Source organism: Pristiophorus japonicus, chromosome 1 (genome assembly GCF_044704955.1).
Source record: "Pristiophorus japonicus isolate sPriJap1 chromosome 1, sPriJap1.hap1, whole genome shotgun sequence".
Classification (NCBI taxonomy): domain Eukaryota; kingdom Metazoa; phylum Chordata; class Chondrichthyes; family Pristiophoridae; genus Pristiophorus; species Pristiophorus japonicus.
Window position 1 is genome coordinate 441941131 of NC_091977.1, and position 72089 is coordinate 442013219.

Consider the following 72089-nt stretch of genomic DNA (forward strand, 5'->3'; position numbering starts at 1 on the left):
ATGGCCTACTCCTGCACCTATTTTCTATGTTTCTATGTTTCTAGATCCCGACTACACTCACTCACAGGGGTTCCACCTGCAGAGCTGCTAATGAAAAGGACGCTCAAAACCAAGTTATCCATTATACACCCCACCATGAAAGAAATTGTTGAGAGCAGGCGCCAGTCACAATGTGACTACCATGACAGGAATGCGAGGGGGCGATGTATTGATGTCAATGACTCTGTCTTTGTCCTCAACTGCTCTGCAGGGCCCAAATGGCTCGCAAGCACTGTGATTGCCAAAGAGGGGAATAGGATTCTGGTAGTTAAACTTACCAATGGACAAATCTGCCGCAAACACGTGGATCAAACAAAAAGGAGGTTCAGCAACCCCATAGAAGAAACAGAGGAAGAACATGATGTAGAGTTCACTCCACCACAGGTGACCGAACACCGGAACCAAGTGGAGGAGAGCCCAGTCACTGTGGGCAGTCCGGACAGGCCTGAGGCACCGCAAACAGCAGACACTCAGGCCAGCGCCCAACAACCGGAGCCCCAACTCAGGCGCTCTACAAGGGAGCGTAAACCACCAGAGAGACTTAACCTCTCTGTGATCCCAATAAGACTTTGGGGAAGGAGGTGATGTCAGGTATTCAACTGTCATTGTAACCCATGTATAAACTGACCTAAGTTGTACACCGTGAGAACACTGACCATTCGGTGGTGAACTTGTGGGAGACACTCCTAACCTGGACTTTCAGGTATAAAAGGGGAAGCTTCCCTTCATCAATTCAGTGCTAGCTAATAAAGATTACTGGTCACAGAGTTACCTTCTCTCAAGTATGGGCCTCGTGTGCATTTATACTGTATAGTAAGGAAATATTAGAAGTGGAAGCCATTTTGTTCTTGTACATCTCGGAATCCTCCAAAGATGCTCGCAAGGCAATGTGGGTACAATCAATGCAGCCCTGTACCTTTGGGAAGCCAGCAATCCGGGAGAAGCCCACAGCCCTGTCATGCACTGCCTGGGCGGTCATGGGGAACTTTATGTAGTCATTCCTCCGGGCATACAGTCCAGCAGTCACCTGCCAAATGAAAACATGTGCTGCATGTTGAGAAATGGCGCACACTTCCTCAGTTGTAGCTTGGAACAATCCAGATGCATAGAATGAAAGTGCAGCTGTAACCTTCACTTCAACTGACAAAGCAGTCCTCCCGAAGCTTCTAGATTGCAGATCTGATTTTACTAACTCACAGATAGAAAAATAGAAAATAGGAGCAGTAGTAAGCCATTCGGCCCTGGAGCCTGCACCATCATTCAATATGATCATGGCTGATCCTCTTATCTCAACACCATATTCCAGCTTTCTCCCCCTACCCCTTAATGCCTTTTGTGTCTAGAAATCTATCTATCTCCTTCTTAAATATATTCAGTGACCTGGCCTCCACAACCTTCTGTGGTAGAGAATTTCATAAGTTCACCACCCTCTGAGTGGAGAAATTTCTCCTCATCTCAGTCCTACATTTCCTAACCCATATCCTGAGACTGTGACCCATTGTTCTAGACATCCCAGCCAGGGGAAACATTCTCCCCGCATCCAGTCTGTTCAGACCCGTCGGAATTTTAAATGTTTCAATGAGATCCCCTCTGATTCTTCTAAACTCTAGTGAATACAGGCCGAGTCAACCCAATCTCTCCTCATATGACAGTCCTGCCATCCCAGGAATCAGTCTGTGTTATGTATGCAACCCTATGTAACCAGTATTATGCCGCCACCAGAGGGCATCCCTTGGGAGCACTGTGTATAAGTAGGCCTCCCATGCTGTACGAGCACACTGCAGTGAGAATAAAGGAACTAAGGTCACACTTACTCACGTCTACAGTACTCAGTTACATTACTTTATTACGAACATAACAACTGTCAACGAGATAATGAACCATCACGCGAAAATGCAGAAAACTGTTGGTATCCTGGAGAAATTCTCAGAAGGGGACGATTGGGGGGCCTTCGTGGAGCGACTCGACCAATACTTCGTGGCCAACAAGCTGGAAGGGGACAAGAATGCTACCAAACGAAGGGCTTCCTCAGCGTCTGCGGGGCAACCTATAGCCCCATGAAGAATCTTCTCGCTCCGGTGAAACCAATAGCCAAATCATATGAAGAACTGTGTACGCTGGTCCGGGAGCACCTAAATCCAAAGGAGAGCGTTCTGATGACAAGGTATCAATTTTACACATGTCAACAGTCTGAAGGCCAGGAAGTCGAACTAAGGCGCATTGCAGGACATTGCGAATTCGATGGATTCCTGGAGCAAATGCTAAGAGACTTTTTCGTGCTTGGCATTGGCCATGAGGTTATCCTTCGCAAACTATTGACTGTTGAAACAACGAACCTGAGCAAAGACATAACGATAGCCCAGGCATTTATGTCCACCAGCAATAACACCAACAAATTTTGCAGCATAAAGAGGTTTCGGCAAGTACTGTATACGAAGTAACGTCGTTTTCAGGCAGGAATGTACATGGCAGAACATACATGCCTGTAGCTGCATGATCTCAGATGACCCAGGGTCCACCATCAAGTGTTAATGCGAGGCAATTGAAACTTTGTTGGCGCTGCGGAGGTGATCATAAAGCCCATCAATGCCGCTTCAAACACTATGCGTGCAAAGGCTGTGAAACAATGGGATACCTCCAGCGAATGTACAGACGAGCTGCAAACCCTGCAAACCACCACATTGCAGAGGAAGACCAATCCATGGTGGATCAAACTGAACTAGAGACTCAAACCGAGGAGACAGAAGTGTATGAGGTACACACCTTCACCACGAAATGCCCACCGATCATGCTAAAAGTCGAACTGAATGGAATGCCAGTATCCATGGAACTGGACACGGGTGTGAGTCAGTCTATCATGAGCAAAAAGCCCTTCGACAGGCTGTGGTGCAACAAGGCACACAGGCCCAAGCTGAGCCCCATTCACACCAAGCTGAGAACTTACACTAAAGAACTGATCCCTGTAATTGGCAGCGCAGCAGTAAAAATCTCCTATGATGGAGCAGTGCACGAACTCCTACTATGGATTGTGCCAGGAGATGGCCCCACACTGTTCGGCAGAAGCTGGCTGGGAAGAATCCGCTGGAACTGGGACGACATCCGAGCACTCTTGTCTGTCGACGACGCCTCATGTGCCCAGGTTCTGAGCAAGTTTCCATCGTTATTTGAGCCAGGCATCGGAGGTTTCTCGGGGGCGAAGGTGTAGGTCCATCTGGTTCCCGGTACACGACAAGGCACGGGCGGTGGCATATATGATGCGAGAGAAAGTGGAGATCGAGCTGGACAGGTTGCAACGAGAAGGCATCATCACGCCGATGGAGTTCAACGAGTGGGCCAGTCCAATTGGTCCGGTCCTCAAGGGCGATGGCACGGTCAGAATTTGTGTGGACTATAAAGTAACGATTAGCCGTTTTTCGCTGCATAACCAGTACCCGCTACCCAACGCAGACGACCTATTTTCAACGCTGGCAGGGGGGGGGGAAGACGTTCACCAAGTTGGACCTGACCTCGGCCTACATGACGCAGTAGCTGACAGAATCTTCGAAAGGCCTCACCTGCATTAACACGCACAAAGGTCTGTTCATCTACAATAGATGCCCATTTGGGATTCGATTGGCTGCGACTATTTTTCAAAGGAACATGGAGAGTCTGCTAAAGTCAGTCCCGTGCATCATGGTTTTCCAGGATGACATATTGATCACAGGTCAGGACACCATCGAACACTTGAAGAACCTGGAAGAGGTTCTAAGTTGGCTAGATCGTGTGGGACTCAGGTTGAAATGCTTGAAGTGTGTTTTCCTGGTGCCAGAGGTCGAGTTTTTAGGGAGAAGAATCATGGCAGACGGCATCAGACCCACCGACGCCAAGACGGAGGCCATCAAGAACGCGCTGAGACCACAGAACGTTACGGAGCTGCGGTCGTTCCTGGGACTCAATTATTTTGGTAATTTCCTACCTGGGTTAAGCAACTTACTAGAATCTCTACATGTGTTACTACGCAAAGGAGATGACTGGGAATGTGGGAAATCACAAAAGGCTGCTTTTGAGAAAGCCAGAAATCTGTTATGTTCCAACAAACTGCTTGTTCTGTATGACCCATGTAAATGTTTAGTGCTAGCTTGCGATGCGTCTTCGTACAGGGTAGGGTGTGTGTTACAATAAGCAAACAAATCGGGAACATTGCAACCGGTCGCCTATGCAACCAGGAGCTTGTCCAAGGCCAAAAGAGCCTACAGCATGATTGAAAAAGAAGCTCTGGCATGCGTTTACAGGGTAGAAAAAATGCACCAGTATCTGTTTGGTCTTAAGTTTGAGTTAGAAACTGACCATAAGCCACTCATATCGCTATTCTCAGAGAGCAAAGGGATTAATACCAATGCCTCTGCTCGCATCCAAAGATGGGCGCTCATGCTGTCTGCATATAACTATGTAATCCGCCATAGACAAGGCATAGAGAACTGCGCTGATGCTTTCAGTCGGCTACTATTGCCCACCACCAGGGTGGAAATGGCACAGCCTGCCGACTTGCTCTTGGTGATGGATGCATTTGAAAACGAAAAGTCATCCTTTACAGCCTGCCAGATCAGGACCTGGACCAGCCAGGATCCTTTACTGTCCCTTGTAAAAAAACTGTGTCCTCCATGGGAGCTGGTCCAGCATCCCAGCGGAGATGCATGAAGAGATCAAGCCGTTCCAGCGCTGCAAAGACAAAATGTCCATATAGGTGGACTGTCTTTTGTGGGGTAATCGTATGGTTTTGCCTATGAAAGGCAGGGAAACTATCATACGAGACCTACACAGTACTCACCCAGGCATAGTAATGATGAAAGCTATAGCCAGATTCCATGTGTGGTGGCCCGGCATCGACTCAGATTTGGAGTCTTGCATGCGCCAATGCAACACTTGCTCTCAACTGAGCAATGCACCCAGGGAGGCACCGCTAAATTTGTGGTCATGGCCCTCCAAACCGTGGTCCAGGATTGACGTTGACTTTGCTGGCCCATTTCTAGGCAAAATGTTTTTGGTTGTTGTGGATGCTTATTCAAAATGGATTGAGTGTGTAATAATGTCTGTGAGCACATCCACTGCCACCATTGAAAGCTTACGAGCCATGTTTGCCATGCACGGCCTGCCTGATGTCCTTGTCAGCAACAATGGGCTGTGCTTCACCACCACTGAATTCAAGGAATTCATGACCCGCAATGGGATCAATCACGTCACATCTGCCCCATTCAAACCTGCATCCAATGGCCAGGCAGAACGGGCAGTCCAAAACATCAAGCAAAGCTTGAAACGCATGTCGGAAGGCTTCCTGCAGACCCGCCTGTCCTGAGTCCTGTTCAACTACTGCACCAGACCCCACTTGCTCACCGGGGATCCCCCAGCCGAGCTGCTCATGAAAAGAGTACTTAAAACAAGGCTCTCGTCCACCCTGATCTCCATGATCACGTCGAAGACAGGCGGCATCAACAAAGCATGTACCAGGTTCGCGCAAATTTGTCACGTGATATTGAAGTCAATGACCCTGTATTTGTACTCAACTATGGACATGGTCCCAAATGGCTTTCTGGCACTGTTATAGCCAAAGAAGGGAGTAGGGTGTTTCAGGTCGAACTCTCAAATGGACTAACTTGCAGAAAGCATTTGGACCAAACCAAACTGCGATTCACAGACAGCCACGAGCAACCCGAAGAGGACACCACCAACTTTGACCCTCTGATACACACACATACACAAGTGGCAACTGACATCATGGTTGACCATGAAGCTGAACTCACCATCCCCAGCAGCCCAGCAAGGCCAGCTGCACAGCAGCCCAGCGAAGAACCAACCAACTCACCTACACCTGCATTTGTACTGAGACGATTGACTAGGGAGCGAAAGGCCCCAGATCGTCTCACCTTCTAAATAAGTGTACTATTGACTTTGGGAGGGAGTGATGTTATGTATGCAACCCTATGTAACCAGTATTACACCCGCACCAGAGGGCGTACCTGTTGGAGTCCCAAGGGATCCCAGCATCCCTTGGGAGCACTTTATATAAGCAGGCCTCCCATGCTGTATGAGCACTCTGGAGTTAAGAATAAAGGAACTAAGGTCACACTTACTCACGTCTACAGTACTCAGTTACATTACTTTATTATGAACATAACAGTCTGGTGAACCTTTGTTGCACTCCCTCTATGGCAAGTATATCCTTTCTTAGGTAAGGAGACCAAAACTCTAGGTGTGGTCTCGCCAAGGCCCTGTATAACTGTAGTAAAACATCGTTCTCCTGTTCTCAAATCCTCTTGCAATGAAGGCCAACAAATCATTTGCCTTCCTAACTGCTTGCTGCACCTGCATGTTTGCTTTCAATGACTGGTGTACAAGGACACCCAGGTCCCTCTGTACATCAACATTTCCCAAGCTATCACCATTTAAATAATACTTTGGTATGTTTTTCCTACCAAAGTGCATAACTTCACATTTATCCACGTTATACTGCATCTGCCATGTGCTTGCCCAATCACTCAACCTATCTAAATCGCCTTGCAGCATCTTTGCATCCTCCTCACAACTCACAATCCCACCTAGTTTTGTATCATCAGCAAACTTGGAAATATTACATTTAGTTCCCTCATCCAAACCATTTATATATATTGTGAATAGCTGGGGCCCAAGCACTGATCCCTGTGGTATCCCACTAGTCACTGCCCGCCACCCCGAAAAAGATCCGTTTATTCCTACTCTCTGTTTCCTGTCAGTTAACCAATTTTCAATCCATGCCAGTATATTACCCCCAGCCCTATGTGCTTTAATTTTGCAAACTATCCTCTTATGTGGGACTTTATCAAAGGCTTTCTGAAAATCCAAACACGCTACATTCACTGGTTCTCCCTTATCTATTCTATCAGTTACATCCTCAAAAAACTCCAGTAGGTTTGTCAAACACGATTTTCCTTTCATAAATCCATCTTGACTGTCTAATCCCATTGATATTTCTAAGTGTTCCGTTATCACATCCTTTATAATAGACTCTAGCATTTTCCCTACTACTGATGTCAGGCTAACCGGTCTGTCGTTCTCTGTTTTCTCTCTCCCTCCTTTTTTAAATAGTGGGGTTACATTTTCCACCCTCCAATCTGCAGGAACTGTTCCATAATCTATAGAATTTTGGAAGATGACAACCAATGCATCCACTATTTCCATGGCTAGCTCTTCTAGTACTCTGGGATGCAGATTATCAGGCCTGGGGATTTATCGGCCCTCAGTCCCATTAGTTTCTCCAGCACTATTTTCTCACTAATAATAATTTCCTTTAATTCCTCTTGCTCACTAGACCCTTGGTTCCCTAGCATTTCTGGGATGTTATTTGTGCCCTCTTCCGTGAAGACAGAACCAAAGTATTTATTTAATTGTTCTGCCATTTCCTTGTTCCCCATTACAAATTCTCCCATCTTCACTAATCTTTTTCTTTTTACATACTTGTAGAAACTGTTGCAGTCGGTTTTTATGTTCCTTTCAAGTTTACTCCCATACTCTATTTTTCCCCTTTTAATCAATCTCATGGTCCTTTTTTGCTGAATTTTAAACTGCTCCCAATCCTCAGGCTTGCTACTTTTTCTGGCAACTTTGTATGACTCCTCTTTGGACCTAATACTATCCTTAATTACTTAAGATTTCAGTTATAACTTCTTTGCGGAAACACAGCCTTCTGACAGTCTGCATCACTCAGGTGCAGGTACGAATGCCTGTCTCAATATACCCGACATGGGTAAGGCCTCCTGCCCATCACCCTTTGAGCTCTGAGGTTCTTCATGCGATGATGTCGAATCAATTGTCTCCTCCGCAACACCATCATGCAGAAGGCTTGCATAAAGTATGGCACAAACGGCAAGCAGGACAAGGTTCTTTGTTCTCTTTCCCCACAAGGTCTGTACTGACCACACCCAGGTCTGAGTAGGCGCAATGATCGGGAAACCGTTCCCCCCACCCCGGTTACATTTGATGTGTAGTGCAGGCTTCTGATGCCTTCCATATGCCTTCCACAGCCCCCCACCCACCCATCCTTGGGCTTCTTTTGAAGCCGAGCCCGAGCCCCTGTGTCCGGGCGATTATCAGATTCTGCTGGCCAACGCTTCATAAGAACATAAGAATTAGGAACAGGAGTAGGCCATCTAGCCCCTCGAGCCTGCTCCGCCATTCAACAAGATCATGGCTGATCTGGCCGTGGACTCAGCTCCACTTACCCGCCCGCTCCCCGTAACCCTTAATTCCCTTATTGGTTAAAAATCTATCTATCCGTGACTTGAATACATTCAATGAGCTAGCCTCAGCTGCTTCCTTGGGCAGAGAATTCCACAAATTCACAACCCTCTGGGAGAAGAATTCCTTCTCAACTCGGTTTTAAATTAGCTCCCCCGTATTTTGAGGCTGTGCTCCTAGTTCTCGTCTCCCCAACCAGTGGAAACAACCTCTCTGCCTCTATCTTGTCTATCCCTTTCATTATTTTGAATGTTTCTATAAGATCACCCCTCATCCTTCTGAACTCCAACGAGTAAAGACCCAGTCTACTCAATCTATCATCATAAGGTAACCCCCTCATCTCCGGAATCAGCCTAGTGAATCGTCTCTGTACCCCCTCCAAAGTTAGTCTTTCCTTCCTTAAGTAAGGTGACCAAAACTGCACGCAGTACTCCAGGTGCAGCCTCACCAATACCCTATACAGTTAGGACCTCCCTGCTTTTGTACTCCATCCCTCTCGCAATGAAGGCCAACATTCCATTCGCCTTCCTGATTACCTGCTGCACCTGCAAACTAACTTTTTGGGATTCATGCACAAGGACCCCCAGATCCCTCTGCACCGCAGGATGTTGTAATTTCTCCCCATTCAAATAATATTCCCTTTTACTGTTTTTTTTTCCCAGATGGATGACCTCACACTTTCCGACATTGTATTCCATCTGCCAAACATTAGCCCATTTGCTTCACCTATCTAAATCTCTTTGCAGCCTCTCTGTGTCCTCTACACCACCCGCTTTCCCACTAATCTTTGTGTCATCTGCAAATTTTGTTACACTACACTCTGTCCCCTCTTCCAGGTCATCTATGTATATTGTAAACAGTTGTGGTCCCAGCACCGATCCCTGTGGCACACCACTAACCACCGATTTCCAACCCGAAAAGGACCCATTTATCCCGACTCTCTGCTTTCTGTTAGCCAGCCAATTCTCTATCCATGCTAATACATTTCCTCTGACTCCGCGAACTTTTATCTTCTGCAGTAACCTTTTGTGTGGCACCTTATCGAATGCCTTTTGGAAATCTAAATACACCACATCCATCGGTACACCTCTATCCACCATGCTCATTATATCCTCAAAGAATTCCAGTAAATTAGTTAAACATGATTTCCCCTTCATGAATCCATGTTGCGTCTGCTTGATTGCACTATTCCTATCTAGATGTACCTCTATTTCTTCCTTAATTATAGTTTCAAGCATTTTCCCCACTACAGATGTTAAACTAACCGGCCTATAGTTACCTGCCTTTTATCTGCCCCCTTCTTTAAACAGAGGAGTTACATTAGCTGCTTTCCAATCCGCTGGTACTTCCCCAGAGTCCAGAGAATTTTGGTAGATTATAACTAATGCATCTGCTATAACTTCCGCCATCTCTTTTAATACCCTGGGATGCATTTCATCAGGACCAGGGGACTTGTCTACCTTGAGTCCCATTAGCCTGTCGAGCACTACCCCCCTAGTGATAGTGATTGTCTCAAGGTCCTCCCTTCCCACATTCCTGTGACCAGCAATTTTTGGCATGGTTTTTGTGTCTTCCACTGTGAAGACCGAAGCAAAATAATTATTTAAGGTCTCAGCCATTTCCACATTTCCCATTATTAAATCCCCCTTCTCATCTTCTAAGGGACCAACATATACTTTAGTCACCCTTTTCCGTTTTATATATCGGTAAAAGCTTTTACTATCTGTTTTTATGTTTTGAGCAAGTTTACCCTCGTAATCTATCTTTCGTTTCTTTATTGCTTTCTTAGTCATTCTTTGCTGTTGTTTAAAATTTTCCCAATCTTCTAGTTTCCCACTAACCTTAGCCACCTTATACGCATTGGTTTTTAATTTGATACTCTCCTTTATTTCCTTGGTTATCCATGGCTGGTTATCCCTTCTCTTACCGCCTTTCTTTTTCACTGGAATATATTTTTATTGAGCACTATGAAAGAGCTCAATTGTGCCACCGTTTAGTCTGTGTTCCCAGTCTACTTTAGCCAACTCTGCCCTCATCCCACTGTAGTCCCCTTTGTTTAAGCATAGTACGCTCGTTTGAGACACTACTTCCTCACCCTCAATCTGTATTACAAATTCAACCATACTGTGATCACTCATTCCGAGAGGATCTTTTACTAGATCGTTTATTATTCCTGTCTCATTACACAGGACCAGATCTAAAATAGCTTGCTCCCTTGTAGGTTCTGTAACATACTGTTCTAAGAAACAATCTCGTATGCATTCTATGAATTCCTCCTCAAGGCTACCCCGTGCGATTTGATTTGACCAATCGATATGTAGGTTAAATTCCCCCATGATTACTGCCGTTCCTTTTTCACATGCCTCCATTATTCCCTTGATTATTGCGCGCCCCACCATGAAGTTATTATTTGGGGGCCTATAAACTACGCCCACCAGTGACTTTTTCCCCTTACTATCTCTAATCTCCACTCACAATGATTCAACATTTTGTTCATTAGAGCCAATATCGTCTCTCACAACTGCCCTGATATCATCCTTTATTAACAGAGCTACCCCACCTCCTTTCCCTTCTTGTCTATCTTTCCGAATTGTCAGATACCCCTGTATGTTTAATTCCCAGTCTTGGCCACCCTGCAACCACGTTTCTGTAATGGCCACCAAATCATACCCATTTGTAATGATTTGTGCCGTCGACTCATTTACTTTATTTCGAATGCTGCGTGCGTTTAGGTGGAGTGTTTTAATACTAGTTTTTAAACCATGATTTTTAGTTTTGACCCCTCCTGAAGCCCCTATATATTCAGTGGCCCTTTTTGTTTTTTGCCTTGGGTTTCTCTGCCCTTCACTTTTACTCATCTCCTTTCTGTCTTTTGCTTTTGTCTCCTTTTTGTTTCCCTCTGTCTCCCTGCATTGGTTCCCATCCCGCTGCCATATTAGTTTAACTCCTCCCCAACAGCACTAGCAAACACTCCCCCTTGGACATTGGTTTCGGTCCTGCCTAGGTGCAGACCGTCCGGTTTGTAATGATCCCACCTCCCCCAGAACCGGTTCCAATGCCCCAGGAATTTGCATCCCTCCCTGCTGCACTACTGCTCAAGCTTCGACCCTCGAGCCCAGTTTGCAGACATTCTGTGGTGGCTTGTCAGTTTAAAAAAATGAAAACTTACATAATTCCATCAAACTTCCATTGACTGCGTTTTAAGGTAAAAACATTTAATCTTTATTATGCATATTTTAAGTGTTCTTCATTCGCTCCAAAACTTCTCTGAAAAACAATGGCTTCTTTCTGTGCCGATTTATCAACACGAGCTGGTTTTTCTTAACTCACCAGAAGGTTTTTCGGGAGTGGTCACAGACGCCGACCGAGGAGACATTTTTGGGGGGCAAACTTACATAATTGAGAAAATCTGGCGCAGACATCAGGTTACAACCCCTATGACGCAAAAAAGAACTAACCTAAAAAAATTGTAACTGAGTTACGCTGGCACACATTCATTGGAGATACTTTAATATTTTAACTTACGCCCAAAAAAAGCGGCGCACACTAAAAAAACAGCACAAATCATTGGGGAAATTGAGCCCACTATCTTTAGTCATCCAGCGTGTTCTAGTTTTGAAGGCCCTTTCTTGCCCCCTTGTGGAAATGTGTCTATTCTGTACCCGAACCACCTCCTCTTTTAAGGCCTCCCATTGTTCAATTACTGTTTTGTCTACCAATGTTTGATTCAAATCCATCTGGGCCTGATCCTTTTTCAACTCAGTGAAGTTAGCCCTACTCCAGTTAAGTATTTCTGCGTTTGATTGTTACTTTATCATAACTATTCTAAACCTGATGATATTATGCTCACCATCCCCCAAAATGCTCCCCCACTGAAACATGCTCAACTTGACTCACTTCATTCCCCAGAATTAGATCCAGCTCTGCTTCCTTCCTCATTGGGCTTGAAGCACACTGATCAAGAAAGTTCTATTGTACACATTTCAGGAATTCCTCCACCTCTTTGCCCTTTACACTGTTATTATCCGACTCTATATTAAGATAATTGAAGTCCCCAATTAATACTACTCTACAGCAAATATGCTCCTCTATCTCCTTCCCACTATTTGATGGCCTATAGTATATACTCAGTAGCATAATAGCTGCTCTATTGCTCCTTAATTGTAACCAAATAAATTTTGTATTTGATCCCTCAAAGCATCATCCCTCTCCAGTGCTATAATAGTTTATTTGATCAATACTTCCACCCCACTCCTCAGTTCTTCCCTATCTTTCCTGAACACCTTGTAGCCAAGAATATTAAGTTCTAAGTCAGCCTCTTCTTTGAGTCAGGTTTCTGTTATTGTCACTATATTAGTCCCATGTGGTGACTTGTGCCTGCAGCTCACCAACCTTATTTACCATGCTACGTGTATTAATGGGCATGGACTCCAAACCCATCTTAGACTGTCTAACATTTTCCCCCTATCTAATCTACCCTAGTTCTGAACTATTCTTCATTCTAGTGTTATTTGTCTCTCCCAGTCCTCTGTGAGCCTTGTTCCTCCTTTCTAATGTTTTATCGTGGTGCCGACCCCCCTGCTAAATTAGATTAAACCCTCCCCCACAGCACTAATTAACCTTCATGCGAGGACATTGGTCCTAGCTCTTGAGGTGCAACCTATCCACCTTGAACAGGCCACTCCTCCCACAGGAATCTGAAGTCCTCCAACCTGCACCAGTTCTGCAGCCACACATTAACCTGTCTTATCCTATTATTCCTACGCTCACTAGCTCATGGCATTGGGAATAATCCAGAGATAACTACTCTTTAATTTTCTCCCGAGCTCCTGAAACTCTGACTGCATGACCTCAACCATTTTCCTTCCTCGGTCATTGCTTCCCACATGGACCACGACTTTTGGCTATTCCCTTTCCACCCCTCAAAATGCTCTGCACTCTCTCAATTATGTCCTTTACCCTGGCACCAAGAAGGCAACACACAATGTAGGACTCACATCGGCGGTTGCAGAAACGCCTGTTGATCCCCTTGACTATCAAATCCCCTATGACCACTGCATTTCTACACTTTGCTGCGCTGTGCTCCCCTGTGCAGTCATTTGACCCAGTGTCGTGCATGTGCTATAGATTGCACTTCCCCGGTAGTCCAATCTATACCAGTACACAGTACTGAAAACTGGTTTGAGAGTGCCACACTCCTGGAGGATTCCTGCATGGCCTGCCTCTTCCTACCCTGCCAAAAAAATTATAGCTTTTAGAATCAGTGACAGATTACTCTGCTTAATTCTAGCCCTGAATTCTCAGTGTCTATGTTAACAATCAAGGACTTCCTTCCTGTTATCGTTCAACAGACAATCACGTTTGAGCTTGTAACTGAACGCTGGAAATCTCTTATTCCAGGCTGTGGAAGCCAGCCTGGAGGCAAACTAGTAGAGAAGCGGAAATGGATGTCTTGAAGCAAAAATCGTAGTGATCTTAAATAATATTTAAATAAGAAAATTAAGTTGTTTTCTAAAACAAAAACAGAAAATGCTGGAAACACACAGGAGGCCAGTCAGCACCTTTGGAGATAACAACAACTTGTACTTATATAGCACCTTTAATGTAGTAAAATGTCCCAAGGCGCTTCACAGGAGTATTATGAGACAAAATATTTGACACCAAACCATACAAGGAGAAATTAGGGCAGGTGACCAAAAGCTTGGTCAAAGAGAAAGGTTTTAAAGAGTGTCTTAAAGGAGGAGAGATAGAGAGGCTGAGAGGTTTAGGTAAAGAATTCCAGAGCTTAGGGACTAGGCAACAGAAGGCATGGCCACCAATGGTTGAGCGATTATAATCAGGGATACTCAAGAGGGCAGAAATAGAGGAGTGCAGACATCTCAGGGGGGTTGTTGGGCCGGAGGAGATTACAGAGATAGGAAGGACGAGGCCATGGAGGGATTTGCAAACAAGGATGAGAATTTTGAAATCGAGGCATTGCTTAACTGGAAGCCAATATAGTTGAGCGAGCACAGGGGTGATGGGTGAGCGGGACTTGATGCGAGTTAGGACACGGGCAGCCGAGTTTTAGATCATCTCTAGTTTACGTAGGGTAAAATGTGGGAGACCAGCCAGGAGTGCGTTGGAATAGTCAAGTCTAGAGGTTACAAAGGCATGGATGAAGACTTTAGTAGCAGATGACCTGAGGCAAGGGTGGAGACGGGCGATGTTACAGAGGTGGTAATAGCAGTCTTAGTTAGGCTGCGGATATGTGGTTGATAGCTCACTTCAGGGTCAAATATGACACCAAGGTTGCGAGCAGTGTAGTTCAGTGTCAGACAGAAGTTAGAGAGAGGGATGGAGTCAATGGCTTGGGAACGGAGTTTGTGGCGGGGACTGAAAACAATGGCTTCGGTCTTTCCAATATTTAGTTGGAGGAAATTTCTGCACATCCAGTACTCGATGTCGGACAAGTAGTTTGACAAATCGGAGGCAGTGGAGAGATCGAGAGAGGTGGTGGTAAGGTAGAGCAGAGTGCTGTCAGTGTACATGTAAAACCTGACATTGTATTGTTGGATGATATCGCCAAGGTGCAACATGTAGATGAGAAATAGGAGGGGGCCAAGGATAGATCCTTGGGGGACACCAGAGGTAACGATTCGGGGGCGGGAAGAGAAGCCAATGCAGGCGATTCTCTGGTTATGATTAGATAGCTAAGAATGGAACCAAGTGAATGCAGCCACACCCAGCTGGACGACTGTGCAAGGTGTTGGAGAAGGATAATGTGGTCAACCGTGTCAAAGGCTGCAGAGGGGGGATAGTCAAGTCAACATTTCAGGTGTAGTTCTTTCAGTGTGAATCTCTCTTTCTTTGCGAATTCCTGAATTGGACCCACAGTGATACAAGAGTTGCTTATCTTTTCATAACCAGTAGTATCAGAACAAAACTCTACAAATCCACATCCAATGCTGCTGCGCATCAAGCATGGGCATTCCACATTATATAATGGAAAAATGGCAGCTGGTCTACCTGCTAGCACTTCTAAGTAGTGGTAACACCGGATGCAAATTCCTGGTCTACAAACCACCGAGTCTCGCTGTATCCTAATGATCAAACCAGAGTTTGGGGGAAAATCCCAGCTTTCATCTATTCTGAAAGTGTATGAAAAAGTGTATAATCACGGAAGATTTACTCTGTTGCGTTTAGTTCCATGGTTTCTCTACCACCATAAAATACATTGGGTGTGTTGACATTTGATGGGAGCAATGAATTTTAGAGTTTTAGACAACTGTAAGCGATACTGTCCATATGGAGTTAAATATAAACAACTTCAATTCTACACTCATTCCATTAGATGGCAGTCTACTCCATAAGATATCGTGCTCATGCATGATTTGTAAATAATGAGTTGAAAATGGGTGTTATGCATGTGTAATATTTTTTGTAATTTTCTCAAATACAGATTTTATGCAACTAGAATCATTGTGTTTTGCTGTCATTTCTTTGCTTTTTGACAGAAAGTTAAAGTGTCCAAATGATAATGTATTTTAATCACGACTTCACTGACAACTTGAATGTGAAGAAATGCAAGAAATGTCCCAGTATGCTTCATAGATTGGTGCAGGAAATGGACACTGGGCTAGAGAGGTTAGAAGAGAGGAGTAGGTATTTAAAGGTTAATAAGGCTATGGAGGGGATTCCAAAGATTAGGACCAAGGCCAAACTCTCAGGTGGGGACAAAAAAAGTCTCGAATCAGGAGATCATAAGGGTTGTAAGAGATCGTAAGGGTTGTAGGAGCTTACAGAGGTACAATTCTTTGTGGAAAATAATGGCTATATGTGTGGAAAACCTCCTATTTTAACATAAAATACAGCACTTTCTGCCCAAAATTAAAGTCATATCACTGCAGAAAATGTATTTAGTTAATATAGGGTGACAAAAATATAAATGAATGAACCAATTTTCACAACCTCAGGACATATCAAAGCATTTCACAACTAATTAAGTACTTTTGAAGTGCAGTCACTATTGTAATGTGGGGAAACACTTCAGCTAATCAGTGCACAGCAAGACCCTACAAACAGCAATGAGATAAATGACCAGATAATGCTTTTTAATGATGTCGGTTCAGGGATAAATGTTGACCAGGACAACTCCCCTGCTCTTTTTTGAATAGTGGATCTTTTACATCGATCTATGAAATGCCTCAGTTTAACATATCATCTGAAATACAGCACCCCTGGCGTGCAGCACCGCTTAACACTTCACTGAAGCATCAGCCTTGATTATGTGCTCTGGAGTGGGGCTCCACCCGACTCCAAAGCCAAATCCAAAATAAGCTTATTAAATCAACAAACACAGAAATCTAATCATGAAATAAAAACAGAAAATGTGAGAAACACTCAGCAGGTCAGGCACCATATATGGCAAGAGAAACAGTTAACGTGCGCACCTGGTTGCATCTAACAGATCACAAAAAGGCTTAGCAGTGAAAGTGAACCTGTGTGTTCTCTCTACAGATAGGGACTAAAATGCTGTGTGTTGACAGCCTTTTGCAAGCTGCTATCGGTCCTTCACTCGCACTGCACACACAACTCATCCATTTTTGGTGCAGAAGCAAGTCATCCTCGATACGAGGGATTGCCGAAGCATACTTCCCACCCACCATTAACATTGGCTCGCGAAGCAGAATTGCGCGCGGAAACTGATCTTCAATCTCGGATTACCCGCGGCCAGAGGCGCGAGGGGACGTCACAAACACCACATCCTCAGCCAATAGGAAACCCGACAGCGGGTTGGCTTGGATCCGATTGGTTTGGTCGGCGCATCACAAAAAGGAATAGCCAATGGAAGCGAGACTCATTTATTTTGCAACAAGGCAGAAGGCGGGAAAAATATTCAGCAGAGTCGCTCGCGGCAAAGGGTCTGCTGTTGGAGAGGCGCGCCGAGACAGAGATGCAGCAAGTGAATGATGAGCGCCAGTACTTGCAGCACATCAGATATATTCTGGAAACAGGTGTCCAGAAAGACGACCGGACTGGTACAGGCACCGTCTCAGTTTTTGGGCTGCAGGCTAGGTATCATCTAAGGGGTAAGTAACCTGTGACAGGCCAGGGGAAAAGACGCCGCCCTGGGCTTTGATTCCCCGGCCTGGGAAAGTTTTAATTGAGAAATGTAGTTATTAGGCTTAATGAGTACTGCGTGATGGTGCAGAGTTAAAGTGGAAATGTGGCGCCATTTTGTAAATCTATAAATGGATTTAAAAGACAAAGGAAGAACTGACAGCATTTATAGTATCTTTCACCCCCCCCCCCCGCCAATCTCCCAAATCGCTTCACAAACAAATATTTTTAAAGCGTCGTTATCGTTATAATGTCGGGAAACACGGCAGCGAATGTGCGCACTACAAAGTTCCAAAATACCCAATTAAACTGTTACTGATGTTTAAGGAACAAAATTAAATGGTGTTTTTACACCCACCTGTGAGGGAAGATGGGACCTCGGTTTTACATCTCACTGGGTAGGATGGTGTAACCATGAATTGTGGTCCAAGTAAAAGTGTCGTATGGAGATCAGACATAGCTTTCCTTTCACATGTATTATTTTGAAATAGAAACTGAGTTGAGTAAAGTTGTGAAGTCTGCTGCTTGCTTGTGATTCAGCTACTTAATAAAACTGAATCATAGCCTGAGATATATGGGCCGGATTTTGCGATGGTAATGACGGCAAAACTGCCAATGTTCGCTGTCATTACCCCACTGAAACTGACCATAATTTCAGGATATACCGTATGCGCAGATAAATGTGGATATCCTGAAGTTACGATCAGTCATTCCCTGCTCCGCCACAGAACGTGCTGTGGAATGCCCCATAGCTGGAAATTTCCATACCTCAGGAGCCTCTGCTCACCAGGGCAGACATCAACAACGAGATTCAACACTGCCTCCAGTGGCCTTTGGCCGCCTGAGGAAAAGTGTTCAAAGATCAGACCCTCAAATCTGCCACCAAGCTCATAGTCTACAGGGCTGTAGTGATACCTGCCCTCCTGTATGGCTCAGAGATGTGGACCATATACAGTAGACACCTCAAATCACTGGAGAAATACCACCAACGATGTCTCCGCAAGATGCTGCAAATCCCCTGGGAGGACAGATGCACCAACGTTAGCGTCCTCGACCAGGCCAACATCTCCAGCATCGAAGCACTGATCACACTCGATCAGCTCCGCTGGGCGGGCCACATTGTTCGCATGCCTGACACAAGACTCCCAAAGCAAGCGCTCTACTCTGAATTCCTGCATGGCAAGCGAGCCCAAGGTGGGCATAGGAAACGTTTCAAGGACACCCTCAAAGCCTCCTTGATAAAATGCAACATCCCCACTGACACCTGGGAGTCTCTGGCCAAAGATCGCCCTAAGTGGAGGAAGAGCATCCGGGAGGGCGCTAAGCACCTCGCGTCTCATTGCCGAGAGCATGCAGAAACCAAGCGCAGGCAGCAGAAAGAGCGTGCGGCAAACCAGTCCCACCCACCCCTTCCTTCAACAACTGTCTGCCCCGCCTATGACAGAGACTGTAATTCCCGTATTCAACTATTCAGTCACCCAAGAACTCATTTTTAGAGTGGAAGCAAGTCTTCCTCGATTTCGAGGGACTGCTTATGATGATGATGATGAGCCGGCAATCGGTGAAATCAGTTGAACTGATAAACTTCCCCTTTTCTGCCCTACTATTCTGTTAAACACCCTGCAAAAAGTTATGCCTTGTTGGAATAGGTGTAACTGGGGTTGTAATGGTATATTGACTGAGGAACAACCGTTCTGGCCCTGCAAAATTAATTTTGTATTTGTGGAATGTCAAATTTCACCATTATAAAAATTACTAGATTTTAAAAATATTTTTTAATGTTTGATATTTCAACTTCTACCTTAACCACATGTGTATGTCCCAATCTTTTTATTTTATGTTCTTTATTTAAAAAAAATTAAAATGTGAATTGATTATCAATGCTTTTTTCCTGGTTTGCTGATTGAGAATTCTTCAACATGATTGGCTGCTTCGACAGCTTGAGGACATCACTGCTGCCCTATGCTGGAGGTCCCCTTTTAACAGCGCTACAATCAAATTAAGGAGGAATAAGCTAACGTTTTCATCAAAGATCAAGATCTTTGTGGGCACAATTCTTCGAGTTCAGTGGCAATCACCGTCGCTTTGCCGCTGACCACAAATTCCAGGCCATGGTCTGCGAATTGCAGAGATCCACCAGAGTTAACGATAATCTCTGATTTCCAATGTGTACCTCAAAAGTAAAAAGATTAATTGTTCACCCTGTAGCTTACGATCCTATATTGTTTTACACACACAAAAAATGATTTGTCAGTTCATTTGGAGTTTGCCTGTGTAAATGGAGGTTTTACCTTGGACATGAGAAAAAATATTTGTAGTTTATCCAATTGTAACATTTTAAAATCTGGGAATTTCAGCGAAAATGATAACTAAATTTAAAGAACATTAAAAATGTTGGAACTGGTATTTTTGGTGTAGTAGGATAGCAGGAATGTCTTAAACTTTAAAAAAAAAGGGCATGATTTTTTTTTTTAACCAACTTTTAATTCAGCCATTGAGTTGTAGCCAGTGGTCGGTCCTCCATTACCTCATGCAAGTGGTCATTTTTCATTTCTGAGCTTCTATGGTGTGTTGATGGGCTGTTCAATAAATGGTGGGACTTGACTGACCCACATCCTGTTCTTACTAGTTGTCCACACATTCATGTTCCAGCAAAAGTTCAGGGGTTTAGGAGTAAGCCCTCGACTGACTCTTTTCACTCTTTACATATGGGCTTCAAGACCAAGTATAGCACCTCAATTGCTGCTCTCTGAGATCAGCTGATTCAACTCCGATTTAGGGATCAAATCTTCATGATCTATACAGCTCACTATCAACCAACTAACCCTTCATGGTAGCTACAGACTATATTTTGGGGGGTGGTTTCATGTTTCATTTTTATAAAGCTGCTCCTATAAATGGTGTAGTGTCCCTGATATTTATGGGAATCTAAATTAAAATATTTTGAGCTAGCTTTGCAGCTTTTTTTTCAGCATCACCACACTTGTTTCAAACAACTTTTTTTGAAAATAAAGCTTTACTCTATTGACTGACCCTGTTTAATCATCCAAAACTTTTTAAATTGCTGAATTTGACTGCTAGTTTTTTGTGTGCTGCTTGTAAATCTGCTGATGAGTGGTAAGAAAAATAGGCTTTTTATCACTTTTTCTGCTAGGCAATGCTAATGGTATGAATCTTCCAAATACTTAAAGTCTGCTCTTAAAATATGTGTGCATTTTCACTGAGCCTTCAAGCTTTTAGCATAGGTAGGGACCCACAGCTGAATGCAGTTAGTTTTTCCTTATCTCACTTTTTGTAAAGAATTGCAGTGATCAAACCAGTAAAGAGCTGGCTAAATTGACAAGTCACCCAGTGAGCAATACAGGAAGTGACTTTCTGCTCAACCCAAGTCACAGGAGTTTCATCATGGAGTACTAAATTGCATTATTCTGCATGCTGTTAAGAGTTATCAAATTTTGCATTTCAGAATCTTTTCCCCTCCTCACCACTAAACGAGTGTTCTGGAAAGGAATTCTGGAAGAGCTATTGTGGTTTATCAAGGTAGACACTACAGTTTTGTCCATAGATTTTATAAAAGTTCTTATATATGCTGTAGCATCATCTTGTGACATCCTTTTAATTAATTCGATTTTATCAAAACAACTGTATAATGTAGAATGGAAAAAATAATGCATTAAAGCGTATTTATTGTTGTATAGCTGTAACTGCAAATTCTTTGCAAAACAATGCTTGTTATATGCAAGTGATGAATAGAACAAATAACCAGATTTATAAAATGCCCCTTAGTGCAGTAAAATGTCCCATGGCGCTTCATAATTTTGTTAGATAACGCTCAACACTGAGCCACATAAGGAGATAGCAAGACAGATGACCCAAAGCTTGGTGAAAGAGGTAAATTATTAAGGAGCTTCATGAAGAAGAGGTTTAGAAAGGAGATCCAGAGCTTAGGCCTAGGCTGGCTGCTGTGTCTTAAGCAATGGTTGAGCGGTTAAATTCGGGGATGTGCAAGAGGCTAGAATTGGAGGACCTCAGAGATCTCGAAGATTTGTAGGGATGAAGGAGGTTACAGTGATCGGGACAGGCAAGGCCATATAGGGATTTGAAAACAAGAATGCAAATTTTAAAATTGAGGTGTTGCTGGATTGGGAGCCAATGTAGACCAGCGAGCGCAGGGGTGATGGTTAAACAGGACTTGGTTAGGAGTTAGGATATGGTCAGCAAAGTTTTAAAGGAGCTTCAGTTTATATAGGGTAGAAAATGAGAGGCTGGTCAGAATAGCATTGGAATTGGTAAGTCTAGAGGTATCAAAAGTATGGATGAGGGTTTCCGCAGCAGATGTGCTGAGGGAGGAGCAGAGTTGAGCAATGTTACAAAGGTGGGAATAAGCAGTCTTGGTGATGAAGCGGACATGTGGTCGGAAACTCATCCTGGGTTCAAATACGACACCAAGGTTGCAAAATGGTCTGGGTCAGCTTTGACAGTTGCCAGGGAGAAGGATGGAGTCAAGTGCTAGGGAACGGAGTTTGTGGCGAGGACCACAGACCATGGCTTCAGTCATCCCAATATTTTGTTGGAGGAAATTTCTGCTCATCTAGTACTGGATGTCGGACAAGCAGTGTGACACATTGGAGGCAGTGGAGGGATCGAGAGAGGTGGTGGTGAGGTAGAGCTGAGTGTCGTCAATGTACATATAAAAATCTGACATTGTATTGTCGGATGACATCGCCGAGGTGCAACATATAGATAAGAAATAGGAGAGGGTAAGGTTAGACCCTTGGGGGACTCCAGAGGTAACGTTACGGGAGTGGAAAGAGAAACCATTGCAAGTGATTCTCTAGCTATGATTGAATAGATAAGAAAGGAACCAGGTGTGGACAATCCCACCTAAATGGACGAAGGAGGAAAGGTGTTGGAGGTTGGTGTGGTCAGGAGCGTCGAAGGCTACAGACAGGTCGAGAAGGTTGAGGGATAGTTTATTACAGTCTCACAGGTTGTCATTTCTAACATTATCAAGGGCCATATAAGTACTGTGGCAGAAGCCTGATTGGAGGGATTTAAATGTGGAATTGTGGGAAAGATGGGCAAAGATTTAGGAGGTGACAATATGATCAAGGAATTTGGAGAGTAAATGAAGGTTGGAGATGGGGTGGTAGGACAATTGGGTCAAGGGTATTTTTTTTTTGGAGGGAAGCAGGTGATACCAGTAGATTTGATTTTGGTGGGGTGGGGGAACCTTGGGGGAAATTTTGCCTGATGGGCTAGGGTAAGGGACAGAGGCAGCTGAATAGATAGTCTCAAAGTGGTAAAGAAGTCCATGAGCTCCTTGTACTTGTTGGTTAGGGTGGAGCAGAGGGATTTAAGAAGGCAGTTTGTAGTAAAGAGAAGAGAGGCCGGGTGTTAACTTTGCATTCTAGGATGATCCTGAAATAGTGAGCAGTTTTGGCAGAGTAGAGCAGGACCCAGATTAGGAAAAGGGGAGGTGCAAAGAGACCTGGGTGTCATGGTACATCAGTCATTGAAGGTTGGCATGCAGGTGCAGCAGGCGGTTAAGAAAGCAAATGGCATGTTGGCCTTCATAGCAAGGGGATTTGAGTACAGGGGCAGGGAGGTGTTGCTACAGTTGTACAGGGCATTGGTGAGGCCACACCTGGAGTATTGTGTACAGTTTTGGTCTCCTAACCTGAGGAAGGACATTCTTGCTATTGAGGGAGTGCAGCGAAGGTTCACCAGACTGATTCCCGGGATGGCGGGACTGACCTATCAAGAAAGACTGGATCAACTGGGCTTGTATTCACTGGAGTTCAGAAGAATGAGAGGGGACCTCATAGAAACATATAAAATTCTGACGGGGTTAGACAGGTTAGATGCAGGAAGAATGTTCCCAATGTTGGGGAAGTCCAGAACCAGGGGTCACAGTCTAAGGATAAGGGGTAAGCCATTTAGGACCGAGATGCGGAGGAACTTCTTCACCCAGAGAGTGGTGAACCTGTGGAATTCTCTACCACAGAAAGTTGTTGAGGCCAATTCACTAAATATATTCAAAAAGGAGTTAGATGAGGTCCTTACTGCTAGGGGGATCAAGGGGTATGGCGAGAAAGCAGGAATGGGGTACTGAAGTTGAATGTTCAGCCATGAACTCATTGAATGGCGGTGCAGGCTAGAAGGGCCGAATGGCCTACTCCTGCACCTATTTTCTATGTTTCTAGTGCTTTATGTGGTCCAGTCAGATTTGGCAATGAATGGTTACACCAGTTTTCCGCCGTAGATGTTCGAGTCTGTGTCCCTTGTTCTTAAGGGGGCGGAGATGAGGGCCATACCAAGGTGTGAGAGAGTAATGGTTTAAATGGGGACAAGGGCATCAAAGGTGGAGGTAAGGTGTGATTGTGTAGATCAGTAGCTGTAGCAATGGTTAGATAGTTGGGAATTTGAAATTGCACTTACAAGTGACTTGGGGGAGGTTTTTTTCCCCAGTGACAGATATAGAAGGAAGTGGCGTTGGGGATGAAATGAAATGATCAGACATGGCTATATATATATTTATATATATTATATATCTATATATATATTTATATATATATATATATATATATATTTATATTACATTTTATATATTATATATCTATATATATTTATATTTATGATATATAATATAATATAAATATATATAGATATATAATATAAATATAGATATATATATAAATATATAATATATTATTAATATAATATAAATATTTATATATATATATATATATATATATATATATATTATAATTTATTATATATATATATATATATATATATATATATATATATATATATATATATATATATATATTTTCGGAGAAGAGACAGCATGGTGAGCTGAGATGGAGGTTGAAATCACAGGATGACAGAGGAAAGCAATGAAGATAACTGAGAAAATTGGGTGGAAGGTAGAGAACGAGGATTTTGAATGAGGGGTGGAACAATGCGAGATGCTCAAAGGAGAAGTTGCCAGAAGTGTAGGGGGCAGACCAAGGTGTGATTTGGTGATGAGGCTATACTGCCGTGGCTGCAGTTTGGGCGAAGCAAGTGGTGGAAGGTATAGATGGGGGGGGGAAGAGATTAATTATAGGGGGAAGATGTTGTCGCCCCTCAGCCAGGTTTCTGTCAAGGTTATGATGTCAAGGCAATCAACCACGATATGCTCATGTGAACAAGGCCCTTGCCATCCAAGTGAACTGACATTCTGGAGGGAGATGTATCGAGGGACGGTGCTAGCCGATTCGCTGGCTGAGTCCACAGGGTTAGCTGTGAGTGGGACGGGAAGGAAGCTGGCAAGATTAGCAATCAGCAGGCGTGGTGGGCAGGAAGATTGGTGAGAGAGTAGGATGGGGAAGTTGGGGTTACTGCTCCTAAGGAGGCAGTAACGAGTGCATTGATACAATACGCCCATGGGCCTAAGAGGGACTCTAGACTTATCTAAGAGGAGTCAAGCCTAGGATGGTGGCACGAGAGTAGGAAGGTCAAGGCATACTGATGGATTGGGGTATGGATTTGGGAGGGCAGAGTACCCGAGAGGGGAGAAGCAACAGGAGGCATGAAAACAGGATGAAGAAGTCTGGGAGAGGTCAAGATAAAAGGAGAAATAGAAGCGATGGGCTTGGGTTTGAAGCGACAGCCAAAACGCACCTTCAAATGGACAGACCTCGAGCTTTACAGGCATGGTTTCGAGCAAGAATAAGATAGATATGTCCTGATAATAAGCGGGGAATAGAGAACAGACAATAGGAGGGAATTCAGAGGTCTTGTGGTGGGATAAAGTTGACGTAGGTAGGATGGGGTCAATGATGACTGGTTCGGAGGGTGTGTGAGTCCAGAAGCTGTCTTGACCTTGGATATCTTCCTCATTAATAAATGTTTTTTTTAAATTGTACTATTCCTTTCCTATGCATGCTTTTTCTGACTTCTCAAGTGGCCATGCTTCATATGTGAGCCTGGACAATCAGTTCCAGCAGGTTATTTGACCATGAAGTGCATCACTGCTAAGTCTAGTCCTGTTCTCATTCAGCCAACTTAGCACAAACTTGGAGTTAAGCCTGGGACCTTCCAGCCTATATAGTTTTGTGCTATACCCACTAGAGCTACCTGAATGGTCGATCAGTATTCTGAAGTATTGGGTAGTTGAGGTTTGATGGCATAGTTACTTTTGTCCTTTCTTGGTTATAATGGAGTTTTGCCATGTTTATTTCTGAATTAGCTAGCAATGTGAGAATGGAGCATTTTGCATAGTGCTGCATACACTAGGGGAAAAAAACTTTTTTTTTAAAAAATCACACGCATTGTTTGTTCTTGGTATAGAATGAGAAGCGTTTAGTTAGTTGTACTCTGTTCTGATCTTGGGCCGAAAATTGCGGTTGGAGGCTTCCTTTGGACAAACTCCTCCGACCCGGAAAAAAATCTACAACAATACCTGGTAGTCCCGGAGAAACAGAAGATTCTGATCGGAGGCCTTCATTCGCTGCGCAGCGCACGGGAACATGCACCTTCATGTATAGACGTATATGCTTGAATCACGTAGGCCTGGACCACCAGTCACTATCTGGTATTCTTATTGATAATAATGGAAACTCCGTTTTGTACGAGCTCCTATTACTATCAATGAGAATAACCCCCTAAAAAAGAAACACTGCACAATAAATAAAAAAATAAACACCTCGCATATTTTAAATTAATTGAAATTGAATGTAATTAAATGTTTTAGAAAAAAAAATTGACATTTTTTTTTAATGTGTTTTAATAGTTAAAATAAACATATCTAATGGACAGGGTTGTTAATATAAAAATGAGAACAATGTAATTTAATCAATGTTTTCAAGCTCATGCTGGTAAAAGCTTTACCCCTGCTTTTACCAGGTGTAAGAGTTTGAAGGACATTTACTGGGCAAGAGTTGGGCAAATAGCCCAATTTGCCCCGTGGATGTCCTTCCTGTAGGGATGCATAGGATCTGTCTGAAGAAATTTTGACAGATTGGAAAAGCCGTTTCTCGGCGCATGCGCATCGCGTGCCGAGAACTGGCTTTTGCAAGGCCTCGCCGGGTGTGTGCGCACATCGCAAGCACCCGGCGAGGCTGCAATTTTCGGCCCATTATCTTTTTCCCTGCAGAATATCCCAGGAGAAGTAATCGGAGGTGATTTTCTGGCTTATACTCGGATCACTTTTTTGTTAAAGAATTAATAAACACTTGAATGGCTTTGTTTGGCATGATAGAACTCTACAGATAAGGAAGATCCAGGTTCAACCCTGGTCTGTGCTGAGTTAGATCATCTCGGCCAGGACAGCAATTGAGGAGCTACGTTTGGCTGGGGAATAGAAAGTGACCAGAATTCCTGCTGCTGATCATTCTCCAGTAATCCCTGTCTGCAAAATGACCGGTTGGACAAGGTGGAAAGCTGCCACTTCGAGCGAGTTTAAGAATAAGTATTCTTGCAGATTCACTTTTTCAGCTTTCTTTATTTATTCAATTTTATTTCAGGGTTCTACCAATTCTAATGAGTTGTCAGAAAGAGGAGTTCGAATTTGGGATGCCAATGGATCTCGAGACTTTCTGGACAAACAAGGATTCACAGACAGAGAGGAGGGTGACTTGGGGCCTGTTTATGGCTTCCAGTGGAGGCACTTTGGGGCTGAATATAAGGACATGCATACAGGTTAGGATTGATTGCAGTGTTATACCACATCTCACAGAATTAGTTTTAGGTTTCTGGGATAGCAGTATTTCTGTGGGGACCAAACTGATTAATATAAAACTGGTCAACTGAATGTTTTGGGGGAGCTTTTTCTCATTTAGCTAACTTACTTTCTTTATGCTTGTAGATTATTCTGGACAAGGAGTTGATCAGCTCCAGAATGTAATTGATACTATCAAAACCAACCCAGAGGATCGCAGAATCATCATGTGCGCTTGGAACCCTAAAGGTAAAAAAAAGAATGACGCACACAAATTGATGAGCTATGTGAAGTTGAAACTTCTAAGGGGATAGTTGGTGAAGGCAAGTGTGTAGCTGAGCTGTATATACCAGATCGCCCCAGGTTCGATCCACGGTCTAAATTGGCCAGTTTCCGCTGCGATGGCAGTGGGATATTACTATTGACCTCAGCATCCTGTTGGGGAGGGGAGAATTGGTCAAGGTTCTCATTACTGATTGCAATCTAGTGATACCTGCTGGAAAGCACACAACTGTGGCTGTCTAGTAAGAATAGGACCAGCTTTGATTGCGATGTTCTGCTGGTCCTATTCTTACTAGACAGCCACAGTCAAATGGTCTGCTGACACTTGTTGTCTAGGCTCACACCTGAAGAATGAACTCTCAGATGAGATTACCAAAGAGTCATCAGACCCTGTGAAACTGAACCTCAGCATCGGGCAATGCCTTCAGCAGAAAAGTTGGAGAAAATTGACAAAAAATGAAATTGGGAAACATTAACGAGTAGTTTAATCAATTTACAAAGTCTGCAAGGATAAACTGTACTTAGCATTTAATGTTACCTGTTTTACTAGGACTCTGACAGCCTGATTTTTCCATACACGTTGCTGCTTTTTGGGGGGGGGGGCAAAGATGAAGAGGATTTGATTGTCTTTAAATCTATGTTAAAGCTAAAAATATGCTTTTAACTGTTGTGGAAATGGCAAATTTTAGAACCTTGTGTTCAAAACTATTGAGCAAGTGAACTGGAATGTGTACACAAGTGGCTATCGAAGCAAAGACAATTGCAACATTTAAGAGAAGATTGGCTAAATGCTTGAAGAAAAATATGAAAGTGTACGGGATATAGCCCTGATGTGGAGCTAGTAGAAGCATAAGCACGTTGGACTTACTGTCCACCTTTTGTGCTGCCAGTTCTCTGGTTCTGTGATTGTTCATCTCTATAGTCACTATATGCAATCAATATAATGGTAAGTTAGTGGCGAGATTAAGCTTTTATCTTTAGTTCCACCAGTTGAATCAAATTGCACATGTCGCCTAGTCAAGCGGTCTGGAAATATGGCAACAAAGCTAAATGGGGATTATTAGAATACTTAACACTGAGGGCCAGATACTGTTTTGAATTTCAGTGAATATACAAACTTTCTAATTTAGTTTCAGTGCATTAATGTAAATCCCAGATGTGTTTCACTAAATAGCTGTTACATTTTTTTCCTGATCCTCATTGTTTCTGCAGATCTTTCTCAGATGGCTCTACCTCCCTGCCATGCTCTGTGCCAGTTCTATGTGGTCAATGGAGAGCTGTCCTGTCAGCTATATCAGAGGTCAGGAGATATGGGCCTTGGTGTTCCATTCAATATTGCCAGCTATTCATTGCTGACATACATGATCGCACATATCACAGGACTAAAGGTACTTTGAGCTTGTTTTATATTTATATAATATCCATACCAAAGTGCTTCACAACAATGTATTACTTTTGAAGCATAATCACTTATGTAGGCAAATGTAATGCACCAAGATCCTGCAAACAGCAAATGAGAAGTGACCAGTTTTGGTGGTGGTGTTTGAGGAAGGAATGTTACCCAAGGTGATGGGAGAACTCCCTGCTCTTTGCACTAGGAACTTTTTGTGTCCACCTGAACCAACTGGTTTCCTGTTTAATATCTCATCCAACAGACAGCATTTGGGGCAATGCAGCACTCTTAATGATTATACGGGTACAGCGTCGAGAATCCGAAGTTCTGGAATCCGTACTGTTCCGGACACTGGGACAATCCATGGCGGGGTCGTCTGGAAAATGTTCTGGAATCCGGACCCCTGCTTTCCACCCCCATCCCTACCTACCTACCTATCTTGGCCCAGGCATTTCCGGACTCAGGATGTCGGAAATGCGTTTCGAAGTCCGGAAATACACAAACCTGGGCTCGGGCATTTCCGGATTCGGGATATCATAAAGACATTGTGAAGTCTGGAAATACACAGAATCTGGAGCGGCCTCAGTCCCAAGGCTTCCAGATTCTCGACGCTGTACCTGTATACTCAAGTCCTGGTTGCTTTTTCCATTCTTCTGACTTGCATGAGAGTACTACGAACCAGCCACGTGCATATTTGATTAAAAGCATTGATGGAGTTTAAGCAATGGAAATTGATTCTTGCCATGGTTTCTCAATGGGAATGAACATGGATGTTGCTATAATGGCCCGGATTTTGCGGAACTGCGCTTGCCTATGTAAAGATTTTTCAATCTGATTGGCTGAAGAGCTTTGCTGTTGCTTTCTATGCTGACAGCCACCACAGATCTTCTGTGGAGGGCACCACGCTGGAAAAGACACCGAATTAGAAGAAATCTCCTCGCTGACAACTGCCCACAGATTTTTCTCAGGCTTGTTGGCAGAGATTTCCTCTTCAACCAACCAGATTGAAAAACCCTTACATAGACAGTCCAAAGCAGGAAATATAAATTTGATTTAAATAATGTATAGAAAGTGAAATAAAGATTGGGAAATACAGATGGAATTAAGGGAGAGAGCTGAGAGACAAACGGAAAATTAAAATCTCCAACACTATTTTTCTTAAGGAATGGGACTCCACACTTGTAAAATTAATTTTTCTGGTCCAGAGAGGTTGTTCAGCAGTAATCATCACATCACGCCGTTTTTAGTGCGGAACTAGTGGGAGCACACCCTATGGAGGAACAAGGTATCTCTAACAGCAACTTCTGGATTTCTGTGTTTAACAGCACATGTATGTACTCCAGAAGTTGCTGTTAGATTTGCTCCATTATAACAGTAAGTACTGAGAGCCTCACTGTTAGTCTCATTGTCAATGCTTCCAAAAATGGAATTATGCAAAAGAGACAGCTGATTTTTTTTAATACATTAACAGGTTGGCACCTCACATCTGCTGTGAATAACATTTTAACTTCTTGCATATGAATGTGAATTTTGTATTCCAATAATTGGGCAACAGGAATATAATTTAATGTGAAATTTGTTTTTAATTGCTCACCGACCAGTAGCAAATAGTGTCTGAGATCTTTGTCTTGTGCGATATAAGGATATTTCCTGTTGTTAATCTTCAGTTATTTTCTATTGCCTGCACTGGCTACTATCATGTATCCTTTGTTTACTGCTTGTACTATTACACATGATGTGCCACCAGAGGGCACTACTATGGAAACTTGTACACCAGCTGTATGGTCACTAAGGTGTGCCACCAGAGGGCACTGCAGTGGGAAACTTGTAGGTTACTTGTACAGATGTGCCAGGCCTAGAATAAAAGGCAGGCCACCATGTGTGATCCTCATTCTGGAGTTACATTAAATGGACTAAGGTCACTACAGCAAGTACAACAAATTGCCTCGTGGAGTCATTATCAGAGCATCTAAAGACATAACAATTGGCGACAAGATTACAGACTTTCACGTGAAAATGGCTAACCTTGGTACGTTGCAGCAGTTTGCCGATGGTGATGATTGGGACGCCTTTGTGGAGAGGCTCACCATTTCTTCACAGCAAACGACCTGGCAGGTGCCAAACCGGCCACGCTGGCTGATAAGTGCAGAACTATCCTACTAACCAGTTATGGGCCCACCATCTAGGGTCTCGTCAGGGACTTGCTGGCACCAGCGAAGACAACGACCAAGACGTACGAGGAGCTTGTAACGCTGATCCAAGAACAACTCAAGCCCAAAGAGAGCATCCTCACAGCCAGACACCGGTTTTATACCCACCGAAGGCCAGGAAATCGCGAAATATGCTGCAGAACTCAGGAGGCTGGCGGCACCGTGTGATTTCAGCGACCACCTCACCGAAGCACTGCGGGATATCTTTGTCATCGGAATCGACCACGAGGGCCTTCTTCACAGACTACTATCTGCGGATATCACAGTCACACTGCAGAAGGCCATCACCATGAACCAGGCATTCATGACCTCGACCTGCGGCTCTAGACGGATGACTCATCCTCGGGACTCAAACCTGGCAAGTACTGTACACCGAATGGCGCCTTTTAGAGGCTGGACTGTAGAACGTGAATCACCTCAAGGGAGAGAGAACAGGCCCCCCGAGTCCCTTAACTCGGAGTCCGCCGAGGTGGGGCTAATCGAGTAGCACCATGCTGGCGTTGGGGAGAGAATCACAGGGCTCACCAGTGCCATTTTAAGGACCATATGTGTAAAGGCTGCAGCACGAAGGGCCACCTCCAGCGAATGTGTAAAAGAAATATGACACACTGTGTTAATGAGTCTGCAGGTGGTCATTAATCCAGTGCGGATTATGAAGCGATAGTCAGAGAGGCAGCTCAACCCCACGATGAGGTGTATGGCATGTTTACCTGCACCACAATGTTCCCAGTTGAGGATGAAAGTTGAGAGAAATGGCGTTCCAGTCTTCGTGGAAGTGGACACGGGGGCGAGCCAGTCCGTAATGAATCAAGAAGCCTTTGAGAGGCTATGGGACAATCAAGCTGAACGACCCAAGTTGGTTCCGGTTCAGGCAAAGCTGCGCACCTACACCAATGAACTTATCCCAGTCATTGGTAGTGCAGATGTAAAAGTGCTCTATGATGGCATGGTGCACAAGTTACCACTGTGCAGGTTGCAGGTGATGGAGCAATGCTACTCGGAAGAAGGTGGATGGAGAAGATCCATTGGAGCTGGGAAGATTTCATCCCTCCAGCGATTGACGTCCCCCGCGTTCAGAGACAAAGCAAGCCCCCACCTGAGGTTGGATCCGGCACCAGAGAGCAGACCAGCACAGCACCCGAGGCACCGACCGCTCAGCACAACTGCGTGGAGATGATCCAGCTGAGACAACCCGAACACACCTTCCACACTCCAGTGGCAGGACTCCGGAGGAAGAAAATCTGATCCAAAGGCGACTCTCCAGCCTTGGTGGCAGAACCCGGGGAGAAGCGGATCACAGCAGTCGGAAGAAAGATGGCGCCCAAACCACGAGGTGCTGCGCTGAAGAAAAAGATGGCGGTGACCAGACCACGAGGTGCAGCGCTGATGGAGCAACACGTGGTACCAAACGAAGAGGAGGATTGGGGAAAAGATAGCAAGGCTCTCTTAAAGGAGGCCAGCAACCCGCCACACTTAAAGGGGCAGGTCCACATTCTCAATTAATGTAATAGCAACTGTGATTTAAATGCAAAGCGTGTAGTTGATGATATAAGCAAAGAAAAGTCATGCGATTACGATTGGACAGTTTATCTACAATGAGTAATGAAATGTGCAATGTAGGATTTCAATTGCATTCAGTCAATGCAGTGGGCAAACACCCATCTGGAGCACACAGGTCCAGCGAGCTACCCAGTGCTGTAGCCTGCGTCCCTGGGACCAGAGTGATGAACCACGGAGTATGGCCACAAGCAGCTAATGTAGACAAGCTGCAGAGCAAGCGATCTCGGGAAGGCAACAGCACTGGTACCGATACCTTGCCCCAATCGGCTCCACCTCTCGGGCACATGATGGCACCAACCGCCACGAGCCTGAAAGAGCAAACCGTGCTAAGGCGTAGCCCCCAAGGCTATACCCGGGAACGAAAGGTCACCCACAACGATTCTCCCAAATGGGACTGGGACGAGCCAGGATCCTAAACCAAAGAACGCCCAGGCAAGCGAGTCAGCAGTTCCCTGTGCACTGCTAGATGACTGCTCCTCAGGGAGCAGCAGCAACCCGGGGCACAAGGAGAGGACAGGGAGGTCGCAGGCATCTGTGAACCTGCCCGACGCTAGGAGCAACGGCAAAGGCCCCGAGAGCAGGCAACTTGAGCCAACCGGGTTCTCACTGCCAGCACTGGGCACCGCGCCGCCACCAGACTACCTGGACACCATCCAGCAGTTCTGGTACTAGTTTGTCCTCACGCACCGGTGCTAACACCAGCACTGATTCCAAGTATGTACCTCACCAGTCAAGTGTACTTGCCTCACAACTGTACCACAAATGTAATGATGTAAATGCAATTTTTTTTTCCGGCTTGAATGTATATGAATGTAATGAGCCACCGGCATAATCTATATGTGGGGGGTGGGGAGAAAAGAGAATGGAGTGGTCATGGATGCACAAACAGAAACCACCAGCACCTCTACTGCCAATGAAACACCACCTACTCGCCCAAGATGGAAACGACCCTCCAAGGGACAACCAGATAGTGCTAAGCCCAGAGCAGTCAATGCATGAAGGCGATTTGCACTAAGGATTTGGGGGAGAATGATGTCATGTATCCTACATGTTTACTGCTTGTACTATTACATATGTGCCACCAGAGGGTACTACTAGGGGAAACTTGTACACCAGCTGGATGGTTACTAAGGTGTGCCACCAGAGGGCACTGCAGTGGGAGGCTTGTAGGTTGCCTGTACAAGTGTGCCAGGCCTAGTATAAAAGGCAGGCCACCATGTGTGATCCTCACTCTGGAGTTACATTAAATGGACTAAGGTCACTACAGTTCAAATACAACACTGCCTCGTGGAGTCATTATCAGAGCATCTAAAGACATAACCGCAAAATATATTGTAACTCACTGTATTGCAACTTTTTTTTTACCCAACACAATGCCATCCTTGTGTCTTTGGCTTTGTGGCACAAGTTTGTTTTAAGAACATAAGAAATAGGAGCAGGAGTAGACCATTTGCCCCTTCGTGCCTGCTCCGCCATTCAGTAAGATCATGGCTGATCTGATCTTGGCATCAATTCCACTTTCCTGCCCACTCCCCATAACCCTTGACTCTTTATTGTTCAAAAATTTGTCTATCTCTACCTTTAAATATATTCAATGACCCAGCCTCAACAGCTCTCAGGGATAGAGAATTCCAAAGATTCACGGCCCTCAGAGAAGAAATTCCTCCTCATCTCTGTTTTAAATGTACGACCCCTTATTCTGAAACTATGCCCCCTTGTTCTAGATTTTCCCCCACAAGGGGAAACATCCTCTCTGAATCTACCCTGTCCAGCTCTCCTAAACTCCAATGAGTATAGGCTCAACCTTTCTTCATAAGGCAACCCCTTTATCTCTGGAATCAACCTAGTGAACCTTCTGAACTGCCTCCAATGCAAAAATATCCCTCCTTTTTAAATAAGGAGACCAAAACTGTATGCAGTACTCCAGGTGTGGTCTCATCAATGCCCTCTACAGTTGTAGCAAGACTTCAGTACTTTTATATTCCACCCCACCCCCCCACAATAAAGACCAATTCCATTTGCCTTCCTAATTACTTGCTGTACCTGCATGCTATCTTTTTGTGTCTCGCGTACAAGGACCCCCAGATCCCTCTGTACCACAGCATTTTGCAGTCTCTCCATTTAAAAAAATAATTTCCTTTTTTATTCTTCCTACCAAAGTGGATTATCTCTCATTTTGCCAAATTTTTGTCCACTCACTTAATCTATCTATATCCCTTTGCAGATTTTGTGTGTTCTCTTCACAGCTTGCTTTCCCACCTATCTTTTATGTCCTCAGCAAATTTGGCTATATTACACATCCAAGTCATTAATATAGATTGTAACTAGTTGAGGTACCAGCACCAATCCCTGTGGCACCCCACTAGTTACAATTTGCCAACCTGAAAATAACCTGACTCTTGTTTTCTGTCCGTTAGCCAATCCTCTATCCATGCTAATATATTGCCCCAACCCCGTGAGCTTTTATGTGGCACCTTATCAAATGCCTTCTAGAAGTCCAAATACACTACATCTACTGGTTCCCCTTTATCCACCCTGCTCGCTACATCCTCAAAGAACTCTATAGTCAATTTATCAATCATGATTGGTTGTAATTTACCAAAATTCCCTGGATTCTGGGGAGGTCCCAGCAGATTGGAAAACTGCAAATGTAACACCCCTATTTTTTTTTTTTTTAAAAAGGAGGCAGACAAAAAGCAGGAAACTATAGACCAGTTAGCCTAATATCTGTGGTTGGGAAAATGTTGGAGTCCATTATTAAAGAAGTAGTAGCAGGACATTTAGAAAAGCAAAATGGAAGGGGAGAGTCGGCATGGATTTATGAAGGGGAAGTCATATTTCACAAATTTGCTGGAATTCTTTTGAGGATGTAACGAACAGTGTGGATAAAGGGGAACCAGTGGATGTGGTGTATTTGGACTTCCAGAAGGCATTTGACAAGGTGCTACATAAAAGGTTACTGCACAAGATAAAAGTTGGGGGTAATATATTAGCATGAATAGAGGATTGGCTAACTAACAGAACAGAGTGTCGGGATAAATGGTTCATTCTCTGGTTGGCAGCCAGTAATTAATGGGGTGCTGCAGGGATCAGTGCTGGGACCCCAATTATTTACAATCTATATTAACGACTTGGAAGAAGGGACTGAATGTAACGTAGCCAAGTTTGCTGACTATACAAAGTTGGGAGGAAAAGCAATGTGTGAGGAGGACACACAAATCTGTAAAAGGTCATAGACAGGCTGAGTGGGCAAAAATTTGGCAGATGGAGTATAATGTTGGAAAGTGTGAGGTCATGCACTTTGGCAGAAAAAAATCAAAGAGCAAGTTATTTAAATGGAGAAAGATTGCAAAGTGCTGCAGTACAGCGGGACCTGGGGGTACTTGTGCATGAAACACAAAAAGATAGTATGCAGGTACAGCAAGTGATCAGGAAGGCCTATGGAATCTTGGCCTTTATTGCGAAGGGGATGGAGTATAAAAGCAGGGAAGTCTTGCTACAGGTATACAGGGTATTGGTGAGGCCACACCTGGAATACTGCGTGCAGTTTTGGTTTCCATATTTACGAAAAGATATATTTGCTTTGGAGGCAGTTTAGAGAAGGTTCACCTAGGTCGATTCCGGGGATGAGGGGGTTGACTTATGAGGAAAGGTTGAGTAGGTTGGGCCTCTACTCATTGGAATTCAGAAGAATGAGAGGTGATCTTATCGAAACATATAAGATTATGAGGGGGCTTGAGAAGGTGGATGCAGAGAGGATGTTTCCACTGATGGGGGAGACTAGACCTAGAGACAGTGATCTTAGAATAAGGGGCTGCCCATTTAGAACAGAGATGGGGAGAAATTTCTTCCCTGAGGGTTGTAAATCTCTGGAATTCGCTGCCTCGGAGAGAGCTGTGGAAGATGGGACATTGAATACATTTAAGACAGAAATAGATAGTTTCTTAAACGATGAGGGGTTATGGAGAGCGAGCGGGGAAGTGGAGGCTGAGTCCATGATTAGATCAACCATGATATTGAATGGCGGAGCAGGCTATATGGTCTACTCCGGTTCCTATTTCTTATAACCTTATGATTTCCCCTTCATAAAACCATGCTGGCTCTGCTTGATTGTATTATGATTTTCTTAATGTCCTGCTACTACTTCCTTAATAATGGACTCCAGCATTTTCCCAATAAGTTATGTTACACTAACTGGTCTTCTGTTAACTTTATCTCATTATACAAAGTCTAGGCTTTTCTCCACTACTGACCATCATTTCTGGTGGTAGTAGTGACTTTCTCAAAACTTGCTCATACATTTTCGGACAACTGCTGAAGGAAGGGTGAAGCAAATTTGTACGCTCATTTAGTGGCGATACAATCACTGTAAAAAGTCAGTGGTCAGTCTGGCCAGTGTCAGACCACTGGCCTTCCTTCACAACCAGTTGAATGACTTTCCATAAATTTAGCAAAATTATTTGACTAGATAACCTGCCTAGATATTCTAATGACTTTGCTCTCCTTTCAGCCTGGTGATTTTGTACACACATTGGGTGATGCTCATATTTACAACAACCACATTGAGGCATTGAAGATTCAGGTAAATGTTGCAATTTCAAAAAGTAAACATAATTTCTCCCCTTGTTGCAAGTTCTTACAAGTACTAAGACACACAATGAGATCAATTGGTGTTTCATCTGTATCTCCCAAAGGGGTAGGTGCAAAATGGAATGGATATCTGGAAAGGAATGCTCCATTTCACAACCATTTTAACTAATTTATTCCAGTAGTTTCACTTTCTTCTGTACATTATCTAATGTGAGTTGATTTAAAAATTAACCCTCTACAGCTAGGTTGCCATTATTTAACCTCTGGATGCAAAAAACAAGAAATGTAAATTCTAATCACAAATTTTTAGATGGAACTCACAGGGCACTCATGTTGATAAAGTGCCAATGACAGATCTCACATAGAAACATAGACATAGAAAATAGGTGCAGGAGTAGGCCATTCGGCCCTTCTAGCCTGCACCGCCATTCAATGAGTTCATGGCTGAACATTCAACTTCAGTACCCCATTCCTGCTTTCTCGCCATACCCCTTGATCCCCCTAGCAGTAAGGACCTCATCTAACTCCTTTTTGAATATATTTAGTGAATTGGCCTCAACAACTTTCTGTGGTAGAGAATTCCACAGGTTCACCACTCTCTGGGTGAAGAAGTTCCTCCGCATCTCGGTCCTAAATGGCTTACCCCTTACCCCTTACGCTGTTAGTGGCCCTCCCAAATACAAATACCAAGGGGTAAAGTTTCTGCTTTAGGCGTAATCAGGAAATTGCATCCAAAATGCACTTGAAATTGTGCTGGTTAGGTTACAGTTCAAGTTTCCACATAAAATGATTTGTATAATCCCAAACTTAAGGGCCGGGCTTTAGGGGTTTTTCGGCGCAAATGGTAGCGATACGTGAAACTTACCATTTATGCTGCGCTACTGTTTTTAGGCTGAACTTTCAGCCTTTACCCCTGCAACAAGGGGGCATTGCACAAGCACTCGCAGCACAAAACGCAAGTTTCGGCAATTTTAGTCCAGGGCCGAGAGTGCTGCAGGGGAGAGATTCAAAAAAAAACTCCCAAAACATTTACAAGACCCGTAAATATCTAATCGCTGGAAAAAAAAAACCTTTTAACTTGCCTTTTTTGCAGGTTTTCGTACTTACCACTGCTGGCAGGGCTGCACCGACAGGTTTGACCTGTCGCTATTCTGGGCGTGGTGTACGGGCCGGGAGAGTGCCGAAACTTGGATGCAAATGCAATCCGAGTCGTTGCACATTGGTACACCTTTCCCCAGCAGTGCTTCGAAGCGCCGCTGCAAACAGCTACCCGAGGATCCTGCCTGGGTTTTCGCCACGGAGGATCAAAACCCGGTCACAAACCTCTCGGAAATCCAGCCCATAATCTTCTGCGAACTAGCGCAATCCCGCAGCATAATTGTTTTTTTTCCATTAAAAAGTATTCCTTGATGTATTTAAGAATGGTAACCTGGTGCAGTTTTATTAATAATAAAAACAGAAAACACTGGAAATACTCAGCAGGTCAGGCAGCATCTGTGGAGAGAGAAACCAGAGTTGTATGTTTCAGATGACTGTTCGTCAGACCTGGAAAAAGTTAGAGATGTAACAGGTTTTTAGCAAGAGTAGGGGCAGGGGAAGAAAGAACGAAAGGGAATGTCTGTGATAGGGTGGAAGGCAAAAGAGATTAAAAGATAAATGGGATGATGGTGCAAGGCAAACGGAGATGGTAATGGGACAAGTTAAGTGCGCTTAACTTGTCCCATTATCTAGATAGGGTGTAAATGGAGATGGCAGAATCAACAGCTGCTGTGGGAAAGAATAAAAAGAGGCATAAGAACATAAGAAATAGGAGCAGGAGTAGGCCAGATGGCCCCTCGAGCCTGCTCCGCCATTTAATACGATCATGGCTGATCCGATCATGGACTCTGGTCCACTTTCCTGCCCGCTCTCCATAACCCCTTATTCCCTTATCGTTTAAGTAACTGTCTATTTCTGTCTTAAATTTATTCAATGTCCCAGCTTCCACAGCTCTCTGAGGCAGTGAATTCCACAGATCCACAACCCTCTGAGAAGAAATTTCTCAGTTTTAAATGGGTGGCCCCTTATTCTAAGATTATGCCCTCTAGTTCTAGTCTATCCATCAGTGGAAACATCCTCTGCATCCACCTTGTCAAGCCCCCTCATAATCTTATACATTTCAATAAGATCACCTGAATTCCAATGAGTAGAGGCCCAACCTACTCCATCTTTCCTCATAAGTCAACCCCTTCATCTCCGGAATCAACCTTGTGAACCTTCTCTGAACTGCCTCCAAAGCAAGTATATCCTTTCGTAAATAATGGAAACTAAAACTGCACACAGTATTCCAGGTGTGGCCTCACTAATACCCTGTACAACTGTAGCAAGACTTCCTTGCTTTTATACTCCATTCCTTTTGCAATAAAGGCCAAGATTCCATTGGCCTTCCTGATCACTTGCTGTACCTGCATACTAACCTTTTGTGTTTCATGCACAAGTACCCCCAGTCCTGCTGTACTGCAGCACTTTGCAAACTGTCTCCATTTAAATAATAGCTTGCTCTTTGATTTTTTTTTTCTGCTAAAGTGCATGCATGATCTCTCACTTTCCAACATTATACTCCATCTGCCAAATTTTTGCCCACTCACTTAGCCTGTCTATGTCCTTTTGCAGATTTTTTGTGTCCTCACACATTGCTTTTCCTCCCATCTTTGTATCGTTAGCAAACTTGGTTACGTTACACTTGGTCCCTTCTTCCAAGTCATTAATATAGATTGTAAATAGTTGGGGTCCCAGCACCGATCCCTGCGACACCCCACTAGTTACTGATTGCCAACCAGAGAATGAACCATTTATCCCGACTCTGTTTTCTGTTTGTTAGCCAATCCTCTATTCATGCTAATATATTACCCCCAACCCCGTGAACTTTTATCTTGTGCAGTAACCTTTTATGTGGCACCTTGACGAATGCCTTCTGGAAGTCCAAATACACCACATCTACTGGTTCCCCTTTATCCACCCTGTTCATTATATCCATAAAGAATTCCAGCAAATTTGTCAAACATGACTTCCCCTTCATAAATCCATGCTGACTCTGCCTGACCAAATTATGCTTTTCCAAATGTCCTGCTACTGCTTCTTTAATAATGGACTCCAACATTTTCCCAACCACAGATGTCAGGCTAACTGGTCTATAGTTTCCTGCTTTTTGTCTGCCTCCTTTTTTTAAATGGGGACGTTACATTTGCAGTTTTCCATTTGCTGGGACCTCTCCAGAATCCAGGGAATTTTGGTAAATTACAACCAATACATCCACAATCCCTGCCGCTACTTCTCTTAAGACCCTAGGTTGCAAGCCATCAGGTTCAAGGGATGTATCTGCCTTTAGTCCCATTATCTTACTGAGTACCACCTCCTTTGAGTTAAGTTCCTCCCCCCCCCCCCAATAGCTTCTTGACTATCCACTGTTGGAATATTGTTAGTGTCCTCTACCGTAAAGGCTGATACAAAATGTTTCAGAGTTTCTGCCATCGCCATGTTCCCCATTACTAATTTCCCTGGTCTCGTCATCAATTTGGTGACAGCTGTATTAATAATCACCAAATGTAAGCAGCTTAATAAGGGCTCCAATCTTTACCTGTGAGTAACCTGATTTAATATTGCTGAAAATGGTGTAAAAAATTATACTGAACCATTTAATAGTTCATTAGTCAGTTTTTTGAATTAAATAGTTATTGATTTGAAAAAAACATTTAAATCTACCTGTGCTGCTAAGATAATCAGCACAATTTGAAGAGCCTTCTCCAACCAGCACAATGGTCAGAAATTGCAACCAGTGGGTGAGACCTGATTAGGGTGAATTGAATCTTGAACTGGGGTAAAAGATTGTGGCAAACATGAACGCAAATGTTTTTGGGAGTAACTTGCTTGTGTTTAAAATTCCCTGATCTTTTGCGCTGGTTCAACCGATTGCACTGGAATAAGAAATAGGATCAGGCTTAAGTCATGTGGTCCCTCAAGCCTGCTCAATATGATCATGATTGATTGTTGATCTCAACTTCATTTCCCCACCATATCCCTTGATTCCCTTTGTGCCCAAAAATCTATCGATTTTGATCTTGAATGTACTCAGCGACTGAGCATCCATAGCCCTTTGGGTAGAGAATTCCAAAGCTTCACAACCCTCTTAAGTGAAGAAATTTCTCCTCCTCTCAGTGCTAAATGGCCGATCCCTTATCCTGAGACTATGACCCCTAGTTCTAGAGTCTCCAGCCAAGGGAAACCACCTCTCAGCATCTACCCTGTTGAGCCCTCTAAGAATTTTGTACATTTCAATGAGGCACAAGATTAGTGGAAACTTGTCCAGGGAACCAATGCTATTTTTTTAGATGTGTGATTCTTGCGGTCCGTCATCGGATAAGCACCTGCTTGCATGGTTTGCTAACTGTCCTGGACTGGTTGCATGTGCATACATGTATTGCAACAACTGTTCCAATGCCCAGGCTCATTTCTTACATCATTGAATGATGTTCCAAGCCTTCTCATGTGTTGCATGCAAACAGTCTATAAATCAAGGCCATGCATTCATGCCTCCAATCACATGACTCTGCATATGCACTGAAAATTTTTGTCTCTTTTTAAAATGGCCTATATGGAGAGTAGTGCCAGATACTAATATGAAGGGGTGTGGAGGGGAGGAGCAAATGGTCCACAGGGGTCCTTTTAGCATCACTTTCTCAGGTCCCAATTGATCAGCTTTTTAAAATGTATATTTATACACAGTTCCGGTGCCAAGAACATGCAAGTGTTCCCAGCATGCGCAGCTCTAACTTACTCCAAATGGATTCCAACCCACTGAATTGAAACCACTAATTCCCAGTAGTTGTAGTGGAAGATTGATTGACCCAACTCTGAGTTGAATTTCTTCTGGAACTAAAATCCTGTCATTTCACAAGAAACTCTTCAACAACATCCTCATTGACCTGCCTAATCTTGAGTTGGAAGTAAATTATCCTCCATTTTGTGTGAATTGGAAGATAGTACATTCTTGGTTTGAACAGACAATTTTTGCATTTAAAAAAAAATGAATTATCCAATAATTTGAATTAAGCAATGTAAAGAAAATACTTCTTAAAATCTCTAACAGATTTGAATTAACTAACTTCAAATTAAGAGGAATAGACTGCATTTGTGGCACTTCACTATTTAATCACATGGATCTGACTGCATGAGCGATGAGGGATATTTTGAATCTATTATCATAAGAACATAGGGGGTAAATTCCCACAGGGCTTGCTTGATTGTCTGCTTAATTTGAAGCGCATGATTGGGAGAAATGCAACGGAAATTGGACCCTTAAGTATCTAAAGAGAAGATAATTCAAGCCTGTGTTCTCTACGGATCACATGCACTCTGCCAACGCCACACAATCTCCTATGGGTGACAGTGAAGTCAAATTATGTTATTTTGGATTCTGGTATTTTTACCAGGTTTTTAGAAGTCATCATTTTGTCACTCAATCCCTTTTTGAGTGGGTGTGAAAATTAAATCAGTGATGATAACTAACCATAAATTAAGCTCTGCAAAGTTTTTTCCTCATACCCCGAAGGGAACTGACGTTCAGCTTAATGAAATGAATCTATACCTGTGCATCATTTTACAGATCTCAAAAGCACATTAATTATCATGTTTAGCATTGTCTTCTAAATCCATCAGTTATGCTAAGCAGATATATTTAAAATACTTTTAGCTCCTCTCCAAATATGAGAAACATTGACTTCTTAACTGTGTGTTTCAGTTCCACTGTTGCCACGCACCAAAATTCCCCTCAAAAGGGACATTATTCATGTGTGTGTCAATGGGGAATGTCAAAAGGATATTCAGTAATGGGGAGGGGGAGGTCCACAGCAACAGGGAGTTAATAGATAATCAGAGACTTGAATCCTACCCACTCTCCATCCATCATTCATTCTCCTTTCCATCTCCCTGCCCGCCCCCCCCCCCCTACTTAACAGGGGTTCTAAGGCCATTTGTAGCACCCTTTCTATTGTCCCTGTTGAAATCTGCTAACCTGGTTACCCTAGTCTATGTTGGAGAGTAGCTGAGGCAATAATTTGCATTTATTTAGTGACTTTAATGGGGTCTAATCCATATGCCTAGAGCTTCATGGGGAGAATAGGATGAATTTTCTTTAATATTGACAGGTGTATATAATGTACTGTAAATTTTCACACAACATTCACAGGGCCTTGTATCTGAGATGTTACATGCACAAATATGCAGTGTTCAATAAGTTTGAAGTGTGTTTTAAAGCACAGAATGGGTTTTGTAAAACCTCAGCACATCTGTTCTACTTTGACTCAGCTCCAGCGTGAACCCAGGCCCTTTCCCAAATTGAAGATCATGCGCAATGTGGAAAATATCAATGACTTCAAAGCAGAAGACTTCAGGTTAGAAGGTTATGATCCACACCCAACTATCAAGATGGAGATGGCTGTGTAACACTACTTCTGTCTGCCTGCCTGAGCTGACAATGAATAAACAAATAAATAAAAGGTTAAGACTAAAGAGAGAAAAGCATGAAACTATATAACAATTAAAAATAGCACCAGTAAAGTGGGGATTGGTTCCTTCACTTTTGTGTGTGGAACTGCATCCTTCTTGGAATAGCCTTCAAAGCAGCTAGGTTACATGCAGAAAGAAAATTATGCCTGCACAAATTAAGTTTGTTTAGGTTTAATGGAGCATCCACTTATTTGGGGACAAGCCATAAACTCCAGTAGTCCCTTGCAACCTATTAAGGCCACTGGTTTTCACAGCAAAATGGATTGAATTACATAATACAGTCCCTAATACAAAGTGAACATGATGGAATCACTTGCAATTTGATGTATTCAGTGACTGTAAAGCAGTGACCCTATCTATAATTACAAGGTTCTTTGCAACAATCCTGTTTTGAAAGTGTTATTTTTCCTCTCTTTTTTTCGCCGCACAATTCAGGCACCAGTGTATATCTTTTCTATTGTAATATTGTTCCAATTCCTGAAATATTGGCTCTGATATTACTATGAAGGCGACTTCCGAACTAGGGGGATGGAATTACATGGGCGAAACCTGGAAATCAAATGAGCGGGTCAGAATCTGCGACCTTGACTCAATTGTACCAATTAATTTTGACTTCCAGGTTTGGCGTCTCCAAGCTGTACAGCGGGCATGATGAACGCACGCATGATGCAGTCTCATCTGTATTTAAAGCATTGAAGCACTGACCGCACTTGATCAGCTCCTCTGGGCAGGCCACATTGTTCGCATGCCAGACACGAGACTCCCAAAGCAAGTGCTCTACTTGGAACTCCTTCACAGCAAATGAGCCAAAGGTGGGCAGAGGAAACGCTACAAGGACACCCTCAAAGCCTCCCTGATAAAGTGCCTTTATTGCAAAGGGGATGAGTATAAAAGCAGGGAAGTCTTGCTACAGTTATACAGGGTATTGGTGAGGCTACACCTGAAATACTGTGTGCAGTTTTGGTTTCCATATTTACGAAAGGATATACTTGCTTTGGAGGCAGTTCAGAGAAGGTTCGCAAGGTTGATTCCAGAGATGATGGGGTTGACTTATGAGGAAAGGTTGAGGAGGTTGGACCTCTACTCAGTGGAATTCAGAAGAATGAGAGGTGATCTTATCGAAACGTATAAGATTGAAAGGGCTTGACAAGGTGGATGCAGACAGGATGTTTCCACTGATAGGGGAGATTAGAACAAGAGGGCATAATAGAATAAGGGGCTGCCCATTTAATACTGAGATGAGGAGAAATTTCTTCTGAGGGTTGTGGATCTGTGGAATTCGCTGCCTCAGAGCTGTGGAAGCTGGGATATTGAATAGATTTAAGATAAAGTTAGACTGTTTCTTACCCGATAAGGGGTTATGGAGAGCAGGCAGGGAAGTGGACTTGAGTCCATGATCAGATCAGCTATGATTGTATTAAATGGCGGAGCAGGCTCGAGGGGCTGTATGTCCTACTACTATTTCTTATACTCCGAGGGACTGCCTATGATGATGATTTAAAGAGACAGTGCACATAAGGAAATTGGAGAAGTTCAGGCTGGATGGTGCACATCGAGCACGGGCAGCACCCAGATTCAATGACTCGTCACTGGAATTACTTCTAGGAGCAGGAAAGACATTCTTTTTCCCTGCACTGGCAGGAAGAAACTTGCAGTTCTCCCAAGAAGATGTGTTTGGCAAAAGCTGAGGTGGTGAGTAACAGGATTGTGGTGCCCAGGTTTTTGATGCAATGTAGGAAGCAGTTTAATGACCTAACCTAGTTGGGGACCCATGAGCTGAATACCTCACCTTCACTTGAGCAGGTCTGTTTTTTTGTCCTTTTATAGGAGAAGAGAGCATAAAATGTGAGGAAGAGGACAGGAGGTGGGTTGCCACAAATGGTCTAGTTCACAGATACAGAGGAGGGTGTCCTGGAGAAAAGTGGCAAATCTGCAACCCCTCCATCAGAGATGGCGCGACGGGGAGCTCAGATAGCTGCTGACAGAATTACAAATATCTGACACGCAGTAACTTTACTTCATCAATGACTGAACGATGACAAGACAGTATAGTTGTCAAGATTATGACTTTGCCATGACTAAATCATATCTCTTGTTTTACAGGGCCTTCACGTGTACAGCGAGTGTCACAGGACATCATGCGGATGACTCCTGAGGGCCTCATTCCTTCTGGGGGTGCACCATCACTGCACTTACAGTCATGCACCAGGGCAGATACTCTCACTTTTTGGTGGGGCCAGTTAGATAGTTGGGTTTTCACCTGGTGATTCACACCTCACTAGCATGAGCTGGGTGGCGGTGTGAGCTGTGAGGAGGATGCGAAGAGGCTGCAGGGTGATTTGGACAGGTTAGGTGAGTGGGCAAATGCATGGCAGATGCAGTATAATGTGGATAAATGTGAGGTTATCCACTTTAGTGGCAAAAACACAGGCAGAATATTATCTGAATGGCGGCAGATTAGGAAAAGGGGAGGTGCAATGGCACCTAGGTGGCATGATTCATCAGTCATTGAAAGTTGGCATGCAGGTACAGCAGGCGGTGAAGAAAGCAAATGGCATGTTGGCCTTCATAGCTAGGGGATTTGAGTATAGGAGCAGGGAGGTCTTGCTGCAATTGTACAGGGCCTTGATGAGGCCTCACCTGGAATATTGTGCTCAGTTTTGGTCTCCCAATCTGAGGAAGGACGTTCTTGCTATTGAGGGAGTGCAGCGAAGGTTCACCTGACTGATTCCAGGGATGGCTGGACTAACATAAGGAGAGACTGGATCAACTGGGACTTTATACACTGGAGTTTAGAAGGATGAGGGGATCCCATAGAAACGTATAAGATTCTGACGGGACTGGATAGGTTAGATGCGGGAAGAATGTTCCCGATGTTGGGGAAGTCCAGAACCAGGGGACACAGTCTTAGGATACAGGGTAGGCCATTTAGGACTGAGATGAGGAGAAACTTCTTCACGCAGAGAGTTGTTAACCTGTGAAATTCCCTGCCACCAGAGAGTTGTTGATGCCAGTTCATTGGCTATATTCAAGAGGGAGTTAGATATGGCCCTTAAGGCTAAAGGGATCAAGGGGTATGGAGAGAAAGCAGGAAAGGGGTACTGAGGTGAATGATCAGCCATGATCTTATTGAATGGTGGTGCAGGCTCGAAGGGCTGAATAGCCTACTCCTGCACCTATTTTCTATGTGTCGGGAGGGCACAATCCTATCCAAGCTCTGCTCAGCTGGACACTGATGCTGAACTCCAGGGGCTATTGTTGAGAAGGAGAATGCTAGAGGTGCTTCAGGAACTTAGCCCCGTACTGACAGACGTGCCACGCACACACTCCACTATAGCGGAGCGTATGGAGGAGTCCAACTCGATCGCTCATGGGTTGGTATTGCTAGAATGACTGCCACGGAGAGAATAGAAACATGTCACTGATCTCCACCAAGTTGGCATGCAGCAGAGTGGTAGGTGTAACGTGGTACTGGCCCAGAAGAGGGATGATAGCGAAAGGGGACAAGGAAGTGGGCACTCCCATTTTTCACCCGTTGCCCCCCTCTTTCTCCCACCGTCCCCCCCCCCCCCAGCCAGTATCCAACAAGCTGCCTCAGCTCCCGATGGCATAGTCTGCCCCTGCGCAGGTGCAAGATGAGCAGTCTTTGGGGCCCGTGGGGGCGGATCCAAAGCTCAGAGGCCGTAGGCCAAAAAGTATCTCAACGGAGTAGGGATCTGACCAGGCTACCTCTACCTCTGCTGAAGCCACGCAGATGTACTATGTAGAAGCAGTTGAAGAAATTGTAGTTCACCAACGGTATCCATGTGGGTCTTTGATGAAATGTTAAGTTATTAGCACTATTTCTGTGACTTGCCCATTATTGCAGCCTGAGTGCCAACTCGCTGTCACTTTTCTCATCATTAATTTCAATGCATGACAGTGTGCATTGGGTAGATGTGCAACGGGTGCATAAGTGGTTGAAGGACTGTTGAGTGCAAAGGGGAGACGGGTGGTCCTGGCAGTGGGAGTAGACTGCAGGACTTCATTTCTTATGTTTTACACGAGGTGAACAATTCCAATATTTGGGCAGCTGGTCTGGTGATGTGTGCGCCATTTTCATCCTCATCCGAAGTTGATTGATGAACCCTTTTGTCGTTCTCCACCCTCAATCCTCTATTGTGCAGGAGGCCACATACCACTATTCTGGATACCTTCGCTAGCAAGTATTGAAAGGTACCTCCAGACACCTGAAGTGCATATTCAACATTGAAATGGCTTGCTCGATGATGCAACTGGTGGTCATGTGGCTTTCTGTGCTCCTGCGTCTCATTGAGGTTCCTCACAAGGTGTCTCACTAGAAGCTCATCAGAAAAATTGAAGTGTGGTATGAGGAAATGGAGCAGCATGAATGAAAGTTAGCAGACAGGAAACCGATGTAGAATTAGTGGGTGTTGCTTGAAATGGAGAAGAGTTGGAGTACAAACAGAAAATGCTGGAAATACTCAGCAGGTCAGGCACCATCTGTGGAGAGGAAAAACAGTTAGCTTTTCAGGTTGATGACCTCTCATCAGAACTGGAAAAAGTTAGAGATGTAACAGGATTTTAAGCAAGTGTTGGGGCAGGGAAAAGGGAGAGGTGGAGGAAAGAACAAAAGCAAAGGTCTGTGATTAGGGTGGAAGGCAGAAGTCATTAAGAGACAAAAGGGGATGATGGTGGAAGGCAAAAGGAGAGGGCAATGGGACAAGTTAAGAACATAAGAAATAAGAGCAGGAGTAGGCCATTTGGCCCCTCGAGCCTTCTCTGCCATTTAATAAGATCATGGCTGATCTGATCATGGAGTCAGCTCCACTTCCCTGCCCGCTCCCTTTAAACCTTTATTTCCTTATTGCTCAAAAATCTGCCTATCTCCGCCTTAAATATATTCAATAATCCAGCCCCCACAGCTCTCAGGCAGAGAATTCCATAGATTGACAACCTGCTGAGAGAAGAAATTCCTCCTCATTTCAGTTTTAAATGGGCGGCCCCTTATTCTGAGACTATGCCCCCTAGTTTCCCCTGTGAGTGGAAATATCCTCTCTGCATCCACTTGTCGAGCCCCCTCATTATCTTGTAAGTTTCGATAAGATCACCTCATTCTTCTGAACTCCAATGAGTATACGCTCAAGCTATCTTCATAAGTCAACCCCCTCATCACCAGAATCTACCAAGTGAACCTTCGTTGAACAGCCTCCAATGCAAGAATACCTTCCTTGAATATGGAGACCAAAACTAAACACGGTACTCTAAGTGTGGCCTCACCAATACCCTGTACAGTTGTAGCAGGACTTCTCTGCTTTTATACTCCATCCCCCTTGCAATAAAGGCCAACATTCCATTTGTCTTCCTAATTACTTGCTATACCTGCATACTCACTTTTTGTGTTTCATGCACAAGGACCCCCAGGTCTCTCTCTACTGCAGCACTTTGCAATTTTTCTCCATTTAAATTATAATTTGCTTTTCTATTTTTTTTCTGCTAAAGTGGATAACTTCACATTTTTCCACATTATACTCCATTTGCCAAATCTTTGCCCACTTACTTAGCCTGTCTATATCCCTTTGCTTATTTTTTTGTGTCCTCACAATTTGCTCTCCTACCCATCAGCAAACTTAGCTATATTACACTGTCCCTTTAGCCAAGTCATTAATATTAGATTGTAAATAGTTGAGGCCCCAGCACCGATCCCTGCGACACCCCACTAGTTACTGTTTGCCATTTATCTCTGTTTTCTGTTAGTTAGCCAATCCTCTCTCCATGCTAATATATTATCCCCAACCCTGTGAACTTTTATCTTGTGCAATAACCTTTTATGTCATTATCATCATAAACAGTTCCTTGGAATCAAGGAAGACTTGTTTCCACTCTTAGTGAGACGCTAGATGGCTGAACAGTCGAATACGAGAGCCACAGTCACTATTACAGGTGGGACAGATAATCGTTGAGGGTAAGGGAGGGTGGAACAGATTTGCCGCGCACTCTTCCGCTGCCTGCGCTTGACTTCTGCAAGCTCTCAGCGATGAGACTCGAGGTGCTTGGTGCCCACCCAGATGCACTTCCTCCACTTAGGGTGGTCTTTGGCCAGGGACTCCCAGGTGTCGGTGGGGATGTTGCACTTTATCAGGGAGGCTTTGAGGATGTCCTTGTAGCGTTTCCTCTGCCCATCTTTGGCTCGTTTGCCGTGAAGGAGTTCCGAGTAGAGCACTTGCTTTGGGAGTCTCATGTCTGGCATGCGGATAATGTGCCCTGCACAGTGGAGCTGATCGAGTGTGGTCAGTGCTGCAATACTGGGAATGTTGGCCTGGTCAAGGACACTAATATTGGTGCATCTGTCCTCCCAGGGGATTTATAGGATCTTGCGGAGACATCGTTGGTGGTATTTCTCCAGCAACTTGAGATGTCTACTGTATATGGTCCATGTCTCTGAGTGATACAGGAGGGCGGATACTACTGCCCTGTAGACCATGAGCTTGGTGACAGATTTGAGGGCCTGGTCTTCGAACACTTTTCCTCATGCGGCCGTAGGCTGCACTGGAGGCGTGTTGAATCTCGTCATCAATGTCTGCTCTTGTTGATAAGAAGCTCCTGAGGTATGGGAAATGGTCCACGTCCAGGGCCACGCCTTGGATCTTGATGACTGGGGGGCAGTGCTGTGCGGCGAGGATAGGCTGGTGGAGGACCTTTGGCTGACGGGTGTTTAGCATAAGGCCCATGCTTTCGTACACCTCAGTAAATACGCAACTATGCCCTGGAATTCAGCCTCTGTATGTGCACAAGCGTCGTCCGCATTCTGTAGCTCGACGACAGAGGTTGGGTGATCTTGGAGATGGTGAAGGTTGAACAGGTTCCCACTGGTTCTGTAGTTTAGTTCCACTTCAGTGAGGAGCTTGTTGACTGAGGTGGAGCATGGCAGCGAGGAAGATTGAGAAGAGAGTTGGGACGATGACGGAGCCCTGTTTGACTCCGGTCCAGACGTGGATTGAGCCTGTAATGGATCCATTGGTAAGGATCACGGCCTGCATGTCGTAATGGAGCAGGCGGAGTATGTTGATGAACTTTTGGGGGAATCTGAAACGGTGGAGGATGCTCCATAGACCCTCTCGGTTGACAGTGTCAAAGGCACCAGGCTCTCTCTTTCTCCCCCGCCCCACCTAACCAGGCTCTCTTCGTTCCCCCCCCCCCCCTGCCCTGCAAATATATCTCTCCCCACGCACCCCCACCCAACCAAACGGGTGCTCTCCAGCCCGCATCAACCAGGCTCTCTTTCCCCCAGCAACCAGGTGTCTCTTTCCCATATCCCCCAAACCAGACTCTCTTTCTACCTCCGCTTTCCAACAAGGCTCTTGCCCCACCCCCCAGCATGCCTGATCATTGGACACTGGCTCAAACATGGCAGACATGACATGTTTGACCCCATTGCGGGTCATGAATTCCTTGAATTTGGCACTGGTAACGCATATGGCCCATTGTCACTTACAAGGACATCAGGCAGGCCGTGTGTGGCAAACATGGCCCGTAGGCTTTCAATGGTGGCAGTGGACGTGCTTGACAACATTATCACACATTCAATCCACTTGGAGAATGCATCTACAACCACTAAAAACATGTTTCCCAAGAATGGGCCTGCATAGTCGACATGAACTCTAGACTCCAGTTTGGAGGGCCAAGACCATAAACTTAGTGGCGCCTCCCTGGGTGGATTGCTTAACTGGGCACATGTATTACATTTGTGCACACAGGACTCTTAAGTCTGCATCGATACCGGGCTACCACACGTGGGATCTGGCTATCGCTTTCATTACAATGCCTGGATGGGTACGATGGAGATCACTAATGAAAGTGTCCCTGCCCTTTTTTGGCACAACTATCCAATTACCCCATAGGAGGCAGTCTGCCTCTATGGACATTTCATCTTTGCGCCGCTGGTAAGGCTTTATTTCTTCCTGCATCTTTAACGGGACGCTAGACCAACTCCCGTGGAGCACACAGTTTTTTTTTTACTAAGGACAGTAAGGGGTCCTGGCTCGTCCAGGTTCTAATCTGTTAGGCGGTAACAGGTGATTGCTCACTCTCGAATGCTTCATTATCATAACTAGATCTGCAGGCTGTGCCATCTCCACCCCGGTGGTGGGCAATGGTAGCCTACTGAGAACATCGGCACAGTTTTCTGTGGCAGATGGCGTAGTTGTATGTGGACAACGTGAGCGCCCATCTCTGGATGTGGGCCAATGCATTCGTATTTATCCCCTTATTTTCAGAAAAGAGGGATATAAGTGGCTTATGGTCAGTTTCCAATTCAAATTTGAGTCCGAACAGATATTGATGCATTTTCTTTACCCCGTAAACACACGTTAACGCTTTTTTTTTCAATCATACTGTAGGCCCTCTTGGCCTTAGACAGACTTCTGGATACATAAGCAACCAGTTGCAATTTCCCAAATTCATTAGCTTATTGCAATACACACCCAACACCGTATGATGATGCAACACATGCTAGTACCAAACGTACAACACAAGCAATTTGTTTGAACATGACAGCTTCCTGGCTTTCTCAAAGGTATTTTCTTGGCTTTTACCCTTTACCCATTCATCTCCTTTACGCAGTAAAATGTGCAGGGATTCTAACAATGTGCTAAGACCCAGTAAGTAGTTACCAAAGTAGTTCAGAAGTCCTAGAAATGACCGCAGCTCCGTCATGTTCTGTGGTCTTGGTGAGTTTTTGATTGCCTCCTTCGAATCGGGCTTGATGCCGTCCATCGCCATCCTTCTCCCCAGGAACTCCACTTCAGGCGCCAGGAAAACACACCGAGCATTTTAGCCTGAGCCCCACACGATTAAGCCGACTAAGAACCTCCTCCAGGTTCTGCAGGTGCTCGACGGTGTCCTGATCTGTAACCAAGATGTCGTCCTAGAAGACCACGGTGCGCAGGACCGACTTCAGCAAGCTTTCCATGTTCCTCTGGAATATCGCCGCGGCCAATCGAATCCCAAACAGGCATCTGTTGTAAACGAAAAGACCTTTGTGTGTGTTGATGCACGTGAGACGTTTCGAAGGTTCCTCCAGCTTCTGAGTCATGTCGGCTGAGGTCAAGTCCAGCTTCATGAACTTTTTCCCTCCCGCCAGCATCGCAAATAGGTTGTCTGCCTTTGATAGCAGGTGTTGATCCTGCAGTGAGAAACGATTGATAGTTACTTTGTAATCACCACAGATTCTGATGGTGCCATCTCCCTTGAGGACTGGAACAAGCAGACTGGCCTACTCATTGAATTTGATCAGTGAAATGATGCCCTCTCGTTGCAGCCGGTCCAGCTCGATCTCCACCCTCTCATCATGTAAGGTACTGCTCTCGCCTTGTGATGGATGGGTCACGCCCCCGGAATCAAATGGATCTGCACTTTTGCTCCTTGGAACTTCCCGATGCCTGGTTCGAACAGCACAGGGAACCTGCTTAGGACCTGGGCACATGAGGTGTCGCCGATGGACGAAAGCGCTTGGACGTTGTCCCAGTTCCAGCGTATCTTTCCCAACCAGCTCCTGCCGAACAGCGTGGGGCCGTCGCCCGGTACTACCCAGAGTGGTAAATCATGCACCGCTCCATCGTAGGAGACCTTTACGGTAGCACTGCCAATTACGGGAATCAGTTCCTTTGTGTACGTTTTAAGTTTGGTACGAATGGGAGGCAGGACTGGCCTTGAAACCTTGTTGCACCACAACTTATCGAAAGTCTTTTTACTCATTATGGACTGGCTTGCCCCTGTGTCCAGCTCCATGGACACTGGAAGTCCATTTAATTCAACCTTCAGCATTATCGGGGACACTTTGTGGTAAATGTGTGCACCCCATGTACCTCTGCCTCCTAGGTCTGAGGCTCTTCATGATCCACCATTGATCTGTCCTCTTCAACATGGTGGTTTGCAGGTTTAGCAGGGTTTGCAGCTCGCCTGCACTTACGTTGGAGGTGTCCCATTGTTCCACAGCCCTTGCAAACGTATCCTTTGAAGCGGCATGAATGAAATCGATGATCACCCCGGCAGCACCAACAAGGTGTTAATTGCCTTGTATTCACCACACATTGATGGCAGACTCGAGTCATCTGCAGACATGCAGCTACAGGCGAGTAAGTCCTGCCATGTGTATTTCCATTCAAAAACAACGTTACTTTGTTCACAGTACTTGCAGCAGCACTAGTGTGCTGGGAAATTTGTATGGTCTTGTCACTGGTGGAGATAAATGCCTGGGCTATCGCTATGGCTTTACTCAAGGTTGGGGTCTCTACAGTCAAAAGTTTGCGAAGTATTACTTCATGGCCAATGCCAAGTACAAAAAAGTCCCTGAGCATGTGCTCCAAGTGTCCTTCAAATTCGCAATGTTCTGCAAGGCGCTTTAGCTCAGCGACGTAACTTGCCACTTCCTGGCCTTCGGACCTCTTGTACGCGTAGAACTGCTACCTCGCCATCAGAATGCTTTCCTTCAGGTTTAGATGCTCCCAGACCAATGTGCACAACTCATCGTACGACTTGTCTGTGGGTTTTGCTGGAGCGAGCAGGTTTTTCATGAGGCCATACATTGGTGCCCCGCAAACGGTGAGGAGGATCGCCCATCGTTTGGCAGCATTCCCTTCTCCTTCCAGCTCGTTGGCCACGAAGTATTGGTCAAGTCCTCCACGAAAGTTTCCCAATCATCTCCCTCCAAAAATTTCTCCAGGATGCCCACAGTTCTCTGCATTGTTGCATTGGGGTTTGTCATCTGTATCTCGTCACCAGTTGTTATGTCTTGAATAAAGAGTCAGACTAGATACTGCAAGCTCAAAGTAAGTGTGACCGTAGTCCTTTATTACAGATCTCAGAGTGCCTCTCCAGCCTGTGAGGCCTCCTTATATATAGGTGCTCCCAAGGGATTGTGGGATCCCTTGGAACTCTAGGGCATAAGCCCTCTGGTAGTTAGATATGGTAATTACAGGTTTACGTACATAATACAGAACCAGCACAGGAAGCAAGAGGCTAGCAACCTCCAGCTCTCCCAAGGGGACCTGGAATGACCAGGCTCCCATTATCGCTGAAGGGCAGCAGGGAGTCCTCAAAGGAGGATAGGGAGGCTACACATTCCTGTGGCTTTGCCCACTACTAGGCAACGGCAAAGGCCCTGAGACCCAGCCAAGGGAGCGACCCAAGCTCACCCAGCTGGCAGGGGGCGCAGTGCTGCCATCAGACAACCTGGGCACAGTCCAGTGACTCTGGAACTAGCGTCCTTCCCATCTGCACCTACACCCCAAGGGCAAGACTGCAATATCATGTATGTACCTTACCTGTAAAATGTACTTGCTCCACCACTGCTAAACCCAAACAGTCATGTAACCAATTTTTTTAGTACATATATGTAAATGCAACTGTCGAGCCACACACATGGTCTATGTATGGGGATATGTAGCCATGGACACATGGATCACACCCAAAACCCCCACTTCAACCTCCGACTGTCCACTGCTGACCATTTCCTAATGTTGTGGCAATAAGGACTTGGGGGTTGGCAGGGAGAGAGTAATTCCCAAGCACAGACAAAGTGCAAGGGCTTTGGGCACTCAAGTCGAGGGCCAGAGCACCCAATGCAAAGGCCAGTGGCACAAGACTTAGGGAGGAGTGATGTTGTGGATGTATATACCTTGTACACGCAATGTACAGTTACATAAGACCAATGAATGTACCTTTACACTGTATACAATATGCCTGTACCAACAGAGGGTGCAATAGGTGGAGACCAAGAGGTCACCTGCACAATGCAGGTGACCAGGTATAAAAGAGAGCCCACCTTACTGTAACCCATTCAGGAGCTGCAATAAATGGACTAAGGTCACAACAGTTCAAGTACAATAACCTACCGCGTGGAGTCATTACCAGAGTGCCTGCAAACATCACACTCCCCACTGAAATTCAGCAGCCTTCCACCTGCCATGCTGGAGCCATTGCGATAGCACTGCGTGACATCAGGAGGATAGGCAAAGGCACAAACAAGACAGTCACTAAAGAAATGCACAAGGGTGATGACGATTTCTTGATGTCATATTGGATGAATAGATGTGTAAAGTTAGAGTGGAAAGTTTGTTTTGTGGTGGCTTTAATTTCAGCATTGTGTCCAAGAAGATGCTGTGATGATCAGTAATGGGAAAGGTAAGATGTGGAACAAATTATAAAGGGGAATTAGGGTTGTGGTCACTGGTACCACAGGCAGATGATTCCATTGCGGCCAGAAATGGCCTGTCTGGGTTACATCCTTCCTTCAACTTCCTCTTCTGCATCTTCCTCTTCCCTCTGCAAACCGATGCAGGAAATCTGAAATAAATGCTGGAAATACTCAGCAGGTCAGGCAGCATCTTGACCTGAGATGTGAACTCTGTTTCTCTCTCCACGCATGCTGCCTGACCTGCTGAGTATTCCCAGCGTTTTCTGTCTTTTCAGAGGCCTTCCTTTACCATCCGAGGCTTACAAGCACTGCCTGCACACTTTAAAACTTTTAACATGTATTGCACCAAGCCACAACTTCAATAAAATAAAAATAATTGGTCGAGAAGCTTAAATGCAAACTTACCTGAAAAATGTGCGTGTCCTTTTTAAGAGGTGCTGACAGTGTCTCCATGAGTCTGCTGAACGCTTTTCAGAGCTTAGCACCCAGTGCTAAGTTCCAAATTGTCATAGGTGAGGTTAAGTCGCCGTGCACGTCACCCTCTCTTCTTTTACATCTCCACAGCCGGTGCTGCTATGTGTGACATCAAAGTAAAGTAAAGGTAAAATGAAGTTGCAAGCTAAAAAATTGTAAATTTAAATAACATTTTATAAAATTCTGTCCTAGCAAAGGTTACCTAGTGCTTCCTTCATCTGTAGTTTCCCTCCGATCTCTGTCTTTCCCTGGTTTCCTTTGTATCTCTCCCACATGAGCATGGTTGGAGCTCTGTGACCTTGGCCCTGGCAATTGCAATCTACCTCTGCCCATGGAGAGTTTTTTTGGTCCCTGTGATCAGACCCCTTGCAGACGTCCCACCCACCCTGCCGAATCTCTTTACAGGTCTAGCCCCTTCTGCAGAATATTCTCCAAGCCTCATGGGACAGTCCATGTCAGTAGCCAGTCCCCTGCCCCACCCACACACTGCTGATTACAGTTTCTGGGTCTAGCCCTATCCTCACTCAGCTTCTCCCCACTACAAAGCACATGTTTTTGAGCCCTGTAAATGGATGCTTGGCAGTCATGTATCCTATCCACCTCTTTCCACTGTACCCTTCCCCATCTCCATCCCTTGTCACTCTTCCCAACTCTCCCCTCCACTTCTTGACCCTCCCTCTCCACCCCCACTCATCTGCCTTTTTCTGCGCCTTTGTTCAATTATCCATAAATCTGCTTGAGCTGAATACTTTATTTGGTTTAGATTTCCTGTTTGGAACACTGCACTCCACCTGTAAATACAGTTTCTGGAAATTGCACCATTTGCTCCGAGAGGCCTGACCATCAGCATTCCACTTTTTTGCCCCAAACTGTCAGTCCATTCACAGGTACCAACCCTGGAGCAATATATAGCCACTGTTGACAGCACCAATCCAGTGATTGTCATTCCTGTAAGTTGAATCTGGGCCAAAAAAAATGGGAGTAAGGTCCCATCCAAATTTAATTTCCTTGCATACCAATCTATAAACAAGTTTCTGCAACCACACATTCAACCTCCCTCCTCCACATGTCAGGAACCACCCCGTCCCTCCCGCATTGAGCATGAATATCAGACCCACTGAGACCTCAGCCTCCACTCAGCAAGTACTATCTAAAGGATGCACTGCAGCAAATTAACCAAGCTTACTTTGCCAGCACCTCCCAGCCTATCAAGCTCTACCACTAAGAAAGATGAGCAGTAATATCTTGGGAACATCATCATTTGCAAAAACCCTTCAGTCCAAATCACAGAGTCCTGATCCAATTGAATGGTGGAACAGACCTGAGGGCCTGAATAGCCGCCTGTTCCTATGTTCCTGACTAGGGCATATATCGCTATTCTTTCATTGTCGCTTGATTAAATTCCTGGAATTCTCTACCCAGCACCATTTCGGGAGCAACATCCATTCAGAGATAGCAGCACTTCAGGGAGAAAACGCACCACCACCTTTTTGCGGCAACGTGGGATGGAGAATAAATGTGAGCTTGCTGGCTTTATCCATATTCTGAGAACAAATAGTGGGGAAAAAAAGGATGGAATGTGTGACTTTAAAATGGTTGCGGAATTCTATGATTCTATGAATTGAGTCTGCTCAATTATCCCCTGCCCTCTAACCCCATTTCACCTGAACACTACACTTGTCTTGACTCCTCATGTGCAATGCCAAGAGAGATTGATTAGTATATATTAGTACATTGTGCATTACATGGTATAACATTCTTGATATAAGTTCGTGTATCCTCATTTTCTCACTGTTTATTTACTTGTCTTAGGAGATTGAGTGATTTTTGAGGACATGGGGTGGTGGAGGTTGATGGTGTGTGTAAGTTTTATCATGTCCGGATGAGACAGGGTTGACTGACCAGCTGGTCTGTTCTTGTACTTTTTTGTATGTCCACATCCTCTGACTTCTGAATGATGCCACTTATGAGATCTGCATGTTAACATAATCCCCCCACATTCTCTACTCCTCAGTGGCTGAGTGGGTTTATCAAGTGAGTCACTGAACCACACAGGCTGGTGCTGGTAAGATGTCGAGTTTGATCCCTATTATGGACTGGGTTAGCGAGAGTGGAGAGAATTGGCCTGCTGCCCATTCTTGATTGTTATTCAGCAAATCGTGTTGGAAAGTGCGTGGTTGTGGATGTCAGCTGAGGACAGGGTCAGGCTCACCTGTGCACCCACACCCCTCCTCCGGTGAATTGACATGGGGCGAAATTGCCCTGCACCCCGATTGGGGGCAGTAACCTGCTGGGGCTGGGACTTCCTGCACTCAAATTGGGTTTACCGCCCCTCAAAGGAAGTGGCGCAATCTTGGGGTGCTGCGATGCTGGGGTGAGGAGTGCAGCGCTACACGGATGCTCCGCATAGAGCTGACAGCTTCAACGCCCCTCCCCTTTGCTTAAAGGAGAGGGCTGCTACGCACTCTGCAAGCCTCTGATGGCCTCCACTATACCACCAGGACAGTGTGGTACCGAGCCTGCAACCTGGCACCCAAAATGGAGTGGCAAGCTGCACAATGGCGGCCCGAACCACGCAAAAAAGAACATAGGGAAGCCGACCCAAAATACGGCAAAAAAAAGCAAGATGGCGGGGTGTTGGTGAGCTCCCTTTAACTTACGAACGGATTTTGTGATACGCCAGTCTCGCGGGCCATGGACCAATTACACTCACGGGGCGGTAAGGGGTCGGTATGTGGCGCTGAGGGGTTGCCAGTTGCATGATGTCATCGGCAGTTGCATGGCAGCCTGGGGCGTGATGCTGCCATGCCGCCCCTCCCCCCACCCCCCCGAGCGACGAATGCTAACGGGCCTCTGAAAAAGGGGCAATTTAGCCCCCTTACTGCTCACACATTACAAATGGCCACTTGAGTAGGGTTGGCAAATGCAAAACTATACATCAGCAAAGAGTCAATGCATTCAATTGGAGGGTAGAAAACTAGCGACAAAAGAGTGAAGGGAAAATAAATCATATTTTCCACACTTAACCTTGTTGATGAGTTCAACTGAGAGTATAATTTTCCTGTACAGTAATTGAATTTCCATTATAACTAATATTAGTCATACTGCGTGCCTCACAAGGTTCAGGTCAATCTACTGATTGCTTGGGGTAGAAGCCTTATTTGATGGGAAGCAGGATATTAATTGCTGGGTTAACTGGTTACAGGGTAGATTTCTACAATATATGCCAGATAAGGATTATTCCAGTAATGTACTAAAACAAATTACATGTTGACACTGGAAGTCTGATGAAGCAATCCCAGGTGCTGCATGATGAAATCAGCAATAGCTCTTTGCTCTACATCACATGGCTTTACTTTCACCTTCAAACAATTTTGGAAACTTCTGCAATAATAATTTTGGGAATAAGTTGCTTTAAGGACTAAACAGAATACCTGGGGCTCTTCACTAGAATAGAGAACGTTAAGAGGAGATCTGCTAGAGCTGTTCAAAATTATGAGGGGCCCTTCATAAAGTTATTAATTTTTTTTTTTCCCCACTGAGCCCCACCCTTGCCCAGGCACAGGACAAACAGAATAAATCTGTTGTGATCCATTTGTCCAGACTGCCTGAATTTGGTGGGCTGGGCCATGTGGCCTGGTCACATTTCCAGTACAGGCCCGCCTCATGGCATGGCCTTGCACCAGGGATCAAGCTTGAGCACCTGCATCTGTGAGTCTGGCCACTGGAGTTGGGGCCTTCTGACCACCGCTGAAGAGCAACAGCTAGAAGACCACTAGGTACTAAAAAGCACTTCATCCTGCAATAAAAGGTTGGCCATTTGCCTGCTCGATACTCTTTGCTTTACTATCAGTGCTGGGTAACTTGAAAAATTTGGATCGACTATGGAAAACACTTTTTGTTCTAGCTCATTTTCAACTTGAAGGATAGCCAGAATTATATAAAAGAAGAAAGACTTGTATAGCGCCTTTCATGACCACTGGATGTCTCCTTGAAGCATTATCCCAGTTTGCCAGAGTGTCTTGTAGAACTCTACTGCAGTTTGTGTGGAGATGGTCTCGTAGGCCATTAGGAAACCCAGTGTATAAGAGTTATTTATTTCTCCTTAGTGTAATAAACTGAACATGACACTATCCCTATATACACGTCTCACCTCCTGGATCCTAAAGAGAGTTGAAAGGATAAAGTCCTTTGCTCCATGTTCCTTCACCAGCTGAAATGGGTCACAGAGGAAAGGAGATTTGCATTCTCACTCCATCTCCCATGGTAAAATGTCCACAGTATAGAATTTTCATGAAAATGTAGTAATCTCACTCTAAAAAAGGAAGATTTTTGTTTGGCAACACCTTTCTGGTGCAGTAGTGGGGACAAGATAGGTTATATTAAGAAGTAGCAGTGAATACAAAGACTGTTAGAAAAAGAAGCCTTGCCTTGGGATTTCTTTATGTTGTTGGGTGCAAAGTGGAAATACATGCTTAATGATCACTATTAGCATATTTACATGTACAAACTCATTCATAAAAACAAACTATGCATTATTGGACCCTCTTCTTTAGCACACAAACCCCCACAGGGAATTAAGAGCAGCTGCTGTGGCTGAAAGCATGATCTCTTTCTTAAGTCTGTAACATGATTTACATGAATGGATTGTTGGTAATGCTGAATATGTCTGTTACTGGGGAAAACAGCAGGAGCTCACCTTTTCCATGGGAATTACTTTTAATTTTGGTGTTCATGAGGAGACATTTAATGAAGCACTTTTTTTATTTCAGGCGCTTGATTTTAATACAAGGTAGAAGTGCAGCATGGGGGTGGCGAGGCAAGTGGCAGGCTCGCTCTGACTCGCTGACATGAGACCCACACAATTTTAAATTCCGGGCCTCACTACCATGGTCCAGTCCCGACCACTGCCTGAACCTGCCAAAAATGATATAGGGGCCACTGGGTGAGAGCAGGAAATCACCAAGGACCCAAGAAAACAGTTCCTGGTATAAAGTTAGTAATAGGGGATCCGAGCCGATTGTGGCCTCAGAATGAGGAAAGGAGGCCTAAAGCTTCTTTGAGGCCTGACAGAGCACTACTGCTCCTTCTGGCCCACAAGGAAATCTTTAAAAAATTAAACATTTTTACTTATTGGGTCTCTCCTGCCTCTGGACAATTCTCATCCCAACTTTCCTGCGGCTGTGCATGGTTTGCATGGCCTGGGGTTAAAATAATGTCCAGGTCTGAATTATGTCATCAGACGACAACTTTTGCATCAATTGAAGGCCTCGAGTGTGTGGGGAGAGGACCTCTGCGCTGTCCAACACGCACATGTTATGATGACGCAGGGTGTAAGTGCAGCACAAAGATGGTTAGCAACCACCCCAACCCCCCCATCATGTCTTGTTCTATTTGGGCATGAGGTTAAAAACAAGGTATTCAGCAGACTCTGGTCAAGTCCAGCATCATTAGACATAGTAAAACTTCCTGAGTGAACAATGGTTGGTTGGTCACTGACTGCATCTTCCTCACTCGGTTCATCTGTGTGCCGCAGTTTAACCTGGTCAAGGTGTTTCCGGCATGTTTGCCCATTCTTGAGCATAACAATAAACACTCTGTTATCCTCCTTGGCTATAACATTGCCAGCGATCCACTTTGGACCTTGACCATAGTTCAGTACATAAACCGGATTGTTGACCAAGATGTCACATGACACGGCAACACGATCATGACACCATTGCTGATTTCGACGTCTGTTTTCAACACAATCATTCAAATCAGGATGAACAAGAGAAAGCCTGGACTTGAGATTTCTTTTCTTCAGTAGTTCAGCAGAAGGAACCCCAGTAAGCGTATGAGGCCTTGACCTGTAACTGAGCAATATACGTGACAACCATCTCTGCAGTGAACCCTGAATTACACGTTTCATACTATGCTTGATTGTTTGAATAGCATGCTCTGCTTGAATGGAGCTGATCTCACATGTCTGATGCCATTGAGTTTCATGAACTCCTAGAACTCAAGTCTTGTGAAGCAAGATCCATTGTCGCTCACAACAATGTCAGGCAAACCATGAGTAGCAAACATGATACAAAGGCTCTCAATGGTAGCTGTAGACATGCTGGATGACATAATAACACACTCTATCTATGCATACACTACGACAAAAAACATCTTTCCTAGGAACGGGCCCGCAAAATCAATGTGGATCCTCGACCATGATTTGGATGGCTGTGACCAAAGACTCAGCGGAGATTCCACTGGTACTTTACTTAGCTGCATGCAAGTATTGCACTGATGCACGCATGATTCCAGATCAGAGTCAATTCCAGGCCACCATACATGAGACCTAGTAATGAACTTCATCATGACAATACCAGGATGAGTGCTATGAAGTTCACGTACAAATTTTTCTCTGCCTTACTAAGGCATGATTACATGATTGCCCCACAGTAAACAGTCTGATGGAATAGACAGCTCATCCTTGCGACGGTTGTATGGTTTGGTCTCCTCACGCATCTCCATAGGTATGGCAGACCAATCACCACTGAGTACACACCATTTCACAACCGATAAAATAGGGTCATGGCTGGTCCAGATCCTAACTTGTTGAGCAGTGACAGGGGTTCCTTCACTCTCAAAAGCATCCATTCTTCACAGTAGATCTGCAGGTTGAGACATCTCCATCTCAGTTGTGGGTAAGGGCAGATGACTCAGTGCATCGGCACAATTCTCAGTACCAGGTCTATGATGGATGATGTAATCATAGGCAGACAACGTCGGCACCCACCTTTGAATACGGGACGATGCATTGGTATTAATACCTTTGTTTTCCGCAAACAATGAGTGGCTTGTGATCCGTTTCTATTTCAAAACAAAGACCAAACAGGTACTGGTGCATTTTTTTTTACCCCATACACACAGGCCAAAGCTGCTTTCTCTACCATACTGTAAGCTCTTTCCACTTTAGACAGACTTCTCGAAGCATACGCAACAGGTTGTAGCTTGCCCAATTCATTTGCTTATTGGAGTACGCAGCCAAACCCATATGATGAAGCATCACGGGCCAATACAAGATGCTTATACGGATCTTGAAGAAGTCCTACAGCGTCTGGATAAAGTGGGACTCAGGCTGAAACGCTCGAAGTGTGTATTCATGGAACCTGAAGTCGAATTCCTCGGAGTTAGATGAAGTCCTTACTACTAGGGGGATCAAGGGGTATGGCGAGAAAGCAGGAATGGGGTACTGAAGTTGCATGTTCAGCCATGAACTCATTGAATGGCGGTGCAGGCTAGAAGGGCCGAATGGCCTACTCCTGCACCTATTTTCTATGTTTCTATGTTTCTATGTTTCTATCATAATGAACAAGCAACCTGTTTGAACATAACATATTCTTGGCTTTCTCAAAGGCTGTATCTTGAGACATACCCCAGACCCAGTTGTCGCCTTTTTTTAGTAACACATGCAGTGGCTCTAGTAAAATGCTCAATCTGGGTAAGAAATTACCAAAGTAGTTGAGTAGCCCAAGAAATGAACGCAGCTCCGTCACATTCGGAGTCCTTGGATGCATTTTTCATGGCCTCAGTTTTCGAATCAGTGGGCCTGATGCCATCAGCAGCAATCTTCCTCCCGAGGAATTCAACTTCAGGTGCCATGAATACACACTTCGAGCGTTTCAACCTGAGTCCCACTTTATCCAGACGCTGTAGGAGTTCTTCAAGATTGTTCAGATGTTCAACAGTGTCGCGACCTGTGACCAGAATGTCATCTTGAAACACGACAGTTCTAGGAATGGACTTCAGTAAACTCTCTATATTCCTCTGAAATATGGCTGCAGCCGAACGAATTCCAAAAGGACACCTGTTGTAGATGAACAGTCCTTTATGGGTATTGATGCGGGTGAGTTTCTTTGAAGTGTCGACAAGCTCCTGTGTCATATAGGCTGACGTCAGATCCAGTTTCGTGAACACCTTTCCACCAGCTAGCATGGCGAACAGGTCATCAGCCCTCGGTAACGGATACTGATCCTGTTTCAAAAATCGGTTAATCATACCCTTGTAGTCTCCACAAATCCTGACAGTGCCATCACTCTTCAACACAGGAACAATGGGACTAGCCCACTCGTTAAATTCGACCGGTGATATGATCCCTTCACACTGGAGTCTGTCAAGCTCAATTTCAACCTTCTCCCTCATCATGTACGGAACAGACCGAGCTTTGTGATAAACAGGTCTTACATTGGAGTCCAGGTGAATCTGCACCTTGGCCCCCGTAAAATTGCCAATGACCGGTTCAAACAAAGAAGAAAACTTTTTCAATACTTGAGCACACGAAGTATCATTCACCAAGGACAACATCGTGATATCATTCCAGTTCAGCTTGATTTTCTTGAGCCAATTGCTGCCGAACAGTGTTGGACCATTACCTGGGACGATCCATAATGGTAGCTCGTGAACTACACCGTCATGTGACACCTCGATTGCTGCACTGCCGAGCACTGAGTTCCTTAGTGTAAGTACGCAACCTGGCATTGACTGGACTCAACTTAGGTTTCGCAGCCTTAGTGTCACACAGCTTGTCAAATGTCCTTTGGCTCATTATCGACTGGCTCGTACCCATGTCCAGCTCCATTGATACAGGCATGCCATTCAGCTTCACATTAATGACTATCGGCTGGCTTTTGCTCAGGAACGAATATAGTCCATTCACTTCCTCTTCGGTTTGCATAGCCAGGCCATCACTGAACTGGTCCTCATCAACCACGTGGTGAGCCGCACCATGCTTGCTGCATTGTGGACACATCCTGTAATGTATTTAACCCTGTGTAACCTGCATGACACCTGACCACCAGAGGGCCTACCCGTTGGAGTCTCAAGGGATCCCAGCATTCCTTGGGAGCACAGTATATAAGCAGGCCACCCACGAGGTACCTGCACTCTGGAGTCTTATTAAAGGAGCTAAGGTCACACTTGCTCATTGTACACAGCACTCAGTTTCATCTTTTATTATGAGTGTACCAATTGGCAATGAGGTAATGAACAACCGCGCGAAAATGCAAAGAACAGTTGGTATCCTGGAGAAGTTCTCAGAAGGGTACGATTGGGACGCCTTCGTGGAGAGACTCGACCAATACTTCGTGGCCAACGAGCTGGAAGGGGACGAGAACGCTACCAAACGAACGACGAACCTCCTAACTGTCTGTGGGGCAACAACCTATGGCCTCATGAAGAATCTCCTGGCCCCGGCAAAACCGACAGAGAAATCCTATGAAGAATTGTGTATGCTACTCCGGGAGCACCTAAATGCTAAGTAAAGCATTTTGATGGCGAGATATCGGTTCTGCACGTGTCAACGATCGGAGGGCCAGGAAGTGGCGAGCTATGTCGCCGAATTAAGGTGCCTCACAGGACATTGTAAGTTTCAGGGCTTCCTAGAACAAATGCTCAGAGACTTTTTTGTACTGGGCATTGGACATGAGACAATCCTTCACAAACTGTTGACTGTAGAAACTCTGAATCTAAGTAAAGCCATAACGATAGCCCAGGCATTTATGTCCACCAGCGAGAACACCAAACAGATTTCGCAGAGTAAAGAAGTTTCGGTCAGTACTGTGCATAAAGTAACATCGGTCTCGAGCAGAAATGTACATGGCAGAACGTACACGCTGGCTGCTGTGACCCGACCTCAATTGACACAGAGTCCGCCATCAATCGTTAATGCGAGGCAGTTAACACCTTGTTGGCATTGTGGAGGTGATCATCAGCCCCATCAATGCCGCTTTAAGCACTATGCGTGCAATGGTTGCAGAACAATGTGACACCTCCAACGAATGTGCAGGCGAGCTGCAAACCCTGCAAACCACCACATTGCAGAGGAAGATCGATCCACTGTGGTTCAGGCAGAATTGGAGACTCATACGGAGGAGGCAGAAGTGTACAGGGTACTCACGTTCACTACGAAATGTCCACCAATAATGTTGAAAGTTGAACTGAACGGTATTCCAGTATCTATGGAACTGGACATGGGGGAAAGTCAGTCCATAATGAGTAAAAAGGCTTTCGACAGGCTGTGGGGCAAAAAGGCACACAGGCCCAAGCTCAGCCCCATTCACACCAAACTGGAACTTACATTAATATGTCCTTACTATACAGTATAAATGCACATGAGGCCCATACTTGAGAAACGATCACTCTGTGACCAGTTACCTTTATTACCAAGACCTCAAGAGGCAGACAGTGGGTGGAGCTTCCCCTTTTATACCGGAAAGTCCAGGTTAAGAGTGTCTCCCACAAGTTTGTCCCCTGTGGTCAGTGTTCTCAAGGTATACAACTTAGGTCAGCTTATACATGGGTCACAATGACAGTTGAATACATGACATCACCTCCCCCCCCCAAAGTCTTATTGCGATCACAGGTTAAGTCTCTCTGGTGGTTTACGCTCTCATGTAGAGCGTCTGAGTTGGGGCTCCGGTTGTTGGCCGCTGGACTGAGTGTCTGCTGTTTGCGGTGCCTCAGGCCTATCACTGCCCACAGTGACTGGGCTCTCCTCCACTTGGTTCCGGTGTTCGGTCACATGTGGTGGAGTATACTCTATGTCGTGTTCTTCCTCTGCTTCTTCTATGGGGTTGCTGAACCTCCTTTTAGTTTGATCCACGTGTTTGCGGCAAATTTGTGCATTGGTAAGTTTAACTACCAAAACCGTATGCTCCTCTTTGGCAATCACAGTGCCTGCAAGCCATTTGGGCCCTGCAGCGTAATTAAGGACAAAAACAGGGTCATTGACATCAATACATTGCACCCTCGCATTCCTGTCATGGTAGTCACATTGTGACTGACGCCTGCTCTCAACAATTTCTTTCATAGTAGGGTGTATAAGGGATAACCTGGTTTTGAGCATCCTTTTCATTAACAGCTCTGCGCGTGGAACCGCTGAGAGCGAGTGTGGTCGGGATCTATTGGCCAACAGGAGGCGTGATAAGCGGATTTGTATGGAACCCCTATGGATTCTGAGCATCCCCTGTTTGATTATCTGCTCATTCCGCCTGGCCGTTTGAGGCCGGCTTGAACAGTGCCGTTCTGACATGGTTGATTCCATTGCCTGCCATGAAGTCCTGGAATTCAGTGCTTGTGAAGCACGGGCCATTGTCGCTGACCATGACATTCGGTAGACCATGGGCGGCGAACATTGCCCGTAGACTTTCTAGCGTGGCAGAGGATGTGCTTGAATTTAAAATGGCACACTCAATCCATTTGGAGTAGGCGTCTACTACAACCAAAAACATTTTTCCCATGAAAGGACCTGCGTAGTCCACATGGATGCGTGACCATGGCTTGGCGGGCCAGGACCAGGGACTAAGGGGGGCTTCCCTGGGTGCGTTGCCCAGCTGAGCACACATGTTGCACCTGCGAACACAAAGTTCCAGGTCTGCATCTATCCCTGGCCACCAAACGTGTGACCTGGCAATTGCCTTATCATGACAATGCCCGGGTGCTCATTGTGAAGTTCTCTGATAAACACCTCTCTGCTCTTCTGGGGCATGACTACTTGGTTTCCCCACAGTAGGCAATCGGCCTGAATCGAGAGTTCTTCCTTGCGCCTATGAAACGGTTTAAACTCCTCAGGGCTTGCCCCGTACGTGGCTGCCCAGTCCCCATTCAGGACACATTTCTTAACTAAAGACAGTAGCGGGTCTTTATTTGTCCAGACTTTAATCTGATGGGCTGTCACAGGTGAGCCTTCACTTTTGAAAGCTTCAACAGCCATGACCATCTCAGCATCATGCTCAGCTGCCCCCTCAGTGGTGGCTAGTGGTAGCCTGATGAGTGCATCGGCACAGTTTTCAGTGCCCGATCTGTGCCGAATTATGTATTCATAGGCGGCTAACGTAAGTGTCCACCTCTCTATGCGGACCGGTGCATTCGCATTTATGGCCTTGTTGTCGGCCAAAAGGGGCGTTGGGAGTTTGTGATCTGTCTCCAGTTCAGATTTCCTGCCAAACAGGTACTGGTGCATTTTTTTTACTGCATATACACATGCTAGCGCTTCCTTTTCTACCATCCCGTAGCCCCTTTCTGCCCGGGACAGACTTCTGGAGGCATAAGCTACCAGCTGTAACTGACCATTGGCATTCACATGCTGCAACACACACCTGACCCCATAGGTTGACGCATCACACGTTAAAACTAGTTTCTTACACGGGTCATATAACGTTAACAGTTTGTTGGAGCATAACAAATTGCATGCTCTATCAAAAGCCCTTTCCTGGCTGTCCTCCCAGACCCAATCGCGACCTTTGCATGGAGCATGTGTAGCGGCTCTAACAGCATTTGGAAGAAAGTTGCCAAAATAGTTCAGGAGCCCCAGGAACGAATGCAGCTCTGTCGTGTTACGAGGTCTGGGTGCTCTCTGGATTGCTTCCGTTTTGGATGCAGTAGGTCTGATCCCGTCTGCTGCTAGCCTCCTCCCCAGGAATTCTACCTCTGGAGCTAAGAAGACAAACTTTGCCTTTTTCAGTCACAGCCCTACGCGGTCCAGTCTGCGTAGCACCTCCTCCAGGTTGTGGAGCTGTTCTTCAGTATCGCAACCCGTGATGAGGATGTCGTCTTGAAAAACCACTGTCCTTGGAATGGACTTGAGGAGGCTTTCCATATTTCGCTGAAAGATCGCGGCGGTCGAACGAATCCTGAACGGACATCTGTTATACTTAAACAACCCCTTGTGTGTCGTGATGGTGGTCAGCTTCTTCGACTCACTCGTCAGCTCCTGGGTCATGTAAGCTGAAGTCAGGTCCAATTTTGAAAAAAGTTTGCCACCGGATAGTGTCGCAAAGAGGTCCTCCGCTCTTGGTAGTGGGTACTGGTCTTGGAGTGACACCCTATTGATGGTGGCCTTGTAATCGCCACATACCCTGACCAACCCATCCGTCTTCAGTACCGGCACGATCGGGCTCGCCCAGTCACTGAATTCGACTGGCGAGATGATGCCTTCCCTCAGCAGGCAGTCTAATTCGCATTCTATCTTTTCCCGCATCACGTGCGGTAGCGCTCTGGCCTTGTGGTGTACTGGCCTGGCGTCCAGGTTGATGAGAATCACTACCTTGGTCCCCATGAAAGTGCCAATGCCGGGTTGAAATAATGAATCAAATTTGTCCAGGACCTGTGAGCATGATACTCGCTCCACAGAAGAAATTGCATTGATATTGCCCCATTTCCAGTTCATGACAGCAAGCCAACTCATCCCCAGTAGTGCGGGACTGTCCCCCGGGACAATCCAGAGTGGCAACCTGTTCTCCGAATCTTTGTGGGTCAAGACTACCGTGGATCTGCCTAGCACCGGAACGATCTCCTTTGTATATGTCCGTAGCAGTGCGTCAATCGGCAATAATTTTAGCCTCCTGGCCTTGGACACCCGCAATCTTTCGAACTGTTTGTTACTCATCAGGGACTGGCTGGCCCACGTGTGTAGCTCCATTAATACTGGGATGCCATTGAGCAGCACTTTCATCATTATCGGTGGCGTCCTGGTATATGAACTGTATATGTGCTCCACATGAACTCGCTGAACTTCAGCTCCAGCGATTTCCCCCAGTATTCATTTGGCCTTGTAGGGCTTACATCAGGCCTGTCCTCCTCGTACATCAATCTGGCTGCAGGCTTCCTGCACATACGCGCCCAGTGACCGCTGACATTGCAGTTTCTGCAGGTATATTGCTGATACCTGCAAGCTCTGGCTGGGTGTTTGCCTCCACACCTCCAGCATGAGCTGGAGGCCCCGTTGTTGGAAACAAAAGGTCCATTACCAGTCAATTGTCTCTGACTGTCTCTGTAACTGTCCTTAAGTGCACCATTAACAGGTGTTGATGGCCCCATTACTGGCCATATTATCCATTGCGATGGCATGAATCGCTGTTCAGCTAGCCATTGTCTCTGTTGAATTCCCCCTTTGGATTCAACTGCATGCTGGGGCATGTCCGATTGTCCTTGTCTGCCTAGAGAACTGTGTGCCACGTTAACAATGTTGACTCCCTGGTCGTTTGCCGCATTTGAGCCAAGATTTTTGCCATAAATCATTCTGGTCTCTTCCTCCCCTGAGATAATTGTTTGGGTTATCATATTTTGCTTCGGTCTTCACAGTGGAAGACACAAAAACCATGCCAAAAATTGCTGGTCATAGGAATGTGGGAGGGAAGGACCTTGAGACAATCACTATCACTAGAGGGGTAGTGCTGGACAGGCTAATGGGACTCAAGGTAGACAAGTCCCCTGGTCCTGATGAAATGCATCCCAGGGTATTAAAAGAGATGGCGGAAGTTATAGCAGATGCATTCGTTATAATCTACCAAAATTCTCTGGACTCTGGGGAGGTATCAACGGATTGGAAAGCAGCTAATGTAACGCCTCTGTTTAAAAAAGGGGGCACACAAAAGGCAGGTAACTATAGGCGAGTTAGTTTAACATCTGTAGTGGGGAAAATGCTTGAAGCTATCATTAAAGAAGAAATAGCGGGACATCTAGATAGGAATAGTGCAATCAAGCAGACGCAGCATGGATTCATGAAGGGGAAATCATGTTTAACTAATTTACTGAAATTCTTTGAGGATATAACGAGCATGGTGGATAGAGGTGTACCGATGGGACATGGTGTATTTAGATTTCCAAAAGGCATTCGATAAGGTGCCACACAAAAGGTTACTGCAGAAGATACAGGTATGCGGAGTCAGAGGAAATGTATTAGCATGGATAGAGAATTGGCTGGCGAACAAAAAGCAGAGAGTCGGGATAAATGGGTCCTTTTCCGGTTGGAAATCGGTGGTTAGTGGTGTGCCACAGGGATCGGTGCTGGGACCACAACTGTTTACAATATACATAGATGACCTGGAAGAGGGGACAGAGTGTAGTGTAACAAAATTTGCAGATGACACAAAGATTAGTGGGAAAGCGGGTTGTGTAGAGGACACAGAGAGGCTGCAAAGAGATTTAGATAGGTTAAGCGAATGGGCTAAGGTTTGGCAGATGGAATACAATGTCAGAAAGTGTGAGATCATCCACCTTGGGAAAAAAAACAGTAAAAGGGAATATTATTTGAATGGGGAGAAATTACAACATGCTGAGGTGCAGAGGGACCTGGGGGTCCTTGTGCATGAATCCCAAAAAGTTAGTTTGCAGGTGCAGCAGGTAATCAGGAAGACGAATGGAATGTTGGCCTTCATTGCGAGAGGGATGGAGTACAAAAGCAGGGAGGTCCTGCTGCAACTGTATAGGGTATTGGTAAGGCCGCACCTGGACTACTGCGTGCAGTTTTGGTCACCTTACTTAAGGAAGGATGTACTGGCTTTGGAGGGGGTACAGAGACGATTCACTAGGCTGATTCCGGAGATGAGGGGGTTACCTTATGATGATAGATTGAGTAGACTGGGTCTTTACTCGTTGGAGTTCAGAAGGATGAGGGGTGATCTTATAGAAACATTTAAAATAATGAAAGGGATAGACAAGATAGAGGCGGAGAGGTTGTTTCCACTGGTCGGGGAGACTAGAACTAGGGGCCACAGCCTCAAAATAAGGGGGAGCCAATTTAAAACTGAGTTGAGAAGGAATTTCTTCTCCCAGAGGATTGTGAATCTGTGGAATTCTCTGCCCAAGGAAGCAGTTGAGGCGAGCTCATTGAATGTATTCAAGTCACAGATAGATAGATTTTTAACCAATAAGGGAATTAAAGGTTACGGGGAGCGGGCGGGTAAGTGGAGCTGAGTCCACGGCCAGATC

General features: G+C 45.1%; 1 protein-coding gene across 1 annotated transcript; it reads left to right on the forward strand.

Annotated features, from left to right (window-relative positions):
• The first annotated feature begins 17146 nt into the window (after positions 1 to 17146).
• Positions 17147 to 44058, forward strand: tyms (thymidylate synthetase). The gene is made up of 7 exons (XM_070876042.1): positions 17147 to 17357; positions 20855 to 20928; positions 26904 to 27078; positions 27245 to 27346; positions 28592 to 28767; positions 37053 to 37124; positions 43475 to 44058. The coding sequence occupies exons 1-7, from the start codon at positions 17222 to 17224 to the stop codon at positions 43610 to 43612; spliced, it is 873 nt and encodes a 290-aa protein (XP_070732143.1). The 5' UTR covers positions 17147 to 17221; the 3' UTR covers positions 43613 to 44058.
• Positions 44059 to 72089: the final 28031 nt, after the last annotated feature.

What these genes read in the sequence shown, in the direction of transcription:
- tyms (XM_070876042.1), top strand. Translation starts at nt 17,222, where the DNA reads ATGCAGCAAGTGAATGATGAGCGCCAGTACTTGCAGCACATCAGATAT. An exon ending in AGCTATTGTGGTTTATCAAG is followed by an intron (nt 20,929 to 26,903) that starts GTAGACACTACA and finishes ATTTTATTTCAG; the next exon opens with GGTTCTACCAATTCTAATGA. An exon ending in CACATATCACAGGACTAAAG is followed by an intron (nt 28,768 to 37,052) that starts GTACTTTGAGCT and finishes CTCTCCTTTCAG; the next exon opens with CCTGGTGATTTTGTACACAC.